The sequence below is a fragment of the Bufo gargarizans genome, chromosome 6 (assembly GCF_014858855.1).
Source record: "Bufo gargarizans isolate SCDJY-AF-19 chromosome 6, ASM1485885v1, whole genome shotgun sequence".
Taxonomy (NCBI): Eukaryota; Metazoa; Chordata; class Amphibia; order Anura; family Bufonidae; genus Bufo; species Bufo gargarizans.
In genome coordinates, this window is record NC_058085.1 from 325,615,331 (window position 1) to 325,687,419 (window position 72,089).

The 72,089-nt window shown below is 45.5% G+C and overlaps 1 protein-coding gene across 1 annotated transcript; it reads left to right on the forward strand.

Annotated features, from left to right (window-relative positions):
• The first annotated feature begins 22,842 nt into the window (after nucleotides 1-22,842).
• PCGF6 (polycomb group ring finger 6) lies at nucleotides 22,843-52,936 on the forward strand. The gene is made up of 10 exons (XM_044297655.1): nucleotides 22,843-23,139; nucleotides 27,694-27,793; nucleotides 27,899-27,995; nucleotides 29,995-30,050; nucleotides 31,355-31,414; nucleotides 31,509-31,617; nucleotides 39,137-39,164; nucleotides 42,376-42,474; nucleotides 45,039-45,125; nucleotides 51,446-52,936. The coding sequence occupies exons 1-10, from the start codon at nucleotides 22,981-22,983 to the stop codon at nucleotides 51,500-51,502; spliced, it is 852 nt and encodes a 283-aa protein (XP_044153590.1). The 5' UTR covers nucleotides 22,843-22,980; the 3' UTR covers nucleotides 51,503-52,936.
• The last annotated feature ends 19,153 nt before the right edge of the window (nucleotides 52,937-72,089 follow it).

The following is a 72,089-nucleotide window of genomic DNA, read 5'->3' on the forward strand; positions in this document are numbered from 1 at the left end:
TTTTTTAAATTAGTCTTTATTTGAATTTCACACAAGGAACAAATCCATAAAAATCAGATAAACACAGATCAACCAATCACAATTAATAAGTACAGTTCCTTTTTCTTTCCCTATCTTCTCCCGTTTCCCACCCTCCCCCCCCCCCCCCCCCCCTCCGCGTGGGGACGTGAGAGGAAAAAAAAAATAAAAAATAAAAAATCCTCCAACACTAAAGTAACCAATTTTTCCACACTTGGTCGAGATTTATTGACCTTTTTATATAATTCTCCATCACTCGTTCTTCTTTAATTAAATTGTCTACCATTTTTCTCCATTGTCCCACTGTCGGTAAATCTACTTTTATCCATTGCCTAAGTATGAGCAGTCTGGCCTGAAATAGTACTTTATTCAAGACCAGTCGTGTTTTTTTATTTAGTTTCAAATGTTCAGTTACCCCTAGAATACAGATTATTGGATCATTGGGCAGCCGGACTTTCAGGAGCAAAAATATGGTTTTCATTATTTCTGTCCAATATCTATGGAGCTTGGGACATCTCCAAAAACAGTGTATTAAATCTGCTCTCTCCTCCCCACATTTTGGACACTTATCTGTTGCTTTCACACCCATTCTTTTCAACATCCATGGAGATCGATGTAATCTGTGCACTATAAAAAATTGTGAGATCTTATGTGAGCCCCTGTCCGAGATTGTAGCATAATTTCTAAGGGCATCTTTCCAATTTTCTTCTGTAAGGGAGCCTAGATCTTTTTCCCATTTTCCTAGAGCTAGCATTGTAATTTTTTTTCTCTTTCCGCCCATCAAAAGCCTATATCTCCTTGCTGTTGTTCCTGCTCCTTCCCCTGCTATAATGAACTTATCCAACCTGTCTGATTTTTCCCTTCTATACCTATCCTCCTGTACCACTATCCGCAATGCATTCCTAAGTTGGAGATATTTATACGTGTCAGTATGGGGGATCCCAAATTCCAACACCATTGTGTTGAAGTCTTTCAGCTTATCTTCCTCAAAGATCTGGTCTAGATATTTCATTCCTTTTTTCTCCCAATCTATATAGTCCCTTATTGTTTCTAATTCTTTTAAATTAAAATTTTTCCATATCGGTGTGTATTTCAAAAACCCTTTAATCTCCAATATCTTCTTAATTTCCCCCCATACGTATTCTATTAAGTTTAATATTCTATTATCTGAATTTTTTTTCCCCAAAAAACCTGACTCCAACACCTCTAAGTGATTACCTCCCTCTTTCCAACCCCATCTATTTAATTCTTGCCTACCCACTTGACTGTCTAAGCTACCCTTTATATTCCCGTATTGAATTATTAAATAGTAAAGAAACAAATTAGGGACCGCTAAACCTCCATCCTGCACTGGGAGCTGGAGGACTTCCTTCTTTATCCGAGGGATCGCACCTTTCCAGATGAGGTCCCCCATTAGTCTCTCTAATAATTTAAAGGTAGTCTGCGATATTCTCACTGGAGCATTTTGCAATATATAGAGTATCTTTGGGAGAAGGACCATTTTTTATTAGATTTACCCTACCTTGGATTGACATTGGCAGTTTTTTCCATATATGTATTTTAGTTCTTAATTCTTTTATTAGGGGGAGGACATTTAATTTTTCATATTCTTCTATATTTCCGGAGATTTGTACACCGAGATATTTAAAATTTTCATGTTTTTTGAGAACCTGCACCCGTGTGTCTCCTAGTAATTGTCTATCTCCCAATAATAACATATGTGATTTCCCCCAGTTTATCTTCAGACCAGAAAAAAACCCAAACTTATCTATTATCTCTATCGCTCTATTAAACTGCTCCCCGGTGTTTTGCAAAAAAAGTAAAATATCATCCGCATACATTAACAGCTTTTCTTCTCCGCCCGCATATTGAAAACCTTTAATCTCCCTGTCGTTTCTTATTATATTTGCCAAAGGTTCAATTGCCATAGCAAATAGCAGTGGGGAGAGAGGGCATCCCTGCCTTGTGCCACGGAATAGGGCAAAAGGCAGGGACGAGCTCCCATCCACCGCCACTCTAGCCCTGGGATTTAGATATATTAACTGTATCCACCCTATAAATCCCTCCCCTATACCGGATCTCCTTAACACTGCCCATAATTCCCAGTTAAAAAAGGAAAGAGCAGCAAAAATAACTTCCCTCCTTTCACGCATTCACGTATTAGAGCAGCAGCACAAGCAGACCCTGGACTTGCAGTTGGGTGCCGAGCTCACACAACTCCGAGACCAGGTTCGTTCTCTTTGCCTCACAAGAGCAAAAGCGACCTTGGTCAAATGCCGTAGACACTATTACGAACATGGGAATAAACCGGGTAGAACCCTGGCCCGGGCTCTGCGGAAAACAAGGCTTTGCTCTTACGTTCCACATGTGTCTACTTCATCTGGCTCTAAGGTCTCCCTTCCGCGGGAAATAACTGAAGCATTTAGATCTTACTATCACACATTGTATAACTTGGAGGACTCCCATCAGTCTACCGTCCATGAAACCATGCCCTCATTGAGGACTTACCTAGAGTCCGCGGGCCTTGCTTCTCTCCCCCCGGAGGCCATTTTGACACTAGAGTCCCCCATATCATTGACTGAGTTACAGGCTGCTATTAAAGATTCCCAAGCGGGGAAGGCTCCTGGTCCAGATGGACTCACGCTACCCTACTATAAACAATTTGGGGACGTTTTATCCACTCATTTTTTAGCTGCCTTTAACTCATTTGATACGACCCGTTCTCTCCCTAATGATACCCTTAGAGCACACATTACAGTCGTCCCCAAGGACGGGAAGGATCCGACACAATGCCACAGCTACCGTCCCATCTCTCTCATTAATGTGGACCTCAAACTGTTCTCGAAAATACTTGCTTCACGCCTCCTGCCTCATCTCCAAAAATTAATCCATCTAGACCAAACTGGGTTTTTACCCTTGAGGGAGGCCCGGGACAATACGACGAGAGCAATAAACATGATTTACCAGGCTGTTACTTCTAAGACCCCGTCATTACTCCTGTCAACTGATGCCGAAAAGGCTTTTGACAGGGTTAATTGGAAATTCATGTTTGCAACCCTTCGTCATATTGGACTAGGTGAGAAGATGATGTCCAGAATTATTAATCTTTACTCCAACCCCACGGCAGTTGTCAAAGTGAATGGCCAATTTTCCTCGCCCCTGTCCATCCGCAATGGAACGAGACAGGGTTGCCCCCTTTCCCCTCTAATATTTGTTCTATGCCTAGAACCGCTTCTATGTCACATTAGGGGGAACCCCGATATTGCTGGTTTACAGATACTTGGGACCTCACATAAAGTCGCAGCCTACGCTGATGATCTTCTATTTTTCCTCACCAACCCGAGGGTTACCATCCCAAACCTGATGAGGGAGCTCAAAATATACGCCCACCTTTCGAACTTTAAGATTAATTATCAGAAATCTGAAGCCTTAAACATTAATCTCCCGTCTGCCACGGTCACGTCGATTGCCGAGAACTTCCCCTTTAGATGGGCACGCTCGTCTCTAAAGTACCTTGGAATATTCTTGACCCCCACACTCTCTGACCTTTACCAGGTTAACTACCCACCTCTTCTCCAGGCCATAAAGTCTGACCTAGATAGGTGGCATAAAGGCACGTTTTCATGGTTTGGTAGGATTTCTATCTTTAAAATGAACATTTTACCAAAAATCCTCTACTTCTTTCAAGCCCTTCCGGTCCATATTCCTAGACTCTTTTTTCACAATCTCTTGAAGATATTGTCTCAATTTATTTGGGCCGGCAAACCGTCCAGGATTGCTAGGTCGATACTTTTTCGGCCTAAACTGGAAGGTGGACTAGGGCTACCTGACTTTATTTCATACCACAGAGCATCTCACCTGTGGTGTCGACACAAAGCCTATAAACAATGGATCTCGGTCGAACAATCTTTTCTGTCCACTCCTTTGCCTGCTACTCCATGGTTAGACACCTACATACCGCTTGATGCTCGTTTACACCCAACCATAGGTCCCTCACTGAAGGTCTTCTCCTCCATTCAGAATCACCCCAATATCTCTCCTTTCCCCTCTCCTATGTTCCCTCTTTTGGGTAATCCACAATTCCCCCCGGGGTTGGAACAAGGTCCCTTTCGAACTTTGGTAAACTGCAACAAATTCAGGGCCCATCATTTGATCGCCTCGAATTTGTGGCTTTCCCCCCAACAAGTCTCGGAGATGTCGGGTATCCCTACCATTAACCCCTGGCAGTCTCGTCAACTTAAACACTTCATGGCTACTCTCCTTCCGGCAGAGTCCTATGTCCGTGAAAAAACTGACTTTGAGTTTCTATGTGACCAATCAGGTGTGTCGCGCCGCACCCTTTCTCGAATGTACTACCTACTACTCAATCCGGCCAATCAACCCCCTCCTAACTTTATCTCCCAATGGGAAGCGGATATAGATTCCACACTTTCATCGGAACAGAGACTAAGGCTGTACACATGCGTTCACAAAACATCTATTGCCAGCAATGTTCAGGAGGCTGGTTTCAAACTGATGTCCCGTTGGTATAGGGTCCCTACTAGACTCCACTCCATTTTTCCGCATACCTCGCCTTTATGTTGGCGTTGTGGCTCGGAGAGAGGCACTATCCTACACACATTCTGGAGCTGTCCTTGTCTCTCCGGTTTTTGGGACTCGGTCTGGTCAATTACATCTAAATTCACCACATATACTCTCCCTAAAACACCGGGGTTCTTCCTACTCCATCAGTGCGAGATTCCTCTCTCCTCCTACAAAAGGTCTGTGGTTAGACATCTGGTGAACGCTGCAAGAGCTTGTATTCCGTCTCTCTGGAGGCAACCAACTGTTCCCTCTGTTTCCATGTGGATCAACAAAATCCAGGAGACCATGAGAATGGAAGATCTCACCTCTACATTAAGGCGCACTGAGAAGAGGTTTACTAAAACTTGGAGCCATTGGATGGAGTTCTATGATTCAGCAGAATGCAAGATGCTTCTAGCACAGCCGTGAGAGTGAGGTCTGTTGTTGCCTTTCCGCTCCCTCTTCCCCTCCCCCCCCCTTTTTTCCCTTTCTTTGATTACTTCATCTTTTCCCCCCTTTGTTCTTTTTCTTTTCTTTTTTCTCATTTCCATCATTTGTCTGTCTGTAACCTAGATTGCTCATATTGTTCCACATATGCCGGTGTAGTAACCCATTGGGTACTCGGCCTCTTCGCTTAACAGTTGTCATTTGTTACAATTTCATTCTACTCTGCGATATCAGTTCATTCTCTGTTTTATGACTGCACTGATCCTTGGTACTTGGAAATGAAAATGAAAATGAAAACTTAAATAAAGAATTTACAAAAAAAAAAAACACTGCCCATAAATAGTCCCATTCAATACAATCAAATGCCTTTTGGGCATCCAGTGAGAGTATCGCTTTCTCCCCTGTATCCAATCTATTAGCTTCAATATTAAGAAATGTCCTTCTTATATTAGAGTATATTGTTCTGCCCGGTATAAATCCTGTCTGATCTTTATTTATTATCCCTTTGATAACCCTTGAAAGCCTATCAGCTAAAACTTTTGCCAGAATTTTAACATCCGTATTCAACAGGGATATTGGCCTGTATGAACCGGGATCTGTTTGTTCTTTTCCCTTTTTTGGAATTAGCGTAATAGTTGCTTCTTTCATAGAGTTCGGTAGGTCGCCTAATTTTCGGGCCTCGTCCAGTGTTATCTTTAATTCTGGTACTAACACCTGGGAGAAGGTTTTATATATTTCAAAGGGAAGCCCATCCCCACCTGGTGCCTTCCCAGCTTTAACCTTCCCCAAAACTAGATTTATTTCTGCTACCGTTATTTCTTTTTCCAGATATTCTTTTTGGGGCTTGGATATCCTATTAAAGGCGATATTATCCAGGTATGAATCTAGCTCTTGTTTTGAGTATTGTACCCTAGACTTATAAAGCTCTGTGAAGTATTCCCAAAACCCTTTTTTAATACCTTCGGGTGTAGTGGTTAATTTACCCGTTTTATCTTTAATTGCCCCTATCCATGATTTCCCTTTTTGGTTTCTCACTATATTTGCTAATATTTTACCGACCTTTTCGCCCTCCGAGGCTAGTTGGATACCTCGAAAGAGCAATTCTTTCCTACCTTTCTCTAATTGGTAAATCTTCATCTTTTCCTGTTCTTCCTCCCAAGCTCTCTTATTTAGTGCAGTAGGGTATCTCATACTTGCCATACCTGCCTCTTGCAGTTTTTTCTCCAATGCCTTCCCGTTCTCTCTGGTTCTTTTTTTCCAATGATTTACCTTTTTGAACAATACTCCCCTCAAGAATGCCTTGAAAGTGTCCCAGACCACTAGTCTACTGGCAGACCCGTTATTTTCCATAAAAAAATGTTTTAGTTCCTCAATTATGCTCTCTTTATCTGAAATCAATGATAGCCAATGGGAGTTGAACTTAAACATTAGCGGAGTATTGTTCTTATTCAAATCCAGTTCGACTGTCATTGCATTATGGTCTGACAAGGCCATGGGTATATATTTTGTCATGATCCTATTTAGGGACATTAAATTTTTATTTCCAAAAGTCATATCTATTCTCGACCAAGTTTGGTGTGTTTTTGAGTAACAGGAATATCTAATTTCATCCGGGTGCTGAGCCCTCCAAACATCTACCCAGTTAAATTCGTGGGCTACTTTACATAAATCTGCATTTTGTGCTCCTCCCCCTCTGCTAGATGTCCTGTCCCTGAGTGGATCCATAACCGCGTTGTAGTCCCCTACCGCAATCAGTATACATTCCTGTTTATTCAACATAAATCTATACAGTTGGTACAGAACATCTGGTTTATATGGTGGTGGAATATATATATTTGCGATTACAGTTTTAATCCCATCCACAAAACAATGTAAAAAGAGGTATCTACCATGGTCATCGGTCTCACATGCCAAAGATTCAAATTTAATCTTATTATGTACCAAAATTGAGACCCCTCTAGAGTAAGTGGTGTATACCGAATGATATTGCGCCACCACCCATCCCCTCTCCAACCATCTTACTGATTCTTTGTCCAAATGTGTCTCCTGGAGGCAGATGATGGCTGGCAGAAACCTCTTCATCCACTCAAGGATAGCATATCTTTTAACCCTGTCTCGGAGCCCCCTCACATTCAATGAAAGGATCCTAACCATCTAACAGAGGGGGAGAGAAGAAAAAAAAAAAAAAAGGTTTTCTCCCCGTCCCCACCCCCCCTATATGCCCCCACCCCCCCTATATGCCCCCCCCTCTATATAGTCCCCCCTTCTGCTGTCCAGCAGTCCAGGCGACTCCATAACTTAGCGTGACTCCTTTCACCCCCCCCCCCTCCCCCACCAGCCTCAGAGACCCTCTCCATCCGCCCAGTCACTGACTTCCTCTGGAGTCTGGAAAAAGGAAATCTTGCCGTTATATTCCACCCTTAATTTTGCCGGAAAAAGTAAGCTATACTTTATACCGGCCTCTCTTAATCTTTTTTTAACGGATATGAATTCTCTTCTTTGTGCGTTAGTACTAAATGAGTAGTCTGGAAAGAGTTTGATCTTTACACCCTGTATATAATATTTTTCTGAGGTTCTTGCGTCAGAAAGTATTCCATCTCGATCCTTAGATAGTAAGCATTTCACCAGTATAGGTCTGGGGTAATCCCCTGGCGCCCTATTTTTTGTGGGGACCCTATGTGCTCTTTCTATAGTAAATAAGGGCGAAAGAGTACCTACTTTACTATTTTCCCTCAACCATTTTTCCATAAATTCCATACAATTTCCTCCCTCCGCTCTCTCTGGGACCCCCACACATCTAATGTTAGCCCTCCTTGATCTGTCCTCTTGGTCTACCAATTTTTGTTCCATCTTAACATTTGTTTGTTTTAGGTGGGCCACCTCCTTCTCTAATTTCTGCACAGATTTCTCTAGGGTGGGAATCCTTTTTTCCATCTCTTGTAAACGCTGTCTTACTTTTTCCATCTCGGCTCTGATAACCATAACGTCTGTCTGCACTGCCCCAAGCTGGGTTGCCAAATTACCCATTAAATTTTCCATCCTTGAGACAGTGCAAAGTATATCCTGCACCATTTTTACGTCCGTTTCTGTGTATATCGCTGGTGTTCCCCTGTCACCCTCACCCCCCTCCGCTGGCGTCTCATGTGTCAAATCCTGTACTCTGGCATCCGCTATTTTTTCTTTTTGTGGGGATCTGAGCCCAGGGGAATTCGGGACCAGGTACTTATTTAGACCCGCTTGTTTAGACCCACTTTCGAGCCCTCCTGCTGATCGCCTAGTAGTACTCCCCATGGGGCCGCGCAGTTCTTCTCTTTTTTTTGGTGACATTTTAATATCTCTTCCCTCTTATCTTAATCCCCTTTCACCTGTATTATATCTTTTTTTTTTTTTTTTCCCCTTTTCCCCTTTTTTTTTCTTTTAGTTAATCACATAAAACTCAATACAGTCAATAGGTTACATCCATAGTTAGATACAAAAGTTAGTTCAAAGAGGGAAAAAAAGGTCCGTAATATCAGCAGGATCCAGCCAAAGAAAGAGAGGCTTCTTAAAGGGTTGAGGGACGGGATCCAGACGTAAAAGGGATATAGTCAGTTAGTTGGTTAATTCAGAGAGATATGATACAGTTAAGTAACTTGAGGGGGGGATAGGGCTTTCAGTCGGGGTTATTAGAATTATTAAGCGTTGCACTCCACATCCCGAGTATCTTAAATTGATTTGTGCAAGCAGTGAAACAAAGGGACAATTGTCTATGCAAATATATATATATTAGTAATACTCAGCAAATGACGAGGCAGCACTTCCAGCTTTTGGTGATAGGGTGACGACCCCAAAACTTTATTCCCAGCAACGTTTCGGCCTGCTCAATGAGGCCTTTGTCAAGCTATACAACAGTGCTTAATGTTGGGTATATATACCCACAATTCATTACAAACTCAGTGCAATCAGTGAAAACACTTGTTAACAATAAGGTCACATGATCATCAAACACCACATCATCACATGACATTCTGTGTTTACAACATGTTGATATCAAAACAGTAATACCCTTATACATGATCTATAAAACAAATCGATAGTGTGCATCATACAGTCTATGCCCCATTCATTTATACATAACAATTTAGTATGCACAAACAATGTCCCTTAGGTACAACACCCAATTATAAAAGTGTAGTGCAACTGCACCATGAACAAGGAATTATAACCCTTAAAGTACAGAGCACGTTTGCACTACACTTTTATAATTGGGTGTTGTACCTAAGGGACATTGTTTGTGCATACTAAATTGTTATGTATAAATGAATGGGGCATAGACTGTATGAGGCACACTATCGATTTGTTTTATAGATCATAAAATGAAGTTAAAAAAAAAAAAAATTTCCACAAAATACCTACCGTATTTTTCGCCCTATAAGACACACCGGCACATAAGACGCACCTAGGTTTTTGAGGAGGAAAATAAGAAAAAAAATATTTTGAACCAAAAGGTGTGCTTTTGGTGGATTTTGAACTAATTGTGGTCTGTGGATGGCACTGTTATGGGGGATCTGTAGATGGCGCACTGTTATGGGGGATCTGTAGATGGCGCACTGTTATGGGGGATCTGTGGGTGACGCACTGTTATGGGGGATCTGTGGGTGACACTTATGGGGGATCTGTGGGTGACACTTATGGGGGATCTGTGGGTGACACTTATAGGGGATCTGTGGGTGACACTTATGGGGGATCTGTGGGTGGCTCTTATTGGGCTCTCTGGATGGCACTGTGTATGACAGTTATGGGGGGGGGGGATCTGTGGATGACACATATATAGCATCTTATGCTATGTGTCATCCACAGATCCCCTCCATAAGTGTCCCTGTAGTGAATGACCCTCAATACACGCTGGGGGCCGGCATCTGCTTTTATAATGACAGCAGGGCCCGTGCAGTGACTGTATTCCACTACACGGGCCCTGCTCACTGTATAATCCTATGTCTAATAGTTAATTGTAATTGTATGTAATCGCATAATGAGTGCTGTGTATTACGGTACTTACAACTACAAGCACTCGGTAGGTAGCAGAGAGGAGGGAGGAGGCAGGCCGGGAGGACGGGCGCTGGCAGCGTGAGTCATACGTCATGCGCCCACGCCGCCTGCTTCATTCATAAAGTGGGCGGCGCAGGCGCGTGACGTATGACTCACACTGCCAGCGCCCGTCTTCTTGGCCTGCCTCCTCCCTGCCTACCGAGCGACGAGCGCTTGTAGTTGTAAGTACTGGTAATACACAGCGCTCCTTATGCGATTACATACAATTAACTATTAGACATAGGATTATACAGTGAGCGGGGCCCGTGTAGTAGAATACAGTTACTGCACGGGCCCCGCTGTCATTATAAAAGCAGATGCCGGCCCCCAGGCCCTCCTCCCTCACAGCTGATACACCCGCCGCGCGGCATCGCGTCGGGTGTATCATTGAAAACGCAGCAAAATCAGCAGCATTCGCCATATAAGACGCACTGCTATTTTCCCCCCACTTTTGGGGGGAAAAAAGTGTGTCTTATACGGCGAAAAATACGGTAATTTACCAAAAAATTGGAAAAATTTACAAATTTCAAAGTTTCAGTTTCTCTACTTCTGTAATACATAGTAATACCCCCAAAAATTGTGATGACTTTACATTCCCCATATGTCTACTTCATGTTTGAATTATTTGGGAATGATATTTTATTTTTTGGGGATGTTACAAGGCTTAGAAGTTTAGAAGCAAATCTTGCCATTTTTTAAATTTTACCAAAAACTATTTTTAGGGACCAGTTCAGGTTTGAAGTCACTTTGCGAGGCTTACATATTAGAAACCACCCAAAAATGACCCCATCTAAGAAACTGGTTTTTGGAGGGCAGATTTTTATGGACTGGTTTATTTACACCATGTCCCATTTGAAGCCCCCTGATGCACCCCTAGAGCAGAAACTCCCTAAAATTGACCCCATCTAAGAAAGTACACCCCTCAAGGTATTCAAAACTGATTTTACATACGTCGTTAACCCTTTAGGTGTTGCACAAGAGTTATTGGCAAATGGGGATAAAATTTGAAAATTTAATTTTTTTGCCTTATTTTCCATTTTAACCCATTTTTTCCACTAACAAAGCAAAGGTTAACAGCCAAACAAGACTGTATCTTTATTGCCCTGACTCTGTCGTTTACAGAAACACCCAATATGTGGCCGTAAACTACTGTACGGGCACACAGTGGGGCTTAGAGTGAAAGGTTTTATGGACCAGTTTATTTACACCGTGTCCTGTTTCAACCCCCCTGATGCACCCCTGGAGTAGAAACTCCCTAAAAGTGACCCCATTTTGGAAACTACGGGGGATAAGGTGGCATTTTTTTGGGGACTATTTTTAGGGTAAATATGATTTTTGGTTGCTCCATATTACATTTTTGTGAGGCATGGTTAGCAAAAATTGAAATTCTGAAATTTCATCTCCATTTGCCATTAACTGTTGAGGAACACCTAAAGGGTTAATAAAGTTTGTATAATCAGTTTTGAATACCTTGAGGGGTGTAGTTTCTTAGATGGGGTCACTTTTAGGGAGTTTTTACTCTAGGGGGCTTCAAAAGGGACATGGTGTCAATAAAAAAGGCCATCAAAATCGGCCTTCCAGAAACCATGTCCTTTCCTTTCCATGTCCTTTCCTTTCCATGTCCTTTCCTTTTGCGGCCTTCCTTTTACTGATACAGCAGTTTATGACCACAAATGTGGCATTTCTGTAAACTGCAGTATCAGGGTAATAAATATTAACTTTTGTTTGGTTGTTAACCCTTGTTTTGTTACTGCAAAAAACGGATTGAAATGGAAAAGTGCCAAAAATTGCGTTTTTGGCACAGTTTTTTTTTTTTAACCGTGTTAATCTGGGGAGTTAGGTCATGGGATATTTTTATAGAGGAGATTCTTACGGACGCGGCGATACCTAATAAGTCTACTTTTTTTTACATTTATTTAGGTTTTAGACTATATTATCCTTTTTTATACAATTTTTTTTTGTATCTCTAAAGTCTAAGTGTCATTTTTTTATTTTATTTTTTATCAGATTATCTTATGTGGGGGCTCATTTTTGTGCGGGACGAGCGGACCGTTTTATTGCCACTATTTTGGGGGCTATATGACTTTTTGATCTCTTGCTATTAAATTTTTTGTTATGTTTGGTGCCCAAAAAATTCTTTTTTTGCACCTTTTTTTTTGACCGTGTTAATCTGGGGGGTTGGGTCATGGGGTATTTTAATAGAAGAGATTCTTACGGACGCGGCGATACCTAATAAGTCTACTTTTTTTACATTTATTTAGGTTCTAGACTCTATTCTCCTTTTTGATACAAAACATTTTATTTGTATCTCTAAAGTGTGTCATTTTTTTATTTTTTTTATCCTATTATCTTATGTGGGGGCTCATTTTTTGCGGGACGAGCGGACGGTTTTATTGGCACTATTTTGGGGGCTATATGACTTTTTGATCGCTTTTTCCTTGACCGTGTTAATCTGGGGGTTAGGTCATGGGGTATTTTTAGGCCCCTTTCACACGGGCGAGTTTTCCGTGCGGGTGCGATGCGTGCGGCGAACGTATAGCACCCGCACTGAATCCTGACCCATTCATTTCTATAGGGCTGTGCACATGAGCGGTGATTTTCACGCATCACTTGTGCATTGAGTGAAAATCGCAGCATGCTCTATTTTGTCCGATTTTCACGTGACGCAGGCCCCATAGAAGTGAATGGGAAGCGTGAAAATCGCATAGCATCCGCAAGCAAGTGCGGATGCTATGCGATTTTCACGCATGGTTGCTAGGTGACAGTCTATTCACTGTATTATTTTCCCTTATAGCATGGTTATAAGGGAAAATAATAGCATTCTGAATACAGAATGCAGAGTATAATAGTGCTGGAAGGGTTAAAAAATAAATAAAAAAAAGTTAACTCACCTTCTCCTCTTGATCGCGTAGTTCCCGGTCTCTTTACTTCTAGAATGAGCTGTGGGCTAAAGGACCTGTGGTGACGTCAGATCACATGCTCCATCACCACGGTGATTTAGCCCACAGCTCATTCAAGAAGTAAAGAGACCGGGAACTACGCGATCAAGAGGAGAAGGTGAGTTAACTTTTATTTATTTATTTTTTAACCCTTCCAGCACTATTAAGGGAAAATAATACAATCTTCAGAACATCAATCCCAAGCCCGAACTTCTGTGAAGAAGTTCGGGTTTGGGTACCAAACATGCGCGATTTTTCTCGCGCGAGTGCAACGCATGACAATGTTTTGCACTCGTGCGGAAAAATCGCGCATTTTCCCGCAAAGCACCCGCCTCTTATCCGGGCAAAAAAACTGACGCCCGTGTGAAAGAGGCCTTATAGAGGAGATTATTACCGACGCGGCAATACCTAATATGTCAACTTTTAATAAATTATTTTAGTTTTTTTGGGTGTCTCAAGTCTGAGAACCAGTTTTTTTATCCCATGTCAGTGCTAAATTGGGATATAAATGTAGTACTCCATGGAAGTGTGATACTCCCTGAAGCAACCGATAACGCAGAGGCCCGAATGATCAGGGCACGTGTCACATTGAGTAGTGGTGTCCTTTCGTATCCCCCTCCTGTGACACACTCTGCACCTTTTTTGGGTTCGTCCCTTCTTTCCAGTATGGGGGACCACACCTGGAAAGTGTTGGCCAGGGACGATCCGGGCGCCTACAGTTCCCGAGGTACTCCGGCCTGCTCTTTCCCGAAAAGATCAGGGCCTTGAGGACTGCCTCATAGAACTGGAGGAATGTCCCTGTGCTGCCAGCGCTTCGGGATAGTACAAAAGAGTTGTACATGGCAACCTGTACCAAGTAGACCGCAACTTTTTTGTACCATGCCCGGGTTTTGCGCATGGCGTTATATGGCTTGAGGACTTGATCAGAGAGATCAACTCCTCCCATATACCGATTGTAGGCGACGATACAATCGGGCTTGAGGACCGTTGCCGCGGTACTTCGACCAGGGACAGGGGTGATGCCGTTACCATGAATTGTGGACAGCATAAGGACATCCCTCTTGTCCTTACACCTGACCAGCAACAGGTTTCCAGTGGTAAGGGCACAGGTCTCACCCCTGGGGATAGTTACCTGGAGGGGGAGGGCAGGTAGGCCGCGTTGATTTTTCCGCACTGTCCCACAAGCGAACGTGGATCTGGCGGCAAGGGACCTGAACAAGGGGATACTGGTATAAAAGTTATCCACGTACAGGTGGTAACCCTTATCCAGCAGTGGGTACATAAGGTCCCACACAAGTTTCCCGGTAACACCCAGAGTGGGGGGACATTCTGGGGGTTGACTCCGGGAATCTCGCCCCTCGTATATACGAAATTTGTAAGTGTACCCTGAAGTACTCTCACAAATTTTGTATAGCTTCACGCCATACCTCGCCCGCTTGGAGGGCACATACTGGCGGAAAATGAGTCTCCCCTTGAACGCAATGAGAGACTCATCAACCGTGACCTTCCTTCCAGGTACATAGGCCTCCATGAATTTGGCCTCAAAGTGATCGATGACCGGCCGTATCTTATACAGACTGTCATGGGCAGGATCATCTCGGGGGGGACATGCTGCATTATCGGAATAATGCAGACCTTTCCGGATGGCCTCAAACCGGGAGCGTGTCATGGCCGTACTGTAAAGTGGGGTCTGGTATAGGACATCCCCACTCCAGTAATGCCTGACACTGGGTTTCTAGACCAGGCCCATATGCAGCACGAGGCCCCAAAATGTCCTCATTTTGGCTGCACTGACCGGGCCTGGCCAAAAAGGAGCCCGGGTGTTGAGCGACGAACTGTTGGGCGTACAGATTCGTCTGCTCCACCATCAGATTTACCAATGGGTCACTGAAAAAATGACAAAAAAAGTCATTTTCAGGGTAGGGCCGGAAAACCAGTACGAGCCCAGAGCTGCTCGTACTAGGCTGGGCCACAGGGTCCCTAACATGGCGGTCCCCTTGCTCCGCCTGGCGGCGTCTCCGCCACCTTGTGGGCTCCTCATCATCATCGCTAGATGATGAGGAGGACGCGGATGATAACAGGATTGTGGGGTCATCCTCGTCCTCACTGGGACTCTCGGAGTCGGAGGCAAGCTGGGCGTATGCCTCCTCGGCCGAGAACGTCCGGCGGGACATAGGGGAGTGTGTGTCTGTGTGTGTATGTGCGTGTGTGGAAATCTTTATTTTGTGTGCGTGTGTGTGGGGGCACGGGTGTTCGTGGACTTAACCCTAAAACTAACAGAAAAAAAAAAACTAACTAAAAAAAGGCCAAAAAATTTGGAAAAAAAAGCAAAACCACCGATCAACCGTCCGAAGTTGATCAACGGTGGGGTGTGCGATGCGCTAACAGTGGCCGGACGCTAAGAGTGCCGGCCACAGTCAGCGTACAAAAAATAAATAAAAATCCTGCACCCCAAAAAAGTGGGGGGGGGGGAGGGGGGGCAAGCGGCAGCACCCCTGGGGGGTCTAGGGTCACACAGCTGTGCTGTGGACCCCAGACACCCTAACTTAGGGTGATGCAATAAAAAGTTCAGAAACTAACTTTCCCTTTTTCTTTCCTGCCTAACCCAAACTTTCCCTATGCTGTCCCTATGTACCTGATGGGGGGTGCTAGGGGCACAGATCGGGTCCTGGAGGCACAGATCGGGGTGCTGGCAGCGATGGCGGACACGTGCAAGCAGCTCCTCTCTCCTCGGCTCCGGAACACAAAAGGAGGAGGAGAGGAGCGCCTGCCTCTTTTGAATCTGCCGCCGGACTGCCCACAGACCAATCAGAAGCGATCCTGGATGGTGATTGGTGGGGTGAAATCTCACCATCGTCACCATCCTGTTCCGGGTTATCGGGTCTTCAGAGACCCGAATAACCCGGAAACGCAGAAAACCGCAGGTCTGAATTGGCCTGCGGTTTTCTGCGATCACCGACATGGGGGGGGGGGTCACAGGACCCCCCGGCGCATTTAGCCTAGGTGCCTGCTCAATGATTTGAGCAGGCACCGGATTCCGATCACCGCCCCCGCCCGGCGGCAGTGATCGGAACCATACCGTACCGGTACGTCATGTGTCCTTAAGAGGTTAAAATAGGGTTGCTAGGCATGGTCCGTCTATCTGTTGAAGGACAGAGGATGCAGCGTGCAAGGTCACATTACTGACAGCAAGGGACTGTAAGTAAATGATTAAAGCTGCAACACGCCAGACCTGCAGGGTATAGACGAAGTGAGGTCACGGTTATGGGCAATCGAGGGTTACTCACTGTATTGGAGAACCCTGGGCAGGCGCGTGGCAGTGAAGGAGAGGTAGACACGGTTCCTCTGGGGCACACTCTGTAGATAGGGACCAGGCCTGATGGTGGATGAGGTGCCCTGGATGTTACGGGTATTTTGAGTGCCTGGGGCGAGGTCCCTGTGGTATTCGTGACGCCAGTGCCTTTGGACGGTGGCACGCCGGTTGGTGGTTGGAATGATGGAGGTACACAAGTAGAATAGTGAGCCAAACGTAATTTTACTGAACAATCCAACTTTGTACAGCAGGTAGTAGTACAGTCTTTCATTCACAGTTCCACAAGGAGGCTTATTCACAAAATGGCAGGCAATATTTATGCAAGATACGCAGAGGGTAACTTCACAAGCACTCAGCAGCAGGTTGTACCTTTCCTCAGAATCAATGTACAGTGTCCTTTCTAGAACTCCTGCTCTGGCTTTATCTCCCAAGGCCCGGATGCCTAAAGGGTGGCTTAAATCCTTGGTTACTATCTTCCTCAGGTATTAGATTCTTGCTGCACTTTCTACTTTCATCTGCCCATCAGGGTCACTTAGCTTACCCTGGATCGCCCTCTCTTGTAAAGTGGATGACTGTGGGTTTTCTCCCAGGAGGTTGGGTCCTGCAACTGGGGTATCTTCAGAGCTAACTAGGGCTCTCTTGTTCTCAGGCAGGCTGGAGCTTCTCAACAGCCTCCTGGACATCACTAGCAGCCAGGGCTATCCAGCTGCATGTCAGGAGCAGGCTTCTTAACCTCTGTCTTCTCAGACTCCTGACTCTGCACCAACTCTCCCTGTCTAGGCCTGGACATTTCTACTTGGGGCTCCCTATCTCCCTCTAGTGTCTGGGATGTCTAACTACACCCAACTAGGCCTGCTGTTGCATCATACAGGGGTACATTGCATGTAAAAACACATTAGAGCATACATAAAATGCACGATTAAATATATCACTTCTGTTCCTTGTGAGTAGGAGTAACGCGCACACCAATTGACCCTTGTGTAGTGCCCACCCCTACCTAGTGGGACACTACAAAGCCAGGTCCTCCCCAGCAGCTGATACCAGTGCCTGGGCTGTGTGCACTTCTCCCTGTCCCTGCGCTTGGCAGACGCTCCCTCACTCAGCAGAGTTGAAGCAGCGCAGGGAAGGGAAGGGAGATCTGCCATCTGCTCAGTGTATAAATGAAAGCAACATGTGGTAAGAGGACCCCTTTGTGCTGCAGGAGATTAACCCTTTAGGGGGAGGGCTCTGGTTACTGACACTTTTGTTTTGACAGTTTTATGCAGACTGGTTGCTAAGGGCTGAATCTTATTAAATATGGGGTAAGTCAGTCTAATAGTAACTGATTCTGGAATATCATGTTATTAGTAACTACATACAGTACAGACCAAAAGTTTGGACACACCTTCTCATTCAAAGAGTTTTCTTTATTTTCATGACTATGACAATTGTAGATTCACACTGAAGGCATCAAAACTATGAATTAACACATGTGGAATTATATACATAACAATAAAGTGTGAAACAACTGAAAATATGTCATATTCTAGGTTCTTTAAAGTAGCCACCTTTTGCTTTGATTGCTGCTTTGCACACTCTTGGCATTCTCTTGATGAGCTTCAAGAGGTAGTCACCTGAAATGGTCTTCCAACAGTCTTGAAGGAGTTCCCAGAGATGCTTAGCACTTGTTGGCCCTTTTGCCTTCACTCTGCGGTCCAGCTCACCCCAACCCATCTCGATTGGGTTCAGGTCCGGTGACTGTGGAGGCCAGGTTATCTGGCGCAGCACCCCATCACTCTCCTTCATGGTCAAATAGCCCTTACACAGCCTGGAGGTGTGTTTGGGGTCATTGTCCTGTTGAAAAATAAATGATGTTCCAACTAAACGCAAACTGGATGGAATAGCATGCCGCTGCAAGATGCTGTGGTAGCCATGCTGGTTCAGTATGCCTTCAATTTTGAATAAATCCCCAACAGTGTCACCAGCAAAGCACCCCCACACCATCACACCTCATCCTCCATGCTTCACGGTGGGAACCAGGCATGTAGAGTCCATCCGTTCACCTTTTCTGCGTCGCACAAAGACAGTGGTTGGAACCAAAGATCTCAAATTTGGACTTATCAGACCAAAGCACAGATTTCCACTGGTCTAATGTCCATTCCTTGTGTTCTTTAGCCCAAACAAGACTCTTCTGCTTGTTGCCTGTCCTTAGCAGTGGTTTCCTAGCAGATATTCTACCATGAAGGCCTGATTCACACAGTCTCCTCTTAACAGTTGTTCTAGAGATGTGTCTGCTGCTAGAACTCTGTGTAGCATTGACCTGGTCTCTAATCTGAGCTGCTGTTAACCTGCGATTTCTGAGGCTGGTGACTCGAATGAACTTATCCTCTGCAGCAGAGGTGACTCTTGGTCTTCCTTTCCTGGGGCGGTCCACATGTGAGCCAGTTTCTTTGTAGCGCTTGATGCTTTTTGTGACTGCACTTGGGGACACTTTCAAAGTTTTCCCAATTTTTCGGACTGACTGACCTTCATTACTTAGAATATGTATTATGGCAAGAAAAAAGCAGCTAACAGTCTATTCAGTAGGACTATCAGCTGTGTATCCACCTGACTTCTCCACAACACAACTGATGGTCCCAACCCCATTTATAAGGCAAGAAATCCCACTTATTAAACCTGACAGGGCACACCTGTGAAGTGAAAACCATTTCAGGTGACTACCTCTTGAAGCTCAACAAGAGAATGCCAAGAGTGTGCAAAGCAGTAATCAAAGCAAAAGGTGGCTACTTTGAAAAACCTAGAATATGACATATTTTCAGTTGTTTTATACTTTTTTGATAAGTATATAATTCCACATGTGTTAATTCATAGTTTTGATGTCTTCAGTGTGAATCTACAATTTTCATAATGAAAATAAAGAAAACTCTTTGAATGAGAAGGTGTGTCCAAACTTTTGGTCTGTACTGTATATGAAAATTGAAATTAGGGTCACATGCGGACCGCCCCAGGAAAGGAAGACCAAGAGTCACCTCTGCTGCAGAGGATAAGTTCATCCGAGTCACCAGCCTCAGAAATCGCAGGTTAACAGCAGCTCAGATTAGAGCCCAGGTCAATGCCACACAGAGTTCTAGCAGCAGACACATCTCTAGAACAACTGTTAAGAGGAGACTGTGTGAATCAGGCCTTCATGGTAGAATATCTGCTAGGAAACCACTGCTAAGGACAGGCAACAAGCAGAAGAGACTTGTTTGGGCTAAAGAACACAAGGAATGGACATTAGACCAGTGGAAATCTGTGCTTTGGTCTGATAAGTCCAAATTTGAGATGTTTAGCTCCAACCACCGTGTCTTTGTGCGACGCAAACACACCTCCAGGCTGTGTAAGGGCTATTTGACCATGAAGGAGAGTGATGGGGTGCTGCGCCAGATGACCTGGCCTCCACAGTCACCGGACCTGAACCCAATCGAGATGGTTTGGGGTGAGCTGGACCGCAGAGTGAAGGCAAAAGGGCCAACAAGTGCTAAGCATCTCTGGGAACTCCTTCAAGATTGTTGGAAGACCATTTCAGGTGACTACCTCTTGAAGCTCATCAAGAGAATGCCAAGAGCAATATTCAAAGCAAAAGGTGGCTACTTTGAAGAACCTAGAATATTACATATTTTCAGTTGTTTCACACTTTTTTGTTATCTATATAATTCCACATGTGTTAATTCATAGTTTTGATGCCTTCAGTGTGAATCTACAATTTTCATAGTCATGAAAATAAAGAAAACTCTTTGAATAAGTGTCACGGCTGAGGATGGGGAAAACCCTCAGCCGTGTGATGCCATGAGATGTAAGTCGCTGCTCGGCCAGGACTACAGAATTAGGGAGCAGGTCACCTCCTAACGCATCCCTAATCCGACCCTAACTCCTAGCTGCATGAGCCGACCTTGAAGGTAGGAGGGCCCATGCTCAGGAACCTCGGATCCCTACTCACCCTCTGCCGATCCCTGAACTAGGAGCTGGGTAGACCACCTGTTCCTCCTGAATGCGGAGAAACAGGAGTCTAAAACTGGCCGAGCTGCAATGGGATCTAACCATAAACAGACTATGGATATGGCAGGAGAGTGAAAGACTTCCACCTCTACCTGCCACAGACACACTGACTGGATCCCTGGACACAAGTGCTGGCTGTCCACACACAAACATAAAAGGACACAGCACACATAAACACACAGGGACCCAGAACCATAGCTGCAATAATAACAGACACCACATAGACATAAACTTAACATCACATAAACATTTTGTATCACAATTTATGACCACAAGGGTGGCCCTCACTGGCAGATGGTATATGGGACCAGGAGAGTGCTTCCAGCTTACTACAAGGCTGGAGTACCCCTCAGACATCAGGTCTTAACTGAGGCTTTATAGCCCATGTAGTCACACCCACATAGACACACCCACAGTGCTCACACACTAGGAAGAGAATTAACCCTTTACACACCAGGGAAGGGAAGACAGCAACTAAAAGGGGAATACACACAATAAACCCCGTGCACACCAGACAAGGAAAGTGCACACATAAACACACGTTGCCAAAGACAACCGCATGCATGGACAGCGAGCCGCCCAGCAACCAGCTCAGGCTGCTCCACTGCCCAACAACCACAAGTTGCCAGCGGCAACTACACGTGAGGCAAGATACTAGCCCTCACCTGTGGTTGACAACAATACCAGACCGCAGGCAAATGCATGCGGGTCCTAAGGAGTCACGACCATGACCATGGTCGTGACAATAAGAAGGTGTGTCCAAACTTTTGGTCTGTACTGTATATCAGACGCTGTTAACAAAACAGCGTCTGATATTTCTTTCTGATGTTAAAAAAAGCTGGCAGGCTGTAGTTTAACTTCTCAGCTACGCTTCGCTGTGAACGCGCGCGCATCTCGGGTCTCGTTCACACAAAATCTCGGGTCTCACGAGATGACGCCAATAGGCGTTGCTGAGCCAGTGTTGCACGTGCTCCTAGAGGCTCTGTTTTCCCACCTCTTTTCACGCCCTTCTTCTCTTGATTGACAGGGCCAGGCAGCGCTGCTCTCCTCCCGCCGGCCGTGTCTGCAGTGTAAATCTCGCGCAGTTCGAACGTCCTCACTGCGCCTGCGCCGAATACTGAACGGGACGGCTCAGGCGCAGGATTTCCGCAGTAGACGCGGCCGGTGGGAGGAGAGCAGCGCTGCCTGGCCCTGTCAATCAAGAGAAGAAGGGCGTGAAAAGAGGTGGGAAAACAGAGCCTCTAGGAGCAGGTGCAACACCCCCCCCCCTTCCCCCCCAGCTCCTAGAGGATAATTGGAAAAATTATAAAAGTTTGTTTTTCTCAGTAATGGCTTCAGGCAGTGAGATGGCGCTAATATAGTTATGTTCAGCTGACATTACCACATCACTAATGTCAGCCAGCTTAATACCCATTTTTCAGGTGACAGAAACCCTTTAAAATATCTATAATCCGATGATTTATCTGCTAATATTTAAATGGGTATTGAAGTGCAAGAAAAAAAACTGTCCCAGGGGCTGCACATGCTGTTAAAAAAGGAACTTATACTCACCTCACCGATCCCCAGCTACTGCAGTTGTGATGGGGGGCAGTAATTATGCTTTGGGGCGGAGTTAAAGGCGTGGCCTAGAATGAAAGAAATTGCTGCTATGTATGCCGAACACCGGCATATATTGTCCCTCTTTGCGATTTGCGAAGTTGGGAGGTATGCAGATATAATACAGACAGATGGATGGTCTCCATAGACTACAGCAGAGTCTGTTCAGTCTCCTGCTTTTTTACCAGACACAAAAGTCCTGCAGGCCTTTTTTGTTTAGTCTTTTTTACAGAATCTGCAAGGGGGGGCCCGAACGGAGCCTCCAGTGCAGATATGAACCACTCTTTACCATACATACATTATATACACATTAGAAAGACAAACATGGGCCCCATGGAGGTGTCAAGGGGCCCGGGGCTGCCACCCTAAATGTCCCTATTATGGTCCACCATTGGCTTCAAGCGATCAAACACGACCTCTCTTGTGGATCGCGAGGCTGGCTCCCATAATACAAACAGAAAAACGGATATGACCAAAGACATACTGATAGGGACCTTAGATTGTGAGCCCCATTGGGGACAGTTGGATGATAATGCCTGTAAAGCACTGCGGAATTAGTAGCGCTATATAAATGTGTATAATAATATGACAGCAGTGCCACCATCACTAGAAGCCACTGGTGGTTCTGGTGTACCACCATGGCGTTTGGAGAAAAATAGTGCTGCATGGCGTGATATTTTATTTATTAAAAAAATTAATAAAAAAAACTTGATGGAATCTGCGACTGTGGCTCCTGACTGAGCCTGATACAAATCCTTTAATACCTAGGAACCATTCACACAGTACAATACTGGGCATGTCCCCTTGGCAGAACACGTCTCAGTTTAGACGGTTACATTATAATCCCAGATTTATCCTCACGCATGACGGTTCTTGTAGTTTTGCCACAAAACAGTGGCTGTTGTTAGGCAACGGCAGCAAAAACTACGATTCCCAGAATGCCCGGCGCCGCGCCTGCGCAGATCTGTGTCGAAAAGAAAAGTACCGCGCTGTTTGTGGAGCAGCTGGGGGTGGGGAGGGATGGAGCTGGAGTTCGGTAAGTCGGTGAAGTGTGAGGACGAGGAGCAGAGGATGGCCCCGTCTGTCAGCTTCTCGGCCCAGGATGTCACCAGCAGCTCGTTTGGGGAGGAAGGTGTTGGAGGCAGCAGGAACGAGGAAGTGCAAGGCGAGGGGCACGAGGTGAGAGGCGACCCCCGCCCGGGGTCACGTGATCTCCCGGCTCTCATCGTTTTTCTATGTTTCTGGTCAGGTGGGAGTAGAGAGAAGGGTGGAGTAGTCGGGCGGTGGTTGTCAGGACATGTGGGTCACGTGATGGACGCTTCTCATGGTGCTGAGGGGGAGAAGATGTCAGAAAAGTCATTCATTGGGGTCTCACTACAGGAGACCCTATAAATCTTTGATAGATGCAGACCCCCTATCCTGCCTCACTTCTCAGACCCTGTTCACACTAGTGCAGGGGTCAGCTGTTGTGAAACTACAACTCCCAACATGCACACTTGCTTGGCTATTCTCGGAACCACCGTAAAAGTGAATACAGCATGCTGGGAGTTTTAGTTTCACAACAGCTGGAGTGCCGGAGGTTACTGACCCTAGCATTAGGGCATGTAGATGGAGGCGGCCCCCCCATACCCTTCTAGGATATGTTCACATGGCGTCCTTTGGCGCAGACACCGATGCTGATATCTCACTGGCGGCTGCGCAGTTTCTGCCTCGGAGCTGATTTATTGCATTGTACTTATTTTAAAGGGGTTATCCGAGACAAAAAAATGCACTCCTTGTGCTGTGCCCCCCACACTGAATCTACTTACCCCGCACCGCCGCTTCTCCCTGTGCACGGATGGGGGGGGGGGGGGGAGCAGGCAGTGACGGGGGATGAGCCTCCCTAGCATTGCGGGTGGTGCTAGGGAGGCTGAAAATTGAAAGGAGGAATTTGATTGCTATGGGTAACTAAGCCAGTTCTGCGTTACAGTAGTTTGATAAATCTCCCCCATGGAATCCTTTTTTCTGTACGTAGCTAAGGCTACTTTCACACTCGCGTTTGTTGCGGATCCGTCATTTATCTGCACAAATGCATCTGTTCAGATAATACAACCACATGCATCTGTTCAGAACGGATCCGTTTGTATTATCTTTAACATGGCCAAACGGATCCGTCGTGAACACCATTAAAAGTCAATAGAGGACGGATCCGTTTTCTATTGTCTGTGAATGCAGGGGAGGGAGGGGGGGCCGTTTGGCTCAGTTCTGGCGTCTGCCTCCAGAGCGGAACGGAGGCAAACTGATGCGTTCTGAGCGGATCCTTTTCCATTCAAAATGGATTAGGGCAAAACTGATCCGTTTTGGACCGCTTCTGCGAGCCCTGAACGGATCTCACAAAGGAAAGCCAAAACGCCAGTGTGAAAGTAGCCCAAGATGCTCTAGTAGCAGCCTCCGGATTTTCTGTCTTTTCCGTCAGACCAGGAGCTGACAGGCTCCTTATTTCTGATATTATAAACACTCAGTATAGCTCAGTTCTTATCTTGCTGATAAGAATGTGGCTTAAATAAGTGTTTATGACTTATAAGTAACTTAGAGATAAGATTTGTTAGGCCTCTTTCACACTTGCGTTGTCCGGATCCGGCGTGTACTCCACTTGCCGGAATTACACGCCGGATCCGGAAAAACGCAAGTGTACTGAAAGCATTTGAAGACGGATCCGTCTTCAAAATGCTTTCAGTGTTACTATGGCAGCCGCCAGGACGCTATTAAAGTCCTGGTTGCCATAGTAGTAGCGGGGGAGCCGCACGGATGGTAAGTATATTGCTCCCCGCTACACTTTACCTTGGCTGCCAGGACTTTTGCGTCCCGGCAGCCATGGTAACCATTCAGAAAAAGCTAAACGTCGGATCCGGCAATGCGCCGAAACAACGTTTAGCTTAAGGCCGGATCCGGATCAATGCCTTTCAATGGGCATTAATTCCGGATCCGGCCTTGCGGCAAGTGTTCAGGATTTTTGGCCGGAGCAGAAAGCGCAGCATGCTGCGGTAGTTTCTCCGGCCAAAAAACGTTCCGTTCCGGAACTGAAGGCATCCTGATGCATCCTGAACGGATTTCACTCCATTCAGAATGCATTAGGATAAAACTGATCAGGATTCTTCCGGCATAGAGCCCCGACGACGGAACTCTATGCCGGAAGAAAAGAACGCAGGTGTGAAAGAGCCCTTAGATGGCTGGTCACACAGCTAGAAAAACTGTTAACCCTTTGTGTCAGAACAGCTCAATATTTTTAATAAAGGCCAATTGAAAATATGATTTTTAGCCCAAAATGAGTAACATGCAATCACAAAACAAAAAATGCCTCCGAAGTTGTACATACCCTTTAAATCCCTGGCCTCACCAAGAAGGGACATGTCCGTTTTTGCTGCCGCCCCGTGATTCTCAGAGCTGCCTCAGATTGAAATGAATGGGAGGCAGTAAGGATGCGGTTGCGGGCAGGATTTTGGGCGGCTGTCCATGTCATAATTCTGCAGTAAAACCTGGCGTGTGAACGGCCTATAGACATTTATGGCCTATGTGCAGGAAATGACAAATGTCGGATAAGTGCGGGTTCCAGAGGTGGGACCTGCACCTGGATGCTGTCGTGAGTGCCGGGAGCCCCATGTTGATACCCATGAGACAGACGGACATCTATGCCATACCTTGAAATTGGGAATATATCTGTTTAAGGCAACTTGTACAAGGGGTGGGGGAGGGAGTTCCTTTACTTGCAGTTTTGTACGCCTGTTTTTGGTGCAAAAAAGTTGTAAGACCCCATTTTACAATTATGAAATGCCTCCTTGGAAGTGACGGGGGGCCGGCAACTTTACTAACATTTACACCTGGAAATGTTGTAGGAAAACTAACCCGATAAGGGGCTGGAGTGGTTTCTACACCAGGTGCACAGACCGCTGAAAGTGCACCTAATTTAATGCATATCTAATGCAGAGATATGCATCCCTCGGCAGCGCAGAGGGGAATCCAAGACCGACGTACATGACCCCCAAGGTGTGTACTATGCGTATAAAGTAAAAACGCTCGCTCATCGGGTGAAATGATTGGAGGTGCGGACCCCCCAATCATCTTTCCCCAGCATCAGGTGGTGCAGTCTAAACAGCCTCTGCTGCCCAGGAGCAGTGATTTTGTTTGGGGGCCCTGTATTCTCTGCAGCCCCCCTGAAAAGAACTGAAAGGCCAGTCGCACATGTACGTGGCTGCTCCATTCATTTCTATGGGAGTTCTGGAAATAGCCGACCACAGCGCTCTGCTATCTCCGCAACTCTAATAGAAATAAATGGAGCGGCCGCGCAAATGTGTGACTGGCCACTCCATTCATTGCAGGGGGTACGGGGCCCCCATTCTCGTGCTCAGTGGGGATAACAGCGATCTGATAGTTATCCTCTGTCCTGTGGATAGGGGATCATTTCAACCAACTGGAATACCCCCTTAGGCCTCATGCACACGGCCGTGTTCTGCGGCCGAGAGCGGACCGCGGAAACCCGGCCGGGATTCCGCCTGACAGCATGAGCGCACGGCGTCATTGGTTGCTATGACGCCTTGCGCTTCATGCAGCCGCTCCTGTACAATAATATACTATACTAGTGCATTATAAGTTGTGAACAGTTGAAATAAAGCCTCTCCCGTAATACATGGATGGACGAGGTATGTCAGAGATTGCGGTGCCCAAGAAGAGGGTCCAGAGTGGGGGCGCTCCATTAATGACATCTGTACGCCTTAATGTGAACAAAGCCTGAGAAGTATACTTGCCCTGATCCCGGACATAAACTCCCCTTCACTCCTTTACCATGTAAGAGTGGAGCATTTCCTTGCAGCGCGCGCCAAGAGGAGCATCGCGCAGGGCAAGGTCTGTTGTGAGCTGTCAGTGTGCTAGGAGGACACGTCCACTTAACAGGGAGCCCCCTGGTGACGTCACCGGCACAAATGGGCAGTTTTAGAGGCGGGTATCACTAGTACCTGGCATAATAGTTTACCGCAGTTTTTGCACACACAAACGTGTTTACTGTGTTCATATATAACTAGCTGATGACTCGGTGTTGCTCGGGTATTTATTTATTGCAATTTTATATTAAATAACAGTGACTTTCACAATGGCCGCACCTTTTAACAGTGATTTTCATGGTGGCTGCCCCTTTCTCGGGATCAGTGGGGGTCCCAGCAATAGGTCCCCTACCGATCTAATAGTTATTTTTGCAGCTGAAATACCCCTTTAACGATACACAGGTTACAGTATGACTTCAGTTATTCCCTCTGGATAAATAAGTCTTCATTGAATTTGTGATGGTCACACCAGATTTCAGCCATCAGTAGTAGCAGAGTCACTTAAATAAATATATATATATATATATATATATATATATATATATATATATATATATATATATATATATATATATATATTTTTTTTTAACCTTAAAGGGGCTGTATCATCTTGCCATTACCAAGGAGGGGTGAGACTAAGCCCGGACCACCAGCCAGCCAGGAAAGACTTTGCTGTTTCATAGCAACCATTGCAGTGCATGGGAATTACAGAGCGAGGGTAGCACAGCAAGCTATGCTGATTGCGGATAATTGAAAGCGAATTGTGACTGCAGTATATGTCACGGTAGAAGAAGACGTGTCCTACAGGCCATTGCTGCTGTGTAACCTCGGGTGATGCTCAGCCCTCCAAATCCTTAACTTCCGTGTTCTTCACCTGCAGCATATGATTAACCTGGCCGACCTGAATCCCTACATCCGGTGCTCGATATGCGAGGGTTACTTCATCGATGCCACTACCATCACCGAATGCCTTCATACATGTAAGTACAGAGTCACACGTGTCTCATCGCTGCTCATAGAGAGTAGTGGTCCCCGGGGGACTTCTGGGTCATTCTCCTTTGTAACGTCTCCTTTTTGTGTTCCAGTTTGTAAAAGCTGCATCGTCAGGCATTTCTACTACAGCAACCGATGTCCTAAATGCAATGTTGTGGTGCATCAAACCCAGCCCCTGTATAACATTCGGTGAGTATCGTTGCCACTCGGATCATCACTGTGGGAATTTGCATCTACATTAACCCATTAGTGACCAGGCATAAAAATGCCGTAATGAGCAGAAACTTAATATTTTTTTTTTGTTTGTTTCTCTGCATTACAGTCCTAGAACTTTTTTATTAATTTTTTCATGTTTTCACTCACGTGGCTTGTTTTATGCAGGAGAAATGTATCTTATTGTTTTTTGGTGGTGTTTATAATGCATTAACATACTCCAGTGTGCGAATACATTATGCTCTGTGTCAGTATGACACGCTGCTGTTAGGGTAACACCAGAGTGCCCTAACGGCAGGATTGCAGTGCAGACAGTTATGGGGGCTGACCGAGTATTGCTCCCCCAGCCACGATCGGGTCACCGGGAAGCCCAATGACCTCAACACAGGGGGAGTCCCCATTGATCAGGCCGCGGTATGGATCGCTGCATGATCAAAGGGTTAATGGCAAGGGTCAAAGCTTCCTTCAACCCTGGCTGTTAAGCAGGAGCCAACGGTAAGAACACAGGCTGCTAGCGCTGGAGCAGCCTGTGCAGCAACACCGAAAGACTGGGGTCCTGCACCGCCCGCTGTCAAAAAGCAGTGGTTGACGTTGTCATTAAGGCTACTTTCACAAACGCACCCGTTCAGAACACATCCGTTTGTATTATCTTTAACATGGCCAAAACAGATTCATCTTGAGCACCATTGAAAGTCAATGGGGGACGGATCCGTTTTCTAGTGTCAGTGAAAACGTTTGGCTCGGTTTGGTCAGACGGACCGCCTCCAAAGCGGAATGGAGGCGAAACAGAGCCAAACTGATGCATTCTGAGCGGATCCTTATCCATTCAGAATGCATTAACTGCAAAACTGATCCGCTTTGGACCGCTTGTGAGAGCCCTGAACGGATTTCGCAAACGGAAAGCCAAAACGCCAGTGTGAATATAGCCTAAGGCGTTAATTGTGGTGGATGAGGCCTCGCTCACAGTAGGCATGTGAATATATTAAAGGGTTTCTCTGAGCATTATGATAAATACAAGCATTCTGCCGACCTGTGAAATAAAAATGGTTTAGGTAATACTTACCCATCCGATCCGCCACACTGCTGATGCCGCCATCCTCGTTGGAAGGGCTCGCAGCCTGTGTGAGTGCAGCAAGGACAGCAGCATCAGCAGTTCGAGGGATGGGTAAGTATTAACGTAACCATCTTTCTTCCACAAGGTCCGCAGAATGCTTGCTTGTATTTTTCATCCTGCTCGGACAACCCCTAAGAGGATTTCAGCGGTACGGAGGTCAAGGCTTGGTGCAGGCCACTCCATTTCTTTCTTAAGAAGCTGGACTTTCCTTGTACCTGGAGGCATTTTCCTGCTGGGAAAGTGCAGTTCTTGTAACTACTGGTCACCAGTACACCTATCCTAGGAATAGTCCTCTCGTACAGTTCAGTCAGAGAACAGCTGTTGGAGGAAGCAAATGCACTACATCCATACTTCCATGGACAGTCTAGTAAGTATTTGTGACCACGATAGCTCAGAAGATCCACAAAATATCTGATATTTTGGAGATATGATCGTTTTTTTGTGGTGGTTGTTACTATTCGTACCCTTTGTAACCCGCGTAAGAAGGAACTACGCTTTCAAACTGGAAGGGGTCTTCAGGCAGCTACCAGGAGTCTCCACATCTATTGTAAAAATGAGTTTTCTTCCTTCGTTGTAACACTAAAGGGGCTTAGACCTGACTCTCAAAGCAGTTGCTCCAGTTGTGTGCGTTCGTGGCGTGAAAAGGATTGGGCTTTCTTGTACGGGGCCTGAGAGGCTGGAGCATGACACAAGGATGAAAGGTCCACCAGAATCCCTGCGTCCTGCCCCCCTTAGAGTCCAGTACAAATGTATACAATCTGTAGTGGTTGGCACCAGCTTTAGAAGGTTTGGGCATCAATTATACATTGTTGTGAGAAGCCTGTTGTGTTCCCTGTAATGTAAATGTGTATTTCTTTTTAGGTTGGATAGGCAGTTGCAGGACATCGTCTTCAAATTAGTCGCCAACTTAGAAGAACGTAAGTCATTTGTATTTTTTTCCCTCTCATTTTACATAAAGGTGACATATTTATTTCACTGGTTAACACCTTACTAAATGTACCTGTTTCACCGCTTGCTGACCACCCATTGACCATAAATGCCCGGGCAGTCGGCACTTATCCCTGCATGGACGTTTCTAAGCGTGCTTGCAGAGATCACCGTTGCAGGAGCGGGGCGTCCTCTGTCAGTGACAGCAGAGCTCCCCATAGGGAAGGCAGGGACAGTTTTTCACCATCATTCTATACACAGCGCTCCATAAGGGCTATGTATAGAGATCAGGAAGCGCAAGGCACTCACTCAGCTTTTATCAGAGGTCCCATAGCTGTGGATAGACAGGATGCTGTGTCTGCACAGGATGTGCATTATATACTTTGGGGCTCCATTCTTAAAAAAGAAGCCGAGGAGACCTGCACCAAATGAACATTTATGGCATATCCGATCACTCTATCTTATTAAAGGGTTTATTCAACCCCTAAAATGCCCGGGCCCCTCATACTGGTCATGCTTACCCTGCTTCCTGGCACCCACGTCGCTTCTGATGCCTGCACGGCTGCCGCTGCATCTCCCCATCATGGGTGACACTAGGGAGGCTCGTTCCTGTCACGGCCTGCTATTGGCTGATGTAAGCCCAGTAGATTACATTTAAGGGGTTTCCCGGCTTTTAATATACATCAATATCAGATTGGCCGGGGTATGACCGATCAGCTGTATGAGGGGGCAGCGCACGCAGTGTGCACTTGCCAGGTACTATTTTATTCATGTGTGCGCGCAATAACACTATATGAGCAGTTTAAAACATTAAAACCTGGTGACAGGGTAAGGGTACATGCACATGTTCAGGATTTATGTGCGGAGAATACGCACTGAAATCCGCTGATGTTTGCATGGGAATCCGTGAGGACAATATGCATCAATTGGTGCGGGTTTACATGCCGATTTGGTGCTGATTTTACTCTCCCCATTGAAGTGAATGAAGGAGATCCGGTCAGGAAAAATAAAATAAATTGACATTCTGCAGCTTTTAAAATCCGCACCGCAGGTCCAAATTTGCATTGTGTACGTGAGAAATTCAAATTCTCATAGAATATAATGTACATGACTTACGGTGTGAATTTTCCGCGTGCAAATCCGCGTAGAAAATCCGAACACAATCCTGATTGTGTGCATTTAACCTAAAGATGTGAACATGATGACTGCCTGCATCTGTTCCTTCTGATAATGCTGCTGATTACTGTTCCACATGTCTTGATACTAGTTGTAAATTCTGTATGGCTTCTATTAGGTGAGAAAAAACAAATGTGTGATTTCTACAGTGAACGAGGGCTGGAGATCCCTAAACCTGGTAAGTAAAGCGCAGTTTTGCATCAGTCTTCTTTCCCTACGTCCTCAAAGTCTGGGTGAGTAAATGTAATGAATTAATGTCTTCTTATATTCAGTAGTCCCACAGTCTGCCTCAACTGTTCGAGGAAGACCGAAGAAACTATTCGGACCCTTATTCCACATTCCTCCAGAACTGGATGTGTCGCTTCTTCTGGAATTTATAGGGTCAGTAAACTTTTTGTTCATGTTTTACACAGTAGACAGAGCAGGATAAACTGAGAATGGCAAGTCTAGCAGATGTACCCTATAAGTTTTCATGAGACTAACTCTTTAAATGCTGTGTTTCATTTACTGTAGTGCACCATAGTAAGCATCGCTCCCTAGATATGTGTTTACATCTTATAAACCGTGATCTCCCTTTATATAGTGCATCTCCATTAGAGATGATCCGGCAGCCTAATCTGGTATAAATGCCGGCTGGCGGTCAGACATAAATAAATGCTGCATGCCCGGCCAAAACCCATTATTTATGTTGAAAAGTGGCCGGATCACTGCCAGATCCCAATATAGTCAATAGGGATCTGGCGCTGATCTGTTGAATCTGGCAGTGCAGGATCCGGTGAACGCCGGCAGAGATGTGAACGTAGCCTAACCTGATCATAATTTTTTTAGGATGGTTGGACACCTAGACTAAGTCCTCAATAACATGTGAAGAACATGGCCACTATATTACACATCAGCGGTTTTCCCTCAATGGGGGCAAAACGGAACAGAATGGAGTGCACCAGAATGCGTTCCGTTCCATTTGGTTGCATTCCCATGCCGAACAGAAAAACGCGGCAAGCAGCATTTTTGAGTGTGTCATGGGATGCAGAACAAGACCGATCCGGCATGAAACACAATGTAAGTCAGTGGTAGCGGATCAGTTTTCTCAGACGCAAAAGAAAACTGATCCGTCCCCCATTGACCTACAATGGTTTTAGTGCCAGATCAGTCATGGCTATTTTTGAGCTAATACAACCCGATCCGTTCATAACGGATGCAGCCGGTTGTATTATCCTGACGGAAGCGTTTTTGCTGCAAAAACGCAGATGTAAAAATAACCTAAATTGCTCCGTGGTATGACTCGGGCCCCTTAGCTCGTTATGTAGAGCAGGGGCTCCAGCAGCTATCTTTACCATAATATACATATCCTGCCCTTTTGGGGTTGCTCCCCTCCTGCATTTCTGGCCACACAACTGGACGTAAATTACAGTGCAAAAGCTTCTGAGTTATTTCTGGATCTGGGGTCCACTTTTCTTCTCACACTGCTTTTGTCACATATGAATTCTGTTGATGATCTGATATACTGTCTGCGAGACATCTTCACAACTACTTCTCCTGTACAACATCAGTAAAATCTGCGGTCGCATTAAAGGGGGAGGGGAGGGGGGGGTACTGTCTCCTAAAACTGCTGACATTTCTTAGTGCAGTGATGCCCAACCTGTTGTCCTCCAGCTGTTGTAAAACTACAACTCCCACCATGCTCTATTGTAGGCTGATAGCTGTAGGCTGTCTAAGCATGCTGGGAGTTGTAGTTTTGCAACAGCTGGAGGGCCGCAGGTTGGGCATCCCTGTCTTAGTGGCATGTCAAAAGTTTTTTAATCTGTTGAGTTTAAGGCTGGGCAATTTTACCAAAAACATAAAATCTTTGTTTCCTCCCCCCAAACATATGGAGGATTTTCGATTTGAATCTCCATTTTCTCATTTTTGTTAATTAAACTGAATAAAATGCCAACACTATATTAACTGGCAGTGCAGGCGTTAATTTGCCGCGGCGGGCCAAATCGAATTGACAACTCCGTAAAAAAAAAAAACTGAATCTTCAGATGCCTCAAAGGCGAATAAATCAAATTAATTTGATTTATGGCCCAGCCCTAGTAGGGGTCCAGGTGCTGAGACCCCCCACTGACTGCCAAAATGAAGGGGCAGAAGTCCTTGGCTAATGCTGTTCCTCTTCAGTTCTTCTCGACCCTCCTTGGAGAGACGGGGTTAGCGGTGTACTTTCACTGCCTCCCAGAGGAGTGCCGATCACAGCCAAAGGGGTACCATGCTCAGCGGAGCGCTTCTGCCCCTAGTTTCAGCAATCGGTGGGGTTCCCAGCATCCTGCTCAAACCTCTGACATCTCACTAAAATAGGGTTTGTGGTATTTTGTTTTATTTTTTTTCTTCTAGGAATCACCCATGGGCTGTGATTAAACCCATTACTCTACCTCTGCTGCCAGTCATTTCTGTCTTTTAATCACATACCAGGTTTCTAACCACCTCATCATGACCACTAGGGGGCAGAAGACACCAGCTTTAGTTATGTGGGTGTGTAATCTCCTAAGGGATCATCTGTTTTCATAGACCTTTTGGTGTTGCATCATGGTTTTAAAAATCCTTTCCCAATACGTAGAGTGATCCATGAAATGCATGTGGTGGGCCATATGTCATCCCTTTACCTAGTCTCTGAGCCAGGTTCAGTATTACAGTAGGGAATTGCTTTAAGAACAATTCCTTAATGTGATTTTAGTATAAGAAGATCCCCCTCTTCAAGCAAAGGTAATATGCAGAGCTCTTCATGTGGCCCTTCTTGTCATACATCCATAATTGATGTATAATATCCTTTTCTTTCTCCCATCATGCCGTATGGTCAGAGCCTGCGTTTTCTCCGTAGACTTTAAAGGACCCTGAAAGCTCATATACAGCTTCTTATTGCAGGGGTGTGGAAATTTAAAAAAACACTACTTGTCGAAGGACTAAAGCGGGGGCTCAATCTACTTGTCCCTCATGACAATCTACTTGTCCTGATACAAAAAATTATTTTAAATCAATACAATATTTCAATGCACCGCCACGCTTCCTTATGCAGGGAGGTGGCTGGCTTGCGTTCCAGTCTTTGTGGTGTGAAATGACTCCAAGTTTAGTCCTCGTTCACACCAGATGATTCTGTCCAGAATGCACTACATCGCGGCCGGCTCACTATGTTGTGGGGCAGGAGGGGGCGTGGCGATCCATTGAAGTGAATGGCACCAAAGCCACAGGCGATCGGATGCACGGGGTCGCAAGGCACAAATATCCCCCAGGTCCGGTCACAATGCTGCTTGCAGCATTTTGTTTGGACTGGACCGCAGGCATAATGTGCTTTGCGATCCTGTGCAGCCGTTGGGCATGGTTATGGTGTCAATAACTTCCACAGACCACTTCTGCCCCACCATATAGTTAGCCGGCTGCAATGCGGTGCAGGCTGGAATGCACTGCCTGGTGTGAACGAGGCCTTAATGTGATCACAGCAATTAGTTTAGTGCATTACACGTACCTCTAGGTGGTTTAGGCAAATTAGCTGCTGATGTGGCATGGAAAGGACCCCCCCCCCTCACTTTCCCAGTTTGACACCTGCAGAAAGGGGGTCCTCTGAGGGATGCTGGCAGAGTGGAGAGTTCTATAAATGCCCCTGGATCTGTAACAGCTCCGTCACTGCTCCCCCCCCCCCCCCCCCCGAGCCGGAGACGTGACAGAACCTTTCATTGCTCCACCTAGGGTTGGGCGATATACCGGTGTTCACTATATATACCGCTGTATAAAAAAACTGCGATATCGCTGTTTCCTAATTACCGCTGTATTTTGTGACGTCATAAGAGCGGTCATGTGTGCTGACCGCTTCTAAATCTGCGTCCGCCCGCCCCTGCACCTTGCATAGCGCTGAGTAGTGAGTACAAACACCTTACTTCCACTCGCTCCTGGCTCCTTCTTGCTCCGCCTCCCTTATTCAAGTCTCCAGACTCCACCCACCATCTGACATCACCGTCCTTCACCCACCCGTGCCGGTTCTATTGTATGTGGCGAACTCTGTGTGAGTACTGGGTGTCTCTGGAGAGACTTTTCCTGCGGCTGCCTCGCTCGTGTGCTCTGATGACAAAATTAGAAACGTATTACTTACCGCAGCGGCCACCCCAACCTCTCCCTCCTCCTTGCTCCCATATTCAAATCTCCGCCCACCGGCATCTGATGTCAGAATCGGAGCACACAAGCGAGGCAGCCGCGGGAAAAGTATATCGTAAAGTATTATTGTATGTATGGTGGCCTGTGGCCACCATACATCTCCTTGTGGCCCCCGCCCCCTACAGTGGAACGTCTCCTTGTGGCCCCCGCCCCCTACAGTGGAACGTCTCCTTGTGGCCCCCGCCCCCTACAGTGGAACGTCTCCTTGTGGCCCCCGCCCCCTACAGTGGAACGTCTCCTTGTGGCCCCCGCCCCCTACAGTGGAACGTTTTCTTGTGGCCCCCGCCCCCTACAGTGGAACGTCTCCCGAACTTGGCCCCGAACCCAGACCCCCATTAAAGTCATTGGGTACCTGAACTTCACTTTATTATTTTGCGTTATAACGGGAAATAAAACTATTAGCTTTTTCAGATCTGGGTTTTCACTATCATGAAAACTCAGATCCGATGTTATATTCTAACACACAGGCATTCCCATGGTGATGGGGATGCACCTCTGACAGGGCGCTGCCATCCGCGGCACCTGAGGGGTTAATTGTGCGGACGGCAGCTCCCTGTCAGAGGTCGGGTGCCGGGAATTTTTCTACAATGTTTGCATTGGTGGGCAGTGCGCCTTCCCCCCCCCCCCCCCCCCCACCCCTCCTCGGTATTAAAATCATTGGTGGGCAGTGCGCCCTCCCGCAGTTCCAATCGGAGTCCCGGCAGTGTAATGCTGGGGCTCTGATCGGTTACCGTGGCAGCCAGGACGCTACTGAAGTCCTGTATGCCATGGTCCGTTACTCACCACCATTACACGCTCTGTGGCCGCCCGGCGCTCCTTCTTCTTGTAACTCGCAGGTCTGTGCGGCGCATTGCTTATGCTTATAGAAATGCGCCGCCCTGCTACTTTCCCACAGCAGGGCTAAGCTACTGAACAAACTACCTGCCTGCATGTCCCGGGCGTCGGGTGATACGATTTCCACACCCCTGTATTGTTTCTTGCACATAAATCCATATATTATTCTATATAGAAGAAATTACAGATGAAGAAAAGAAAACGTTAAAGGGCTGGTGCCACGATGGAAATGGGGTATAAGTATCTGATAAGTGGGGGACCAACCACCGATCGCAAAGCAGGTGCCTCGGTATAAATGGAGCGCTGACACTCCCTGGGACTGAGGAGATAGCCGAGCGCTGTACTGCTAGGACCCCCACCCGTCAGATTCTTATCCCCTGTTTTATAAGGGATAATATTTCATCTCGGCACAACCCCTTTAAGAAAACTTTAATATGGACTTGTGTGCTGATAAAACTAATTCCAGTGGATTTGGTAGTGGCACCAAGTGTGGATGGATTGAAGAAGGGGTTAGATATCTTCAGTGTAAAACACAATATGCAGGGTTATATAGTGTTGAACCAGGGATCTGTCCCATTGCAGCAGGGGTCAGGAAGGGATCATTTCTGTTTTGTGGTAAATGCTTGTGTTTCCCGTGAAATAACAATTTTGCACCATATTTTCTTCTAACATTGTGATGTCCCTCTGTTATTCCTCCTAGAAACATATGCATAAATTGACAGATGGGGGTGTGCCATTGTTCAATCAGTGGTGCTAGTGTCAGAAAGGGTAGGGGCGCACCTCTTTGACAAGGTATCGCCCAGTTTTCAATGTATTTATACATTTCTAAGAGGAATATCAGGAAGAACGGCACAAGGTAGCGTTCTAGAATAAGAAGCTCCAGAATGGTTATTTCATGAAGAATACATAGACACATGACCAGCAGCGAAGCTTCCCTTTGAGGACAATGGTAGGTGGAATCCATCAGGCTTGTTTTAGCATGGAATCCACACCAAATTCTGACTGCAAAAGCCTGTGTGAACCTACCTCTTGACTAAAGGCTAAAAATCCGCACTGTAGGTTATGTACATTGTATTCTATAAGAATTTGAAAATCTCATGCACATAATGCAGATTTTTTCCACGCATTGTGGAATTTATTTTTCCTGTCCGGGTAAATGCACACATTCAGGATTTATGTGCGGATAATCCGCACTGAAATCCGCAGGTGTTGGCAGGGAAATCCGTGCGGTCAATCCGCATTAATTCGTGCGGATTTCCATGCATGACCTACATTGCGAATTTTCCGTGCGCATTTATCACTAGGCTACCTGCACACCTTGCGTATTTGTACGCAGACAACCTGCATAACAAACTGTACATAAATCCACCCTGTTTATTACTGTTTTTGGTGCAGTTTTTCTGTTTATTTGAACAACCTCATTGAAGTCTATGGGAAACACCCCTCTACATAAGGTGCGGCATCGCAGAAATAATTGACGTGCTGAAGATTTTAAAATCCGCACCTAAATAAAATGCTCAACGTGAACGTGAAATTTTGGCAGATTTCCTTCACTTCGCCGGTAATGAGTTACACTGTTTTTTCTGCACAAAAATCAGCTTGGAAAAATGCACATAATCTGCATCGTGCAGTTACCCCTAGACCAACGGCACACGTTGCGGAATACGCGTGGGTTTTCTCCAGATTCCAGTGCAGTACCAGCAGAGTGCATGAGATCACACAATTCTTATGTGCACTCTGATTTTTTTGCGTGTGGAAATTGACCTGCCGTGCAGATTTTAGCTGGCAGCTCCAGGGGAGTGTCTTTTCTGCCGCAGCTCAGGGGGGCGTGCCCATGCTCTCCCTATCGCAGCTCAGGGGGGCGTGCCCATGCTCTCCCTATCGCAGCTCAGGGGGGCGTGCCCATGCTCTCCCTATCGCAGCTCAGGGGGGCGTGCCCATGCTCTCCCTATCGCAGCTCAGGGGGGCGTGCCCATGCTCTCCCTATCGCAGCTCAGGGGGGCGTGCCCATGCTCTCCCTATCGCAGCTCAGGGGGGCGTGCCCATGCTCTCCCTATCGCAGCTCAGGGGGGCGTGCCCATGCTCTCCCTATCGCAGCTCAGGGGGGCGTGCCCATGCTCTCCCTATCGCAGCTCAGGGGGGCGTGCCCATGCTCTCCCTATCGCAGCTCAGGGGGGCGTGCCCATGCTCTCCCTATCGCAACTCAGTGGCTATGCAAAATTTTTTATTACAAGCAATTACAAAAGTATTCAGATCCAGGTGCTGGTTTGAAAACTGTAGAATATTTTTTGTGGGACAACCCCTTTAAGCTGTTTATCCCCAGAATACCAACTATCTGTTTGATCCAATTAGTCCACCTGCAGGGCAGAAATTCGAGTAATAAGATGGTGCAGTAATTCGGAAGTGCTCACAATACAGCATGTCCATGTGGTGTGTGGGTATTAATCTAATATTAGGTATGTTGCGCGCTGTGTGGTGCGGACGCTATTATATTGTTTCCTATGAGGTATATTGGTATATTTGTCGGGGGGTTTAGCCTCACGGCAGCACTTAGGCTAGATGCAATTACTCTGATGTATTGGGACTGATGCTAAGAACTCCCTGGGATATAATTGCACTCCCCCGACGTGGATCTTGTGACACTGCTGCATTCTGCCTTCTGAAGTGAAAGCTGCAAACTGAAGTGGGGCTGGAAGTGCTTCATTTCCACGTGACTTCTGCATTATTGATGGCAATGAAATGCTTCTGGAAATGCATTAAAACCTCAAATGAAAAGACATGTCATTATAGGGAGAGGTTTTCACATCAACGTCAAGTTTCCAGTGTGTCTGGGGAATTCGGTGATTGCGTTGAGGCTTTATTTAATGGGCTTGATGTTTTCTTTTAGGGCTGATGAAGGCACAGGAAGCTTTAAGGTAAATGTCTTGCCATTAATCACGAGTCTCGTATTTGCTTCTTTATCTGGTGTTATCCATATTGCATTGCTTTATTTTTGCTGGGCAGGTGTAAGCTGGCCCTACACTTAAAGGGAACCCGCCACAATGAAAATGCAATATAATCTGCAGGCAGCATGTTATAGAGCAGGAGGAGCTGAGCAGATTGATATATAGTTTTATGGGAAAAGGTTCAGTATAACGTGTATTTCCTTCATTTAAATTCCTGCTCATTCTGGGCTTTGAAGTCCAGGAAGCGGTCCTATTAGTGATTGACAGCCTGTCCTCTATGACTGTGTATACAGAGAGAGCTGTCAATCACTGATAGGACCGCCTCCGGGACTTTAAAGCCCAGAATGAGCAGGAATTTAAATTAATGAAATACAAGTTATACTGAATATTTTCCTACAAAACTATATTTCAGGGATGATCAACCTGCGGCCCTCCAGCTGTTGTAAAACTACAACTCCCATCATGATCAGCTGTAGGGTCAAAGCTGTAGGTTTTCCGGGCATGCTGGGAGTTTGCAACAGCTGGAGGGCCGCAGGTTGGGCATCCCTGCTATATATCAATCTGCTCAGCTCCTCCTGCTCTATAACCATAACCTGCTGCCTGCAGCTCACACTCCATGTTCAACCTGATAGGTTCTCTTTAAAGGGGTTGTCTCTTGGAGAAAGCTACCCTTCCCAAACTGCCCATTTGTTCATGCTCAGAGGAATTCCCCTCTGTTTCAGTGAATCTGTCCTCTTTACAGGCAGTGATCTCCTCCACAGTATGGGGGGGGAGTGATCGCTAATGCAATCGCTTGTCCCATACTGACTTGTTTGCTTTTATTGGGAATAATAGAGTAACAATATAAGGCAGAGTTCTAAAAAATAAAATAAAAATTATGTTAAGAGAAATTCAAGCACTTATTAGGGTGACATGTCTTATTAGTCCTCTCTCTAATGGATACCCTGAGCATTACTGGTCCCTCACTCAATCCCTTCTTAGCAGCGCAGGATAGCTCTGCATGTGACGCTAGCTGTTTTTCTTTAATAAATGCCCTGTCCGGGTCAGGTCTGCTTTGTGGAATAGCCTTGAAGCTGCAGTTTGTTCTTTGTTCCTCGTCCGCAGCGCTCAAGAAGGTGACAAAAGAGCTCAAGTGAGCTGGTGCTGAATTCTGCCGCCCCGCTGTCTCTGCTGGAGTTCTGGCACTAACCGAACGCTGCAGTGACTGCATAAATAATTAATATCCTGATTATTTACACTGCAAAGCTCAGAAAATTTCCAGAACATTGCGAGAGGAGCGGATCGTATTCTCATAGATGGTAATGACGCAGCATTAAAGTGACAAGCTAAGCTGTGTCTTTGGAAAGCACGTATCTGGCAGATGCACCGTCATTTATTATCCTCTGTCTAAATGGGCAGATGATGACCTTTGCTTTAGTTTTACTCCTCCGAGCGGCGATCCCAGCAGCTGTCGTCTTGGAACAGTGGGACCGCCATGGATGGCTAGAACAGGGTACCCCAGTTACCCAACCACACAACAAAGAGGAGTTACTTGTGCATTTCCTATACTTGTTTTGGTTGGATCGACCTTCTTCGCTCTTATTTAAAGGGGTTAACTAGTTTAGATTACTAGCTGCACATGTGTTGTGGACAGCATATGTACAGCTGGTAATAAGTATTATTAAACCATTGGAACCAAAAGTTTGAGACTATTTCATATTTACATGTAGATCCGCTGACCTGACTTTTTGGCACCACTATTCTGGTGCAAGGGCCCTGATAAACCTTCCCCAGTGTTTCAAAGGGGTTGTGTCGCTTCAGCAAATGGTATTTATTATGTAGAGAAAGTTAATACAAGGCACTTACTAATGTATTGTGATTGTCCACCGCTCGTTTCCATGGTTACGACCGCCCTGCAATCCATCAGTGGTGGTCGTGCTTGCACACTATAGGAAAAAGCACCAGTCTATGTGAGCTCCGACTGTCCTGGCCACCAGAGAGGCTGACTCTTTTTTCCTATAGTGTATAAGCACGACCACCGCTACTGGATCGCAGGGTAGTCATAACCATGCAAACAAGCAGAGTATAATGTGATCGAAAATTGAATCAAGCCAGCAAACAAAGCAATATGAATAATAATACATTAGTAAGTGGTCCTCTACGTGATAAATGCCACTTGCTGAAGTGAGACCCCCCCTTTAAGTCTCTCCGTAAGAGTTCACATAGTGCAGGTCAGAAAAGTGTTAACGGGGTTGGCCCATATCGCACTTTGGCATATCGCTAGGATATGCCATCAGTGTTGGATAGGTGCGAGTCCCACCTCTTGGAGTAGTACCTGTCTCTAGAACATGGCCCCAAAAGCGAAGAAGAGTGCACCGCGCATGCACCTCATGCTTTCTATTTACCTCTATGGGAGTTCGAAAAAGAACTGGAATTCCCATAGAAGTAAATGGAGAGCATACCGCGAAGGCACCGCTCCATCCGCCTCTGAGAGTAGAGGAAAAAACTGAGTTGGCTCTCCACTATTTTCAGCACTCCCATAGGAGTGAATGGAGGGTGGCTGCATTTGCAGGACCCGCACCTATCCGGTATTGGTGGCCCATCCTAGCGATATGCCACCAAAGTGCAAGATGGGCCAACCCCTTTAAATGATGGCTGTGATGTCTGTGTGTACTGACTGCAGCAGTCTTAAAGGGTTGTCCTCAAGTTTTACTAAGTCAAGTAACTGCAGTAAAGGTTATTAACATGGCAGTTCTCCCTCTGCTCCAGCGCTGGTGCTCCAGGGTTCCCCTGCTTTCTTTTGCAGATTTTCCTGCAAGGATATTGTGTTGTATGTCCACATAACCCCTGCCGTCAGCACCCTCGTGCCATCCATGCCAGCCTCACCACGCATGCATGTGATAGAGGAGAGGACAGGACTAGGGGCGCCCCACAAAAATGCAGTTTGAGCGTTTCATGTACAGGGCTTCAATTACTTCTGTCCTCTGAATTTTGCAAAAACCTACACCCCAGTGGCACAGACCCTGACACATTGTGATAGCAGCGTCCACTATCTGCATGTATCTGACGTGAACCATGCAGCCATTTAATAATAATCATTAATCTTGTACGTTTTACGTGCTTCCCGACTAAACATCCCAATTCTGTGGCTTGTACACACCAGCACTGATATACTCGCCCCTCTCGTTTATTTCTCCATTAGCCTTTGGAGAAGAAATTTGTGCGCGTGTCTGGAGAAGCTACTATAGGACATGTGGAGAAATTCCTGAGACGGAAGATGGAGTTGAACACAGCCTGTCAGGTGAGTGAACCCGTGCCGGAGTCTGGAAGCTGACTACTCTTATGGAAGCCGTCGTTTCGGCCATTAAGGTTGTCACCCACCTTTTTAAGGAAGTAATGAATGAGCTGCTTAGAAATGAAAGGGAGCCGTATGCTCATTTGTGGCGATCAGGCCAAGAGTGAGCACATGATCGCAACTCTATATGCCAAAACCACGTGATGCTTCTCACCCAGTCAGGCCAGAGGTTTGCTGCTCTTATGGCTGCTCTATATTCTAAGGAGCAGGCTGGTGGCAGATTGCCTATATTTGTGTCCCAGGGGCTTTGGGTCTCCAGGAAGGATCAGCCAATTTGTGTCCTGCAGTAATGAATGTGAGAGATAAATCCTCTTAGCTCGTTTCCTCTGTGCCTTTCTCTTATAATTTATGATTATCACATGTAATTATCTCTTACAGATGATCTCTGCAAGAAACTGAATGTTTCTCAGAATAAATGGCGTAGAAAAAATGTTTCAATCAGCTTGTCCAATAGCAAAAACATACATTACATTCTCTGCCGCACCTTCCCCTTTGAGTGTTTTTTAAAAAAAAATTTTTTGTCTGCTGTCACCAAACTGTTGTATTTCCGTATATTCCCACAGGGTATTTGTGTACGTGGTATCTCTTATGTCTTGATATCATCACTATTTAGTTTAAAGCGACATAAATACAGGGCACTGTACATCCGAAAAGGGATCACAAACCTAATGTTAAACAAGTACATAAAACCGCAACTGGCACAGAGGGTGGAGGACCCTGCCCGCGAGGGCTATTCCACAAGGAAATTGGGAAGGAGCTGGAAATGGCTCAGATGGCTGTGTAGTGACAGTAGGGATATTGTAGACTGTAAGATGGGTTTTCAGGTTGCTTTTTGCTGTGTTTCCTTAAAGGGGTTATCCAATATCATACAACAGCCCCCCATATGCCAGGCCGCTCATATACTTACCCCCCGTTCCCTGCACTGCTCCTGATCCCCGCACCGCTGCTGCAGCGTCACCCGCGATGCTATGGAGGATCGTCCCTGTCACCGCCCGCCATTGGCAGCTCCCCCTCGACATTGGATGTTTTCATCAGTTTACAGGGAAAAGCAGCAGCGACGGTTCGACCGGGAGCGGCGCAGGGAGCGGGGGTAAGTATATTCCCTCTGAGGGGCCCGGCATATGGCGAGGGCTGTTGTGCGATATTGGATAACCCCTTTAAAGGCGTTTTCCAGTTTTTTCAACCTGTTCTCATATATATCAAACTCCTGCGGTCACTAATCTTCTTATATAGTGCTTATTGTTATATATATAATGTTACTGTAGGGCCCAAATCTTTAGATCAGAGTCAGATGGATGGAGTAGGTGGCATCATCAGATCTCCAGTCACCGGTGCAGGAGATTCTGATGATGCCTCTCAGACTGGATGCAGCAGCCAGTGTGACAGGGCCGGGGCACCCACATTCTGGGATCCACATCTATGAGAACACTCTTTTAGATCCCAAGGGTTTGAATGGGGCATTGCACCATTGTATAGAAAACTGTATGTATAAATTGATCAATACTTGTGTTTTCCCCTTACTGAAGTTAAAGGGGGTTGTCTCATCTAAGACAATGGGGGCATATCGCTAGGATATGCCCCCACTGTGTTATAGGTATGGGTCCTACCGCTGGGACCCGCACCTATATTGGGAACAGAGCCCCGCAAAGTGGTGGCTAGAGGACTCCGATCCGGCCAGCACCAAATGCTCTCTCTCCATAGAAGTGGATTGGAGCGCACAGCGCATGACCGGCCACCGCCCCATTCACTTCTATGGGCTAAAAAATAAATGGCGCGCGGCTACCCATGCTCCACTACTTTCAGGGCTCCGTTCTTGATAAAGGTGTGGGACCCGCACCTATAGGACAGTGGAGGCATATCCTACAGATGGGACAACCCCTTTAATGCCACACCTAGAGCTGTGCCGTTTATGCTCTGAAATGGATGTAAATCTGCACAGATCCCTATTTTATAATGTTGCACGCTTGTTGCTGTGATAACATACAAAAGCAGCAAACAGCGGCAGTGTAATGCCAGCGTCTGCACTGCCTCAGCCTTCTCTTCACATCCCTTCTCACTGCAGCAGACGTTCAGGTTCGGCTTGAAGATACTTTTTTTTATTGCAGAGGTGGCTGTCATCAGTTCTGCCTTCTCTGGTGATTCTATCACATTTTACATTTGCAGTAATTTCTTTAAAGGTCTTGTAAGGATGTGCAGCTCCTCCGCATTTCGCTCTGTATGAATAATTAAGAGTACCGTGCACAATGCCAGCGTGCCGTGATGAAATGTTTTAAACATGAGTTCCAGACTCTCTCTGTGTAAGGCTTTCTCAGTAGGTGTCTCATCTGCTGTATATAGGATTCGGTATGTACTAAAACACTTCATCCTGCCACAGAGACCACAGCTCAGGAAGTCTGGCAGAAGTAGAATTGTTCTTGATTTGCCAGGTGTTGGTGGCTTCGCTAGTTTTTGTTGCCTTATAACCATCTAATTGTCTAATGCTTTTTTTTCTCTTTTTGGATCATTGCCAGGTGGACATTATATGTGCAGATCACCTTCTGGAACATTACCAGACGTTAAGAGAAATCCTTGCTGAAATTGGGAAAAATGCTGTTCAGGTATAGTATAACTGCAGTAACTATATGTGCTGGATATTAAGGGTTTATTTTACAAGTGCAAAGCAAATCTGCGGTCAAAATCTGGTATTTTATTACGGCATAGGACAGGGCTTGACAAATTTCCTTGGAATCTAGGGGCCAGCGAAAAAAGTTAGGAGCCGTTTTTTTTTTACCTTTTTATAAAGCCTTTTTTTTCAGCGACAAAAATAACACCTCTTAAATTAACATATGAAGAAGTCTAGACCCAAACAACATGGGCATTGTTTATTATCAGTGTGCTGTGATGTCACTGTGTGTGTAATCCCCGCGCTGTGACGTCACTGTGTGTGTAATCCCCGCGCTGTGACGTCACTGTGTGTGTAATCCCCGCGCTGTGACGTCACTGTGTGTGTAATCCCCGCGCTGTGACGTCACTGTGTGTGTAATCCCTGCGCTGCAGCTGACTGAACTGAGATCCCTTCCCCAGCCAATACCAGCAAAATGGATACATTTTTACCCAAAATCCACACGGAAATTAACCTACTGTGCACAATTCAAATCTGCACCGTGGTAATATAGGATTTTACCACGTGTAACTGAATTCCACAGAAAATCCACACGCTACATGTAGAGTTTGATATATCAGATGATTTAGCCATTTTGGAGTCTTATGACAGCTCCTTGGAGACCTGTGTGGTATACAGGCTGTCACCCAGCTTTCCTGGAGACCTGTGTGGTATACAGGCTGTCACCCAGCTTTCCTGGAGACCTGTGTGGTATACAGGCTGTCACCCAGCTTTCCTGGAGACCTGTGTGGTATACAGGCTGTCACCCAGCTTTCCTGGAGACCTGTGTGGTATACAGGCTGTCACCCAGCTTTCCTGGAGACCTGTGTGGTATACAGGCTGTCACCCAGCTTTCCTGGAGACCTGTGTGGTATACAGCCTGTCACCCAGCTTTCCCGGAGACCTGTGTGGTATACAGCCTGTCACAGCGCGGGGATTAATGACTGCAGCAGGTGTGCAGCTCCCCCCTGGGTTCATGGCCTGGGCAGGCAGACATTACAAACTTAGTGCAGAGCGCCTCATTTACAGCAGCAGAGCCGGCCGGATTGTCTTACCTCCACTTGTCCGCGAGTGAAGCGCCGCTACCTGTGCTCCCGCTCTGCCTCCCCTGCACTAACTCCTCTCTCCCCGCCGAGGCTCCTGACCGGCACACGTGCTCTGATGATAAGTATCGGCCGGGCTCCTGTAAGGGCTTCGCCATTTTTAACTGCCCTGGAGATGACGCACGCTGCGACCGATGGCGAGAGAGAGTGGCCAAACCACGATGGAGCCGAAAGCTGAGGGGTCCAGGCAGGGTGGCAGTCCGAGCCTGGGCGCGCCGCGCAAGTGATAAAAAAATAAAAAAAAGTTTCATTTTGCTAGCGGTCCTAACCCTCCAGTGTCTGCGCCCGGCTGCTGGGCCTATTTTCAAGCAGAGGCAAATACCCAGGCGCCAGGGCAAAATTCCTAGTCGCCATGGCGACCTGGCGCCTGGGATTTGTCGAGCCCTGGCATATGCTGGACACCGCCGGCAACTGACGAATCCCATTCATGATAATGGGGTCGCCTAGTTTCTAGCAGAAATACCAGCCTTCTGCATGCAGCTGCATTTTGACCTTTTTCATATGTTCCAGAACCTCCTCCTCAGGCCCTAATCTAGCCTAAGCCAATTAGAGGGTTGAATAAACACCTAGGTATACCAAATTCAACCTTTTTATGTCTCGGTTGATTCAAAGGACTCTTTAAAACACTCTTGGCAGCAACCCAAGTCATCATAAAAATATATTCCTTTCTGACCCCTGCCGGCAATCGGACAGATCCCTGGATCAACAATGATGGCACAAAAGTATGATTATCATCTCCTCTCTGGGATGAGCCCCATGAATCCTCAGTGTTTGGCTGGAGTAGGGCACCTCACTAATTTGTCATTTGGAACTTTTTGAATATCTTGCGTAAAAATAATACAGTTGGTTGAATTCTTTCACGTTTTGCAATTTGCATACAGTGAAGAAAATGTCCATGTTCTGCTTTTTGTTCCGTTGACTGCCTTGTGAATAATGTCCACTGCAATGTGTGCGCAAACAAATCTCCCTGCTCTCTGCAAATCACGATGCCGGAGGGAGCTGCGGAGCAAGCAGTCAGTTACAGCTGACAGTTTTAGTACAGACACGATCTTTGCTGGCTCACAGCTAATTGCATTGTGCCGCTAATTGTTGTTTTACTGGATAGATCTTCACTGTCTGCTGAGTCTTTCCTAATCTTAGCTGTTCTTAGTTTGCTGGAAAGAGGGAAATCCCTGCTCATAATAGACAAGCAAGTATGAAAATATATATTGGCTATGCTATATGTAAAGGAACACCTTGCAGAAAATATTGAAAAGTATAGGGGCACATTTATTTAGACTGGCGTGTTAGATGCCGGTTTTAATAAAGCCCCTGTGCTGACGGTGGATCTGCCAAAGTTATGACGCAGATTGCGGTGTCTGAGATACGCCTGATTCAGGCGTATTTCAGTATAGTAAATGACCCCCATGGTCCTTTGGATCAGATTAGGCAGGCTCGTCTTTGCATCCCCTGCCTCCCACAGGTTCTCCTTCCTTAGACCACTTTTGGTGAACGTTAACCACTGGATACTGGGAACATCTTACACAACCTGCTGTTTTGGAGATGCTTTGACCCAGTTCAGCCCTTATGCTTGCCAATGTTTCCTGCTTCCAAGACCTCAAATTCAAGATCTGACTGTTCACTTGCTGCCTGATATATCGGACTCCCTGGTCAGGTACCACTGCCACGAGATATTGTCATTCACTATATAACATGTTCTCCAGAACAGACGATTGTACGGACCTAATTATTGTAAAAAGAATTGCAGGAGTCTCTAATCAGCAAGTCTAGATAAGTGAATGTTGCCGCGCAGTAGAGCAGCAAGCTCGGCATGAGCGATTACTTCTTCTAATACTTTCTTCAAATTTTTCCAATCCGCAGTTATTATTCTTAACAAGCAGGATAAAAGAACTAATTTATGATACGCGCTGAGTGAAAACCGTGTACGTTCATATGGTTTCTGAAGAACAATTGGAGAAGCGTTTGATAACGTACTAAAGTAAAGGTCGTATTAGACCTACAGATTAATCGGGCGGGAGGGAAGCGTTCCTTCCCGGCAATCGCCTGCTCACTAGCGGAGGAGACCACCGCTATTACATGCAGTGATCTCCTCCACAGTATGGGGAGGGGCGATCATTAATGCCATCGCTCCTCCCCATACTGGCTAGTTGTTGGATTAAGCTCCATTCACACGTCCGTGATGTGTTGCGGACCCGCAATTTGCAACACACCAGCCCGGCGCCCCCATAGAAATGCCTATTCTTGTCCGCAAGCTGCGGACAAGAATAGGACATGTTCTATCTTTTGCGGAGCTGCGGACCTGAAGATCGGGGACGCGCTCCGCAATTGCGGATGCAGACAGCACACTGTGTGCTCTCCACATCGATTCCGTCCCCATAGAGAATGAATGGGTCCGCACCCGTTCCGCAAAATTGCGCAATGGATGCGGACCCATTTTGCGGACGTGTGAATGGAGCCTAAGACAGCACAATCTGCTGCCAACAGACTATTTTTAATCCTGTTTGAAAGATTTGGATTGCCCAGTGAACAAGTGTTTGCTTGTTCATCGGGTAATGTGCGGCAGTATTACACTGCCAGATCATCGCCAACATGCGTTACTACATATGTTCGTTAGTGATGATCTGGCAGACGAATACAGCCTTAACAATCTGGCAGCACAGCCGGGAAGGTGACCTTTGTTTCAGAAGGAGTTCACAATTAAGGCAAGGCTCCGGCCTTTATAGGGAACTACGTTGCACACTCCATAAAAAGAGGATGTATTGCATTTCTGTGTAACCCTTGTTGGGGGCAGGGTGGGCAGACAATGTATTCCATTTCTCTGTAATGCTTGTTGGGGGTGGTGTAAACAGCCAGTCCATACACTTTGCTTTGTAATATGTGTGCATAGGAAGCACAGCGTGATCCATACAGTTAAAGTTCCCGACCCCTTGAAAATCCACAGGGGGCTGCGAATGAATACAAATAGCAGATAGTCTTATAACTGTCACCCCCTTCCCCCCCATTGCACATCGCTGCTGTCAAATATGCAGACATCCAGGGACAGCTGGAGTGGGATTGGTGGGGGATGCAAAAGGTGCATGATATTATTTTAACCCATTTAGGGTTGCTAAATGTCAAAAAACACTAACCTTGACGGGTTGTGATAGTTGTTGATAATGTATTTTGGCACCCAAAGTATTTAAAAGGCATGGCAAAAAAATATGTCAAACTCGCATTGTCGTAAGTGCAGACCAATGGAAATGGAGGAGCGCATTTATCATATAAGCAATTTTGGCAAATTTTTTATTTGTAGCACAGACTAACAGATGTCGCTTTGAAGCAATCCCCTAGAGGTGTGTGTGTGAGACGAGAGATAACATTTTAGGGATTGAATAGTTAAAAGGATATCCAAATGTTTACAACAATTTAATCTCACTGTTTTATGTATACAGCTGCACGTGACCCTATAGCCATGTGTTATTCCACTACCTCTGCCCCCTCTTATTAAAGGGAATGTGGCATCAGAAAATGAACTCTTGTTAAAATCATGTTATTATGTTAAACATTGTCGCTACGATGCTCCCCGCTCTGATCTGGTACCTAATAAGGTACCAAAAGATGAGCTTAAGAGATTTTTACTTACTATGTAATTAGTGGTAATAGGTAGTTAGTGGCTCTACCGGTTGGGTAGATATAGTGATGGTGCTCACTCCGTAACACACCCTATGTCGCTAAAGCACAGAAAGAATAAAATATGATAGTTGGAAAATATCTGTTACTACATGGACCTGATATGTTTTAAATAAATTTATGGGAAAATATATGGTCAAATAAACAATGAATAAAATAAAAAAAATGGAATAAGCAATAACAGTAGTATTTGAATAATATCTCCACCCTATAGAGACATAAAAAAATTTTGCGTATCCATCCACTATATTAATCGCTTGCAGTTAATAAATCTCCAATCTATAAATCTCCACATGCAATAATACAGTCATAGTATATATATGAGTGGAGATGGTTTGTATCTGTGTCCACTTGTAGTGGTCGTTAGTCTGGTCCTGCCACAGACAAACCATATCCCTTATTGCAGGATTGATGGACAGTTGTTAGTTGTCTGGTTGTGAAAAATTGCATTAGTGACAGTAACCCGATGTTCACTATATGCTTGTATTGCTCCACGTGCGATGTTACAATGTTAGTATTCACTTTGGCATTCCCAGCAGTAATTCGTTAGTTTACTTCTGCATCCTTATTATAATTGCGATATTGTACGTTACCGATCCTGTGCCCGTCTCTGTACCCCGTCTCAGTCCTCACTGCTGGTTGGAGGTGTATGTGCTGTCCCGCTTGCCGGTCTACACACGTGGCGTCCCGAGTGGTTCCTTAGCTTTAGCGCTGATTATCCCGTGCTGCAAATATTGCGGTGGCACTTATCTAGAAGGTTAACCACTGAAGAAGGAACATCTTAGTTCCCTCACTTTGGGGGAAGTGCGTCTTATAGTCCAAAAAATACGGTAGATGGTGAGAAATTAAAAAAAATTCCCAAACATTTAACATAAAGTGTAAAACAATAGGTCATTTTTTTTATTCCCTTTTTTTTTTTTTTAAGAGGGGGCAGATAAAAGGAAGGCATTAACATGTGGCTGCAGCCAGAAGCTATAGAGCAGGGATGCTCCACCTGCGGCCCTCCAGCTGTTGTAAAACTACAACTCCCAGCATGTCCGGAAAGCCTACAGCCGAGCATGATAGGAGTTGTAGTTTTGCAACAGCTGGAGGGCCGCAGGTTGAGCATCCCTGCTATAGGGGAAAGCTAGTTGGAATATTTGGTAGCATAGTGTCCTGTGAACTGATTCAAAGAAGGGTTTTCCTGCAGAGAAATTCAGGACTGGCTGGGAGGACCGGATGCCAGCTGGCAGACAGCCTTTTGGCCAGTGACCAGTAGACACGGGTGCACTGGGACAGGATAGGAGACTCTAGTATTTTTTCACATACATTTATCAACTCTTGCATCCATTTGTCATGGGAAATAATACCGCAGCACATTCCCATGGGCTGTTCTCTCTCACTTTGCGTGGCTACCATGCTTCTGAGCTCACTCCATGCCGGCTGTCCAGATACTTGACTGTGATGTCACTACTATTATCTCCTATTATTTTGTGCATCCACGTTTTGCATTGTTTATTTTCAGGATGGTTTACTGGTCCTTCATTTTGGTGTGGGGCTGTCTCCATTATCATTGACTTGAGAGGATTCCTAAGAAAGGACGTATTCTCCAATGAGCTCTGTGTGAAGACTGCACTAAGAAGAAAGATGTCGCTCCTCTATTGCACTGTGAAGATCTGGGATGAGCACCCTGGCTGCGGATGTCGTCAGTAACCCAAGCATCATTACCGACATCTTATCGATGGTTATTTGATGCTTGTCATACATAGATGTCGATATTGCATCGTTTTTCTCTTTCAATCAACTTACTATTTGCCTTGATGTCAATCAGTCACCTGCAACCATGTGGCTGTCTCTTGGGAAGTTTCTGTCAACTCCTATTAGAGCTTGTTGGGAGTTGTAGTTGCCCAGCAGCAGAGAGCCACTGTTTGCAAACCACCGATGTCAGTTTGCACTGCAAAGACAAGTATACCAAATAACGATCTGCCTTAAAGTTGTCCGTGGACGCGTTTCGCAGAGACCCTATCATTTACATTATTAATGTGAAACTGGGCAAATTTGGGCTATTTAGGGGCTCCGTATTAATGGTTTGACGCCAGGGCTCTGCGGCTGCGTAATACTAATGCTTTTAGCTTCACACTGTATTTGGACCAGAAATCTGGGGCAATTAGCTGATCACTGTTATGTGCAGCATCCATAGGGTGGGCAGAACAGGAAGTCTGAAGGGTGAAGATGCAGCCCATAGCTGCAGAGCACTGAGTGATATCAGAGAGGTAGGGGCATCCTTTTGGCAAAGGTTTCTTAATGACCTATTATGCTAAATGACCCTAGTAAGTTAATTTTACTCATTATAAAAATTGAGCCACAGTTTTACTTTTTCAAGGAGTTGTTCGAGATAAATAAAAACTCCGGCAGACCTGTGAATGCTCTAAGATAACTACAGAATTGATACTCGCCCCTTTTCTCCGCTGCTTCTTCCAGCACTGAACTCTGGTCCTGCCCTCTTCTTGGCTGCAGCGGTGACTTACCATGCAGCCAGTCACTGGTCTTAGCAGTATACGGGATGACACCGCTGCAGCCAGTCACTGGTCTTAGCAGTATACGGGATGACACCGCTGCAGCCAGTCACTGGTCTTAGCAGTATACGGGATGACACCGCTGCAGCCAGGAAAGCAAACAGTAGCGGGAAGGACAGGAGGTCAGTGCTGGAAGCAGCAGGGAAGAAAAGGGGTATCAATTCTTTTGTTATCTGACAACCATTTACAGGGGCTGCTTGAGTTTGTATAAGTCAGACAACCCCTTTAAGTAAAGTATACGTGGAATTGATATTTTCTGCAAAGGCACACAAAACTAATGTGTGAAGGCAGAAATGCATTAATTTACAGCTTTGTAAAACACAGAACTGCTGCATTTGCATTTTGTATTTCACAGAAATCTATTTGTACCACGTTTATTGCATTGGGAAGAGAATATATGTTCTCTTTAATGTATATACTTGTAATAAAGCCAATTTAATGAGAAAGTAAGCAGTTTTTTTAAAATATTGCACCCTCATGATTTTTCACAGTTCTGTTCGATCTGGCGCATAACCACAGTAGGTGCAAAAAATGCGCAGACCTGGTCACATACGCTCTGCTCCAGTGCATGGTTTGAATGCGACTGCGAGGGGTAAGTCACTCTCCGCTCACTCAGTCTTCTACTCAACTTCAACTGAGGCTGTAATTTGAGCATACGGCTACATGCACACGACCGCGCCGTGTTTTGCAGTCTGCGGAATGGAATGGGCCGCCTATTATAGATATGTCTGTTCTAGGACATGTTCTATTTTATTTATATTTTTAATTTTGCGGGGCCACAGAACGAGAAATGGATACGGACAGCACACCGGTCTTTTGCGACCCCACTGAAGTGAATGGGTCCACATCTGAGCCATAAATAATGCAGCGCGGATGCGGACCCTAACAACGGTGATGTGCATGAAGCCTAAATCACAACCCAACAAAGTTGACACCCCAAATACACACTGCCACGTCTTTCTAATTCTGTGGACCCGATAAGAAACCCTACATGCACTCTGCTCTTCATTAGTCAACCGCCTAAACACACTGAAAGGCTATGGATTCTTTTAGAGCATACAAGAACCAAACGTAAGAAAGTTTTAAGCTTTCAAAGAAAAGGTAAGCTGTTCACAGAAGAAAATGAAATGCAATCAAACCGTTCAATCAAATCCCAGAAGGCCTGACACAAGCTGTAGTCTTGGAGCATAGGAAAGCAAAAGTAAAAACGTCTGACCCTGACATATGTGAAGTCCGCTTTAGTGCTAAAAACATTATATAGGATCATTACTTGGTTCAGGTTTTGGAATTGCCTGTTAACTTAGGCAAAAAAATGGGCTACTACTGGACAGCACGTAATAAAGGAAGAAGAACCATGAGTGACAAATTCATGGATCCCATGTAAAATCTATTCCTCAGAGGTCAAACACATATACTTATTTACCATTGATAAGAAATAGATTAAATGGGTTTTAGGGGTGTTTAATATGGATGGTGCTCACTGGAGCCTCTTCAAACAGCTGATCTGTGGGGGCGCCGAGAGCCAGACCCCCCCCCCGCAGTAATCAGATATTAATGAATTAACCTGTAAATAGGGACATCAATATTAAACACCCTGTTTAACTATAAATCTGCAGATTTTTCCAGATATGTGATATATTGATTGGTTCCAAAAACCATGCTTGGAATGAATGACAGTCCTCATTATTTTCCTATCCTTCTGACAAGACTATAGCAGCTCATAAAGTCTGCGGGATTATATTGTCCCGTAAAGCCGGTGCCATATGTTTACTGTACCGTTTTTCTACTTCTTGCTTGCAGAGATAGTGCACTTTATTAGCCTCAACAATGTAAATGAATGATCGTTACAATTTAATGGTTGTGTGTAATTACTCTGATACAGGGAACAGTGACATTAATTAGTGAAGTCCTATTAATCCTAGTTCGGGAAAGAGTAAGAGCTATTAACCTGATCTGCACCTACAGATCGTATTTGTTACACTGGTGCACCGAAATAACAAGATCGTTATCCAATGGTGAATTTGCTGCAGATTTTTCTGACATTTCACAGTCTAAATAGCTTGGAGTTGCTGGCATGCTTTGTTCAGCTCTGCAGATTTAAAACTTTGCATAGAAAAATCTGCCAGACTTTTACATCATTTTACTGCATCAGTCTGAAACACACGTTTCGGTGGTTATTTCATAGTGGTACCCTCAGTATAGTGAGAATCTAGGTTCCCCACAGCACTAACATACTGTACTTGCTAGCCAAGCTAATGTCAGAACAGTCTCAAATGAGACCTGTACCATCGCACCACTTTTTTTTTTTTTTTACCGATTCTGACCAGTAGGCTGAATTACAGCGCAGAGCTGCATTCATAATTCTGCTTGTTGCATTTATCTAACATCGGATTACTGCACAGTATCCAGCACTTCCTAGAATATTAGAGCAATCTCTGTGCAGACATTGAGCCTGCAAGGAATGCTGGGAGATTTCAGGTCTGAAGCAGGTAGAATTGTAAATCCAGCTGTAGACTATAGTACAGGCTATGACCGAGGATCGGTAAAGAATACGTAATGCGTATACAAAGCTACACTAGTAACCAACGGCTCCACTCCTCTTTACCTTCCTTCATGAGGGGTGGAGATGTCTGGTCGCTCATGAAAAAAGTGTGTAATAAATAATCATTTGCAACAAAGTAGATATTATGAATACATGATACATCGCGAATGGGATCCACAGGCATAAAAACTTGTGTTGCCTATAGAAACATGGGCAGAGTTATTTTAGGTTCAGTGGTTGCTATGATGGAACAGTTTTTACACGGGCCATTGCCTCTATCCTATACAAGCTGCTGAAAGGGATCAGGGGTAAGAAACCAGAACACAATATAGTATATAAACTGTTATTGTTTTATTATTTTTACAGAACTAGAGCCTAATACTGTTTATTGCCATACTGATGCTCTGTGCCAGCTGCCATCCTGCTATCGGGGTTGGGCACCTAGCTTCTGCCCGGGGCCAGCTGCCAGGCTACAGCCTGTTTACGAAGTCTCTCTGTGTATTAGTGTCTATTCATGAACTTCTCCCCGCAGCACTGCAAGGGTTAATTTCTCTTTTGCTCTGTGTTCAGCTGTTTGACTAATGCGCTCATCAGCCTTCTTATACACTCGCCTAAAATTATTGTTCTAAATTTATTGTTCTACATGTCTTTGATTAAAAAAAATGTTTGGGTAAAAGTTATAGCGTTTACAAACTATGGTAGAAAAATGTGAATTTCCGCTTTTTAAAGCAGCTCTGACTTTCTGAGCACCTGTCATGTTTCCTGAGGTTCTACAATTCCCAGACAGTAGAAAAAACCCACAAATGACCCCATTTCGGAAAGTAGACACCCTAAGGTATTTACTGATGGGCATAGTGAGTTCATAGAACTTTTTATTTTTTGTCACAAGTTAGCGGAAAATGATATTTTTTTTTTTTTTTTCTTACAAAGTCTCATATTCCACTAACTTGTGACAAAAAATAAAAACTTCCATGAACTCACTATGCCCATCACAAAATACCTTGGGGTGTCTTCTTTCCAAAATGGGGTCACTTGTGGGGTAGTTATACTGCCCTGGCATTTTAGGGGCCCAGATGCGTGAGAAGTAGTTTGAAATCAAAATGTGTAAAAAATGACCGGTGAAATCCGAAAGGTGCTCTTTGGAATGTGTGCCCCTTTGCCCACCTAGGCTGCAAAAAAGTGTCACACATCTGGTATCGCCGTACTCAGGAGAAGTTGAGGAATGTGTTTTGGGGTGTCATTTTACATATACCCATGCTGGGTGAGAGAAATATCTCGGCAAAAGACAGCTTTTCCAATTTTTTTTTTATACAAAATTGGCATTTGACCAAGATATTTCTCTCACCCAGCATGGGTATATGTAAAATGACACCCCAAAACACATTGCCCAACTTCTCCTGAGTACGGCGATACCACATGTGTGACACTTTTTTGCAGCCTAGATGCGCAAAGCGGCCCAAATTCCTTTTAGGAGGGCATTTTTAGACATTTGGATCCCAGACTTCTTCTCACGCTTTCGGGCCCCTAAAATGCCAGGGCAGTATAAATACCCCACATGTGACCCCATTTTGGAAAGAAGACACCCCAAGGTATTCAATGAGGGGCATGGCGAGTTCATAAAAATTTTTTTTTTTTTTGGCACAAGTTAGCGGAAATTGTTTTTTTTTTTTTTTTTTTGTATTTTCTCACAAAGTCTCCCTTTCCGCTAACTTGGGACAAAAATTTCGATCTTTCATGGACTCAATATGCCCCTCACGGAATACCTTGGGGTGTCTTCTTTCCGAAATGGGGTCACATGTGGGGTATTTATACTGCCCTGGCATTTTAGGGGCCCGAAAGCGTGAGAAGAAGTCTGGAATATAAATGTCTAAAAAAATTTATGCATTTGGATTCCGTGAGGGGTATGGTGAGTTCATGTGAGATTTTATTTTTTGACACAAGTTAGTGGAATATGAGACTTTGTAAGAAAAATAAAATAAAAATAAAATATCTATTTCCGCTAACTTGTGCCCAAAAAAATGTCTAAATGGAGCCTTACAGGGGGGGTGATCAATGACAGGGGGGTGATCAGGGAGTCTATATGGGTGATCACCCCCCTGTCATTGATCACCCCCCTGTAAGGCTCCATTCAGACGTCCGTATGTGTTTTGCTGATCCGATCCATGGATCCGTAAAAATCATACGGACGTCTGAATGGAGCCTTACAGGGGGGTGATCAGGGAATCTATATGGGTGATCACCCCCCTGTCATTGATCACCCCCCTGTAAGGCTCCATTCAGACGTCCGTATGTGTTTTGCGGATCCGATCCGTGGATCCGTAAAAATCATACGGACGTCTGAATGGAGCCTGACAGGGGGGTGATCAGGGAATCTATATGGGTGATCACCCGCCTGTCATTGATCACCCCCCTGTAAGGCTCCATTCAGACGTCCGTATGTGTTTTGCGGATCCGATCTATGTATCCGTGGATCCGTAAAAATCATACGGACGTCTTAACGGAGCCTGACAGGGGGGTGATCAATGACAGGGGGTGATCAGGGAGTCTATATGGGGTGATCAGGGGTTCATAAGGGGTTAATAAGTGACGGGGGGGGGGGGGGTAGTGTAGTGGTGTTTGGTGGTACTTTACTTAGCTACCTGTGTCCTCTGGTGGTCGATCCAAACAAAAGGGACCACCAGAGGACCAGGTAGCAGGTATATTAGACGCTGTTATCAAAACAGTGTCTAATATACCTGTTAGGGGTTAAAAAAACGCATCTCCAGCCTGCCAGCGAACGATCGCTGCTGGCAGGCTGGAGATCCTGTCTCTTACCTTCCGTTCCTGTGAACGCGTGCGCCTGTGTGCGCGCGTTCACAGGAAGTCACGGCTCTCGCGAGATGACGCGTATATGCGTCACTCTGCGCAGAGCTGCCGCCTCCGGACCGCAGATCTGCGTTAGGCGGTCCGGAGGCGGTTAAATGTCTCAACAGAAATCGAGACTCATCAGACCAGGCAACGTTTTTCCAGTCTTCAACAGCCCAATTTTGGTGAGCTTGTGCAAATTGTAGCCTCTTTTTCCTATTTGTAGTGGAGATGAGTGGTACCCGGTGGGGTCTTCTGCTGTTGTAGCCCACCTTTCTTTCCCATTCTGACATTCAGTTTGGAGTTCAGGAGATTGTCTTGACCAGGACCACAACCCTACATGCATTGAAGCAACTGCCATGTGATTGGTTGACTAGATAATCGCATTAATGAGAAATAGAACAAGTGTTCCTAATAATTCTTTAGGTGAGTGTGTATGCTGAGCTGTTTATCCCACCTCTTGCCTGAGCAATACTGTAGATAGCTTTTGGTTTCACTTGCTTGCTAGGCCCTACCAAAGAGCTTTACTCTTCTGTCTGGTTCTTGGTTCCTGGCTCTGCCGTCTGACCTGATCCATGTCTGTTCACAGCATTGACCCTGAACCGCCTGCCCTGATCTCTGGACTGTTTCACAGATTTGCACGTACTCTGCCTGCATCCTGACTAGATGCCTGATCCCTCAGTGTCTCTGACCCCAGTGAGTCGGCAAGGAACCACACCCGGACTATTCCAAGAGGTAGCAGCCTGGAGGGTCCTCTGCATCAAAGGCCAGATGTCTTTAGGGGTTTAAGGGTGAAAACCAGGGGACAGCCAGGATTAACACCCTCGTGAAGCTGGTTGGTTGGCACAGTGGGTGCACACTCTGCCCATAACAGTTGTACACATGTGGTATCTGTTGACCACACAAGTTTTTTCATATGTTTTACAGTTGATTCTAGAAATGTGGGAATAAATAAAATGACACAAAATGGCCCAGATTTACTAATGTGTCTGCATCAAAAATCTGTCTAAAAATGTGTCACAATTTGGCGCATCTAGGTTTTCTACACTTTTTTTCTGACATGCTCGCCAAGGGTGTGGGGCTTAGTAAAAGTAAGCGGAGCTCCGTCAGAAAGTGGGCGAGGGTCAGATGCACCATTTTGCACACATACCACCTAATGAAAAGGTTTGCCACCTGTCTAATTTGTATGTCCATCTTAAGAGGTGCACAATCCATGCCTGTTGAAAGATTAGTACTAGGGATGAGCGAATCGACTTCGGATGAAACATCCGAAGTCAATTTGCATAAAACTTTGTTCTAAAGTATGGAAAATGCTTTTTTTTTTACAGTACAAAATAATTTATGAAGTTATTACACAAAGTCTTGCGAAGCAATAACTTCGGCTCATCGGAGCCAATACATTCTAATACTGTACAGAGCTCCTGCTCCGTACAGTATTAGAACAAAGTTTTATGCGAATCGACTTCGGATATTTCATCCAAAGTCGATTCGCTCATCCCTATTTAGTACCCTGCTCCTCGAGACTTAGGCCTCTTTCACACATGATTACATCCGTGATAAGATGGTCAGTGGTTCATCCGTGAAGATGTCCATGAAGGATCCATATATTTTAATGTGTGTATTCACACATTCGTGTTTTACCACGGTCTGTGGGTCCGTGTTTTTAGCATTGATGCATACTCTATTTTGTCCATGTTCACGGATCCATCACACCCATTATAGTCTATGGGTCTGTGAAATCCACGGATGCCATCTGTGTTTCACGGATCATTAGGAAGAGATGCAATGAAAATAATTTTTCAGCTGCACGGTATCTGTGAAACACGGATCCTTCACAGACGTCTTCATGGAGGCATCACTGGTGACTACTTTTTCACGGATTTGAGCACGGACATGTGAATGAGGCTTAAATCTTGTCTACGGGATAATCGCATCCACTTTCCTACCCGCTTTTTAAAACTGGAGTAAGTGTTTTAAAAATGCTAAATGTGTTTCTTTTTTGTTTGTTTTTGCAGATATAGTGAAAAACACTTATTTTGCTACTTTTTGCAGCCTGAATTCTGGAGTGCAGGATAGATTCCCCTCATTGCCTGTAGAAAGGAAAATGATGCTTAGGCCCCATGCACACGGCCGTGTTTCACGGCCGTGGAACCGCGGCCTGGATCCCTCCTGAGAGCAGGAGCGCACGGCGTCACTGGTTGCTATGACGCCGTGCGCTCCCTGCTGCCGCCGCAATACATTAATACACTGTTATGATCTATACCAGTGTATTACTGTACTGTGCCGGCAGCAGGGAGCGCACGGCGTCATAGCAACCAGTGACGCCGTGCGCTCCTGCTCTCAGGAGGGATCCAGGCCGCGGTTCCACGGCCCGCACACGGCCGTGAAACACGGCCGTGTGCATGGGGCCTAACTATATCATTGTTGAGAAGGAATTTGACTGTAGGAGAGTGTGGGTATTCACCATTTCAGAATTATTTTCATTGTCATGTTTCATTTACATGTGTCTATTTTAGGTCCCAGGGTCGGACTGAGAGCTTAAAGTGTCCTTAGAAAAAAACTAAAAGTTGCCCCATGTTGTAGGCAGACCCAGCATTACCTTATTGCAGGCATCCTCAAACTGCGGCCCTCCAGCTGTTGCAAAACTACAACTCCCAGCATGCTCGAACAGCCTACAGGTATCAGCCTACAGCAAGGCATTGTGGGAGTTGTAGTTTTACAGCTGGAGGGCCGCAGTTTGAGGATTCCTGCCATATTGGGTCACAAAGTGCTGCACCAGCAGAGCCAAATACCACAGTGCAGCACAATTTATTGCCCCAGCAGAGCCAAATACTACAGTGCAGCACAATATACTGCCCTAGCAGAACCAGATACCACAGTGCAGCACAATATACTGCCCCAGCAGAACCAAATACCACAGTGCAGCACAATATACCGCCCCAGCAGAACCAGATACCACAGTGCAGCACAATATACTGCCCCAGCAGAACCAGATACCACAGTGCAGCACAATATACTGCCCCAGCAGAACCAAATACCACAGTGCAGCACAATATACCGCCCCAGCAGAACCAGATACCACAGTGCAGCACAATATACTGCCCCAGCAGAAACAAATACCACAGTGCAGCACAATATACTGCCCCAGCAGAGCCAAATACCACAGTGCAGCACAATATACTGCCCCAGCAGAACCAGATACCACAGTGCAGCACAATATACTGCCCCAGCAGAACCAGATACCACAGTGCAGCACAATATACCGCCCCAGCAGAACCAAATACCACAGTGCGGCACAATATACTGCCCCAGCAGAACCAAATACCGCAGTGCGGCACAATATACTGCCCCAGCAAAGCCAAATACCACAGTGCGGCACAATATACTGCACCAGCAGAGCCAAATGCCATAGTGCAGCACAATTTATGCCCCAACACAACCAAATTCCACAGTGCAGCACAATATACTGCCCCAGCAGAATCAACCACAGTGCAGCACAATATACTGCCCCAGCAGAACCAAATACCACATCAGACCATTACTTCTGTGTCTAGCATTTTCGGTGCAGGTTCTACAGTCCGCCCCTGTTAGGTTCTTGTTCCCATCAACATTTTCTTGTAATGGAAACTGATCCTAGCAGATCTCAAGGAGGAATTTACATGCAGCCGCATTCGCCCCAAGGCAAAATGCAGAAATCCATGTGCTTGACACTAAAACAAACCCATTCACATGAATGGAACTGATTTTCAGTGCAAATGTCTAGAAGAAGTCTGCTGCATGTGAATATCCCCTAACAGAACCTTTAACTACTTAGTTTTCTCTGGAACATCAAAAAAATAAAAATGTGCTTAAGGCCTCACGCACACGGCCGTGGCAGTATTGCGGTACAGCTGTGAATGGGGCTGCGGTCCGGACTGTGGTGTTTCTATCCGTGGTGTTTCTGTCCGTGCCTCTGCACCGCAAAAAAATAGAACATGTTCTATTTTTGCAGTGCAGACGGATCACGGACCTATTCAAGTTGACCGGGTCTCGATCCGTCCCGGGCCGTCGCACGGACGTTGCCCATGAATTGGGGACTGCAAATTGCGGTCCCCAATGCACGGAACGGCCGTGCAACAGCCGGGAGCATGAGGCCTTAAATGCAGGATTGATCTCATTAACATGATATCACTAGGGTCATATTACCCAATAGGGATGATTAGTCTCAAGTAGACCACAGTTCTCTCTTCCAAAACCTGCTGCGGGTAGACCAGTTCTCTGCCCAAGAAATAATTGTCATAGTTTGTCAGGTTGGGCACTGAGACACCAGAGACGTAGCCAATAACTAATGACCAAACCACTGAGGATAAATTACTGGAGGTGCCATGTGGCACAACAGATGGGCAGTTCCTCAGCCATGTATCTTCCTAATTGGGATCTGATCTCTAATGAACTCATTTTCTAATATGAACGCACAATAATATCGGTATAAACTGAAATTTGTTTTAAAAAATTCATGGGTTTATCACACTCGCTCTTTACAATTTTGCACATCTAGGTCTATAAGTATTTAAGCAGATGCAAAGTGTTTCCCCCTCCGGAAACAGTTCTTCAGTGGGATTTGTCTATTACTTTACAAGGTTTATGTTCTGCTCCATTTGAACTTCTGAAGGGGTTAAAGGGGTTATCCAATACCATAAACTACCAATACCATAATGCATGAGGGATTTCCTTCACTACCCGAACCCGATAACCACAAAACACTTTCCATAAAGATCAACTTTTTATTAGGCTACTTTCACATTAGCGTGTTTGCTGGATCCAGCAGGGTTCAGCAAAAACACTTCCGTTACTCATAATACAACCGTCTGCATCCGTTATGAACGGATCCGGTCGTATTATCTTTAACATAGGGGGGGCGGAGCTAGCGCCGGACCGTGATGGCCGCATAGTTCGGAGCTCTCCGCAGTAGATCCTCTACAACACCAGCTTACACCAGCGGACAGACACCAGCATGGTGAAAATCGGGCACCCGAGAGCCGGAGACACCTCTGGAGCTGCCAGGCAGCCGAATAACAACGGCGACATGGATAAATTTATTAAAAAAGCGGCGGCCACAGTGGCGGCAAGAGAAAACAAGATGGCGCCGAACCCGCTTCCTAAGGTGAGCGAGCGCGCGGCTGACATGTCAGAAGGGGAGAGCGATACAGAGGACTCACATAGTAAGACGGCGCTGCCGATTACCCGCCGTTTCCTGAAACAGTCGCTGAGTAAAGCGATGGAGCCAATTCTAACTGAGCTCACTGCCACGCGCCAAGATATCCAGCATATTGGAGACAGGGTAGTTACCCTGGAAGCGCAACAGACCGCAGTGCTCGAGCATCAAATAGCTACAGCCTCCTCCTTTCAAAAATGCCGCACACACCTGAATGACCTCCATAATGCCCTGGAGGACCAAGAGAACAGAGGGCGCAGGAACAACCTGCGATTCAGGGGGATACCAGAGACAGTCGCTGCGGATGATATTCCTGGGGCCGTGATAGATATATGCTGCTCCCTGTTAGGCTCTGATGGCCGCTCCGATATTGTCCTTGAACGTGCACACAGAGCGCTCAGGCCTAAGCCTAAAGGGACGGAACCGCCAAGGGATGTAATTTGCAGGTTCCTGAATTTTCAAGTGAAGACCGCTGTCCTAGAAGCAGCTAGGAACCAAGAAGACCTGGCATATGAAGACTCCAGAATCCTGATTTATCAAGACCTGGCCCCGTCTACATTAAAGAAAAGAAGATCGCTTAAGCCTTTGACGGATTGGCTCAGGAAGAACAAGATCCTGTACAGATGGACCTTTCCCTTTGGGATTTCGTTCGCCCATGCAGGACGCCGCCTCACTATCAACACCTTTGCTGACCTGATGGGAGCGTACGAACACCTGCAGATCCCACCTCTTGAGATCGAGAACTGGGAACTTTATCAAGATATTACAGAGCTTCCTGACCTGCCGAGGCCCGTTCCCTTTGAGCTACCACGAACACCAAAGGCCCAGAAGTTCAAGCGGAGGAACACGCAACCCACACCATAGAGACTGGCTCTACTAACGTAACGACTCGCTTTGTCTCTTCCATCTCTCTCATAAGCTATTCCTAATGTCTTTTTTATCTTTCATATATCCTCTCCTCTCCTATAAATAATCTCTTATTTGCTGCATTAGTCGGCACAGCCCTTATCCCCCTTTCACCTGTCCTCACCCTAGCCTCTTATATGTCTGTCTCTTGATCTCATCAAAGGGATGCACAATTTGTGCGTGGAGGATCACAATAGGGTTGAATGACCATCTTCCCCCTTGTGACCCTGGTAACTGATAATGTTACCCAGGCAACTCTCACTGTTCAAGCCCATTGTATTGGGTACTGTTCACATATTGTTCAAACCCATATTCATGGGTACAGTTACTCTGAATCTCTTAACTATGTTTTCTTCTGTTTGGTTCATCGTTTTTATATTGTTTTGAAGGTACATGTATTGTTTATCTTAAAAGCCCGAAAGAAGCAAGAACTCCCTCTGGAGCCTGGACTCGCTCGGCCTTCACTTTGCAGCCTCAGTATCAGTGCGCTCTCCTGGAGGGGGAAGGTCATTCAGCAAGGTAACACGTTGTATTACACATATCATGACTGACCTATTATTTGCGTCTTACAATGTCGAAGGCTTTAATTCTCCATCTAAAAGGAGTCAGGTTTTTTCATTGTTACGCAAATTGGGAGCCAATGTCCTACTTCTCCAGGAGACGCACTTTAAGTTCAACCATTACCCTAACCTTTCGCATGGCCACTATTCCCAATGGTACCATTGTGGAGGTGATTCCTCTGCTTCGGGTGGTGTGAGTGTTGGGTTCCAGAGGAGAGTTCCCTTCCAATGTAGCTCACAACTACAGGACCCTGACGGTCGCTACATAATGGTCAAGGGTACTATAGGTCCCCAGATATACACATTCATTAACCTCTATGCACCGAACACTGGTCACTATAACTGGTTCTCCAAGGTTTTCCCCATCATTGAATCATTTGCAGAGGGTCTGATAGTAACAGGAGGTGACCTTAATGCCACTTTGAACCCCCAATTAGATTCGTCAGCATCAAAATCTGCTCTGGCGCTAAAGACTCTCCGCTATATCAGAGAGGGCCTATGGAATCTTCACCTGATAGATGTTTGGCGCACATTTTATCCCACCAGCAGCGACTATACGTTCTATTCTTCTGCACATGGGTCATATCATCGCTTAGATTACCTGTTCATATCCAAACAGCATCTCCAGCTTTGCCACAATCCCCAAATAGGGTCTATCCACCTGTCGGACCACGCCCCCATATCCCTCTCAGTATCAACTCCGGTACCAAACAACACAAGTTTACGTGGCGTTTAAACGAGTCCCTTTTAGGGAACCTGAATACTAGAGATAAGATAGCTGGACTCCTTGACGAATACTTTACCCTTAACAAAGTCCCAGATGTTTCAGCTCTATCCTTATGGGATGCCCACAAACCTTTTATAAGGGGACACTTCATTAGTATAGGGGCTCACCAGAAGAAAGAAAGAAACAAAAAAATCGACAGCTTACTTCAGAAAATAGATTCCCTGGAGTCACAACATAAGAAATCCTTTTCTGCCTCGCAACTCCAAGAATTATCTGATACCAGAGCGGAGTTGAAAGCCATGCTACTGCACTCCTCAGCTAAGCTATTCTTAAATTCGCAACACAAATTTTTTGCACATGGGGACAAAACGTCCAAGTTTATGATGAACAGGATAAAAAATAGGAGATCGTCAAATTACATACACCAATTAGAATCCCCCCAAGGCCTACCTCTGTACTCCTCCAAAGAAATAGGCGCCCAATTTCGGGAATTCTACGAATCCCTTTATAATCTGCCCCACACAATAGCCCCCGAAAACCTGACAACTACCCTTAACTCCTTTCTAGATTCACTCCCTCTGCCAACTATTTCTGAAGTCCAAAAACAGAAATTAGCTTCCCCTTTCACCTTAGAGGAATTAGAGACTGCATTGAAACAATCCCCCTCAGGGAAAAGCCCAGGCCCGGACGGCTTTCCGGTCCAATACTACAGAACGTTTCAACAACGATTACTTCCCCACCTATTAGAGGTTTGTAATTTGGCCTTACAGGAGAGAAGCTTTCCAGGGACATGACACTAGCACACATCACATTGATCCCTAAAGAAGGGAAGGATCCCAAACACTGTGCTAACTACAGGCCCATTTCCCTCCTTAACATTGACCTTAAATTATTGGCTAAGTTGTTAGCTAACCGACTTGCAGTTTTCCTCCCATCTATAGTGCACGGGGATCAGGTGGGCTTTGTCAAAGGCAGGGAGGGTAGGGACAATACGGCTAGAGTGCTGAATATAATACAGTTCTCTTCCATCCACTCAAAACCGCTTTTACTGTTAAGCACGGATGCAGAAAAAGCATTCGATAGAATCAGCTGGTCTTATCTGCGAAATATCCTGGCTCGATTTGGCCTACCTGATCCCTTTGCACAGGCCACCTTTGCAATGTATGCTCAAGCATCGGCCTCTGTTATGATAAATGGTGACCTATCGGATCCCTTCTCAATTCAAAACGGTACCAGACAGGGGTGTCCGTTATCCCCCCTGTTATTTGTCTTGGCCCTGGAACCGCTCCTCCTAAAATTAAGAAATGACTCGGGGATATGTGGAGTTACATTGGGAGGTACGGACCATAAAATTGCCGCCTTCGCGGATGACATTATGATCATGACGTCCAATCCAAAGGAATCCCTACCTGTAATCCAAAAACATTTAGACATATATAGCGCCATTTCCAATTTTAAAATCAACAAACAAAAATCATTAGTAATCTGTATAGGTATCCCTCACTCAACCCAAAGAAGCCTAGGGAGAGACTCCCCCTTCAATTGGTCCTCTCCTACCATAACGTATTTGGGAATTAAAATCAGCCCTAAACCCTCTGAGTTATATTCACTGAATTATACTCCATTATTGGATAACATTTCTCATAGCATAAGTAAACTGGATATCCCAACTATATCCTGGTTCGGTAGGAAAAACCTGCTCATGTCTTTGATTCTTCCTCGCCTTACCTACCTACAACAGGTTCTGCCTATCCCAGTCCCCAAAACTTATTATAATTCTCTAAAAAAACTTTTTCGATCCTTTATCTGGAAGGGAAAGAAACCTAGACTGTCGTACGAGCTATTATCACGCCCTAAATGTTTTGGAGGCATTGCACTACCTGACCCAGAACTTTATGGAAAAGCCATTTTGCTATCTAGAGCAATAGACTGGCTCAGACCTGATAACATGAAGCCCTGGGTTGCGATAGAGCAAGACCTGATGCGCAAACCCTTTAGATCCCTATTATTAGCGCAAGGAAGCTCTTGTACGTTTCCCTCATCACCATATCCTATTATCCAGGCCACCATCAATGCATGGAAGTGGTTTCAATCTTCCCACTGCTCAATTCCTTTTCCTTCCCCACTTCTCTCAATCAAAGACATCCTGGGTACTGCTCTACCTGCGCTCATTGAATGTACCCCTAAAGAACTGAGGGACTCATCTACCCCAATATTGTCTTTCTTTGACACTAATGGCACCATACTTCGACTTAAGGAGTTCCAAAAACTTTTCAATATCGATGGCCAGCATATCTCCTCTACATCATATGCACACGCATTCCTATCTCAACACATTACCAAAAGCGACCTCTTTCGCCCTTTACAGTGGTCAGAGGTTCTCATCTCAGACCCTATCCCTCCGAGAAGATTGATCTCACAAATATATAGAAGACTCAATATGCCATCGCCTTTCACCACACCGGCGTTTATCAGGCATTGGGAAAAGGATTTAGGTCAGGAAATTCCCTTTTCTGCTTTGTCAAAGGCCCTATCATCCCCACACCAACTGTCTAGATGTGTGCGCATACAGGAAAATGGATATAAAATCCTCACCAGATGGTACAAGACACCAGATATTACAGCCCTGTATTCGCCCACAGCCTCTGATGTCTGTTGGAGATGTGGCAAAAATAGAGGAACCTTCCTCCACATTTGGTGGGACTGCCCAATTATTAGGACTTGGTGGATAGAAATATTTCAGATTAGCAATTTTATCTGTAAGACAAAAATACAAATGTCAGCGAGCAGAGCCCTCCTTAATCTTGATGTAGATAAGGAAATACATCCTATACCTTTTCTTTTCAAGCAGCTCTTAATAGCAGCTAGATTATTAATACCTAAATTTTGGCTGTCTACATCACCTCCCCCCATTGAACAATGGAAATTGAAGATAGATCAAATTTTTAGGTTTGAGGAAATTTCCTCATGGGAAGCAAGAAACCACCCGAAATTTCAACGCCAATGGCATCTGTGGCAAAAGTACAGGCACCCTTGCTACTCACAGTAAATTTTCCATGATTTTCATCATAACTTACCTCCTCATAATGTTATTGAGATCCTTTAGTCTCCGTTAAAACGGATACAGGAATCTTCCTAAATGATGCTGTATATCTATATAGTACTGGGAATACGGTATGGTGTGCCACGGCGGTATTGTGTGTGATAAGTGACTTGATCTCTTTGTAACGCAACATGCCCTGCGAGGTGTGTCAGTAACTTTACTTGTACCTTGTTGTGTTGTATAAAATAAAAATTTTATAAATTAAAAAAAACAAAAAAAAAACATAGGAAATGCGGATCCGTCATGAACTCCACTGAAAGTCAATGGGGGACGCATCTGTTTTCTATTGTGTCAGATAGTGTCAGAGAAAACGGATCCGTCCCCATTGACTTGCATTGTAGGTCATGATGGCTCCGTCTTGTTCCGCATCCCATGACGAAAAGAAAACTGCAGCATGTTGCGGTTTGCTCTCCGGTATGAGAACGCAACCAAACGGAACAGAATGCTTTTTGGAGCATTCCTTTCTGTTCAGTTACACTTTGTCCCCATTGACAATGAATGGGGACAAAACGGAAGTGTTTTTTTCCGGTATTGAAACCCTATGAGGGATCTCAGTACCGGAAACTAGAAACGCAGCATTCACATTGCACAACCGCAGCATTCATGCTGGGCGTTTGTGGGAAGCTTTGCTGTGAGCTGAATTATATCACCCCCAGACCGTGTTCACACCATAGTTAGAGCAGCGGTTAGGACCCCTTGCCATGCTGAGAACAGTGACGTGGTGCATGATGGGCTCCGATATCTCCATTACTGGAACATATTGGCAAAAGTCTCAGCTTTAAATACCATAATTTGTGTCTTGCCAGCATAGTCAGTGTTACATCTGTTTGGTGCATTCTTTCTCTGTGTTTCATATGATTGCTACATTCCGTGTAGTTTGCTCTTGTGGTGCATGTGGACCGCGCCGACATCCTCCATTGTATGCATATTTTGCTGGGGTCAGTCGATTACTGCGGTCCACATGCGGTCGGGCTGCTCCCCCTAATTAAAGACACGCCACAGTGTCTGGGGTTGAGCAGCTCCTCCAGAATTGCCACTATATTTTTTTGTTTTTTGGTTTCTTCCTTTCTGTTCAGTTACATTTTGTCCCCATTGACAATGAATGGGGACAAAACGGAAGTGTTTTTTTCCGGTATTGAAACCCTATGACGGATCTCAGTACTGGAAACTAGAAACGCTAGTGTGAAAGTTGCCTTAGTCATAACATCCGCCTAAGGCCGAATGCATACGGCCGTGGAAAACACAGACGTGAGCGGTCCGTGGTATCCCGGTCTGGCATCCTGCTGACAGCAGGAGGCCACGGTGTCATTGGTTGTTATGACGATGTGCTCTTCTTGCCGCCGCTGCACTACAGTAATACACTCGTATGATCTATACGAGTGTATTACTGTAGTGCAGCGGCGGCATGAAGCGCACGGCGTCATAGCAACCAATGAAGCCGTGCGTTCCTGCTGTCAGCAGGATGCCAGGCCGGGATACCACAGACCGCTCACAGCCTTGTGCATTCGGCCTAAAGCAGTGATGGTAACCTCCGGCACTCCGGCTTTGTTGAAACGACTACTCCCAGCATGCTCCATTAATTTCGGTGGCGTTCTGAGAACAGCCAAGCAAATGTGCATCTTGGGAGTTGTAGTTTTACCACAGCTGGAGGGCCGGAGGTTAGCCATCACAGGCCTAAAGAATAGGAGAACCAGGCTTTCTCACCTTCAGAGCCATATATCCCCCCTTTCCTTCCTTTTTCTCCAAAGGTTGACTTGTTTCAGATTCTAGACCAGGTGATTTCCCTGCCTGTCTTTTTGTTCAAACCCTTCCTCTGAGGCGGAATGTAGACTTCATGCCCCAGACCTTGCCAGATCTACCTGGATAGGTCTCGCAAGATTAGGAAAACAGAGAATCTTTTGTTCTTTCTTTTGTGGTAGAAATCAGGACCTAAAAGCTTCCAAACCTACCATTAGCAGGAGAATTAGAGAAGCCATCAGACTTTCCTTTGTGTCACAGGATCGGGATCCTCCTGATGTATTAGAGTCCATTCAACTTGTGTTGTTTCCACGTCTTGTGCAGTAGTTCAGCTTTGTGGAGCTCACCTTTTATTTTTTCAACCATTATAGTTTGTCTTCCTGGAATTCAGAGAGTATGGCCTTTGGGCGTCCATTCTGAATTCTATTTTGTAAGAAGACCCTCCCTATGGGGATACTTCCTGGTAGTTCCTTAAAGGGGTTATCTCATGACTAATGTAAAAAATGAAAATCAGACATCATACAGTACATGACAACCTCTTTCTAACGAAGCTAGAACCAGCCCTGTACCTCACATGGATCCAGAGATCTCCCCATTCATTGCTCTGCTAGATTTATATCAAGCTGACAGTTCAAGGGGAGTGTCTTTTCTGCTGAAGCTCAGAAGGCGTGTCCTTTCTGCTGCAGCTCTCTCCCTGTCACAACTCAAGAGGCAATTTAAAGATGAAACATATGCAGCCTTCTCATTGAGCAGAACAAAGAAATAAGGAAAAAAAAAAAAAAACAGCAGATAGCACTATACAGATATATTTTATTGAATAACTCAGTGGTTATGCTAATTTTTTTTAATTACATATATTAACAAAACAGTTCAGATCCAGTTCTTAGTTTAAAAACTGGAGAATATTTTTTGTTGGACAACCCCTTCAATGCTCCTGCTAGGACATAAGGGAAGCATTGATTAAATCTGTTTTCCCTTAGTCCTAACAGCAGCAGAAGTTTCCCCCTAATTTACATTTTTTCCTATATAATAACAAATTTAGAGGGTGGGCTACATAGCTTATATGGTAGAGGGGGAGGGTTTAATCAATAAAGTAATTATTTTATTAAAGTTCCATCTGCCCTATTAGTACACAAGGGCAGATATGCCTCAACACTTTGCTGTTGTTAGGACTAGTGGAAAACAGATTAACAATAGAAATCAACACTTTTAATCTTCAATACCTTTTCTGGGTCTTCTTTTTTGATGTGCCAAGTGCCAGTTTGTGTTGTATTTCTTCACTTTTAATCCTGTTGATACTGTGTTAGTTTTTTAACTCAATCATGTTCACCCATCTGCACTTCACATTGCTATTGCAACCGGAGCAGCAGAAAAACACCATCAGTATGTTTTTTCAACACTCCCAGGTGAAGAATATCTTGCATCAGCTTCTTTCATAATTCTCAGATCTAGCTGCCTCCTAAGCTTTTGGGTGCACCCTATTCCTGACATTCACTCCGTTTCTTGGTTTCTGATTTTGTTTTTACCTCTGCATTGCTGGTTCAGTACAGGCCTAAGCACATTGGCCGTTACCCTCCTAGGTTATGATCTTGGATGCATTTATGGATTACGCCTGTGCTTGTTGACTTCTACTAATAACTAGTTTAGTCATGTCCTTACACCTGCTTCCAACTCGAACTGGAGCAACCACCTCTCCAAATCTTCTTGATTACTCAACATGAAAATCACTGAGGCGTTTAGAATCAGAAATCAGGTTTGTAACAATTTCCTATATGTGCTTATGTACCTGAGAGATGTCAGAAGACATTTTTAGTGGGGCCTGGACTTCTACCAGTCACCAATGAGGGGTCTGCAGAGCTTGTTACCCTTCTACTTAAAGGAAACCCGTGACTTGATTTGAGGACACTATAAAATATGCAACCTTTCAAACAGTCACACCCCTACTTTAAACCAACAGTATATTGTCAATGAGAATTGTGT

Bases quoted from the DNA above. Each gene is read 5' to 3' on its own strand.
- PCGF6 (XM_044297655.1), top strand. From the start codon at position 22,981: ATGGAGCTGGAGTTCGGTAAGTCGGTGAAGTGTGAGGACGAGGAGCAG. The intron at 27,794-27,898 runs GTAAGTACAGAG...TTTGTGTTCCAG, and splicing joins CACCGAATGCCTTCATACAT to TTTGTAAAAGCTGCATCGTC. The intron at 27,996-29,994 runs GTGAGTATCGTT...ATTTCTTTTTAG, and splicing joins CAGCCCCTGTATAACATTCG to GTTGGATAGGCAGTTGCAGG.